The following is a 72,089-nucleotide window of genomic DNA, read 5'->3' as shown; positions in this document are numbered from 1 at the left end:
TGAACAACTTTCTTGGAGGATCACTTTCTTTGTATCTTTTGTGCGCAAGATTCTTGATAATCCTTAAAGAGTTGAAGTTCATCGCCTCGATCTTCAGAACATCGTTGTCGGCTTTAGGAAGACCCGGATGTTGAATATTCATAACCATTTGAAGAAACCGTGGATACATCCAGAACTTGTTCCCGGTTATCCTACTCCCAGTTCTCGTCATGTTTTCTTTCATGTTGCCGAAGATGTACCTTGAGATGCTAAACGGTTTGTTTAGCACCAATGCCACCATAAATCCAACTAGATCGTTGCCAGCCATGTCATATCCGGCACATCTATTGCTAAGGCACTGAATGAGAACGTGTAGCAAGAACTTGTAACGTAACGGCAGATCACCCTTGTTGATTTGAGTGCTGAAAATGTCTCTGGTACACTTCATCCGTAATAAGCAACCTCGCGTACACATAATTGGGATAGAATCTGGAGCGTCCGGATGGTCTTGTAGTTGTAGCACTTCGTTCAAAATATCCGGAGATACAATCACATCCAAGTTGTCCACACGTCCTCTGATAACATCCTTTCCATCCACTTGCACAACGCTTGCGGAATCCCAGAACGCCTTGATAAGTGACTTGTAAACCGGCGTCGAGAAAGTGACAACATAGTTTATCCGCGACTCCCTGATCCACTTTGTGATATCCTTCAGTTCAGCAAGCTTTTCTTCCGGATCCAAATAGGCGATTTGATTATGACGCTTTTCAGACATAATCTCTTCTTCCGTTTTGTTCTCCTTCTTTGTAGCGGGTTTCCATTTGCCTTCTTTCGGTGCCATCTGAAATTGGAAATGTCCACAATAAGCAACAATTACATCACATATGCATTTAGACATGTATGGATACAAGTACATGTATCCAACTGACAGATAACCTATCAAACCATGTCTACTGTGAACAAATAACACACTGTGAAATTTCCTAAGGCATGGACGACGAAACAGAAGGTATTCGACGAAATAGAAGTAGGTTCGACGAAACAGAATTTGACAGTTGACCAGCTCTGTTTCGTTGACCATTCTGTTTCGTCGATCATGTCTTCGACGAAACGGAGTATTTTGTTTCGTTGACCAGTTACACGACGAAACAGATCTGTTTCGTTGAGTTTTCTGTTTCGCCGACTGTCTGATTTGCCGGAGTTAGGGTTTTGGAATTTGGGCGTTTCGCCGTATGAGGTTTAAACAAATTGCAGATCATCATAAGTCAAAATCGGTGCTATGTATAACCCAAACCAAGTAGGAATTATACTCAAGGACTAGTGAGGATACTGTTTTCATCAAAAACCCATTTAAAATAGCAAACCCATATCATTCCACAACCCTCTGTTTTTGTTACATAACCCAAACCCAAATCAAGACAAACAAACATACATAAACCCTAGATATAACTGACATAGATAGAGACCACGACAAGTTCAACATCAAAAGCCTAAAGTATCAAGAAAAACAACATTTCTGAGGGACTCCGAGAGTTTCCGACAAAACCCACGGTTCAATATATGAGAAACATGAACTTGAACATTTTTGTACCTTTGAATTTTGCAAGATTTCGAGATAAATGGATGATTTGAGTGATTTAGTGGGTGACCGAAGGTATGGGTGTTTGGGTGTGTTTGGAGAAGATGAACAGTTGTTGTTTGAAAAAAGTAACCACCTTCTGACCACTGGGACCCTTTATACACCGACTCACCTTCGGCGAAACAGACCTCTCGACGAAACAGTGTAGTGGGCTTCGACGAAACAGAAATCTGGGCTGGGCTTGGGCCTGTAACATTAGCCCATGACGAAACAGAAATTGGGCTATTCTGTTTCGTCATAATCTCGACGAAACAGCCTGTTTCGTCGAACACCAAACAGGTTAGACCAAGGTTGACCAAAATGAAACCTTGACTTTGACCAGATGTGTTTCGTCGTACCCAATCTGTTTTATCGACCATACTTTTGATTCGTCGACAACACTTTTCAGTAATACCAAGGCATGACAATTTTGCACACTGCACAGATTTTAATTAATTGAACATTTTGCCATTTTGTTTGAGTTTTCAAATGCAAGAACGTTTTATGAAGTAGGTTTCAGGTTTCCGTCATAAACACCAAGAAACAACTTTGGCTTAATCAAAACCGAACTTACACACTATGCTACAAACAAATTTAAAACGTGGAAAACTAAATGAAATGCAATTGAAAGAGATAAACAACTGTACAAGTGCAACTTTTTGTGAGTTTCAAGGATAAGGAATCATACCAGCTTACGGTCTTAGTCAACATGATTTTGATTTCTGTTTAAAGTTCTTGATAAGTATACTACCTCGATTATCGGTATTGTTGTCCACATAAACTCAAACTAATCAAACGTAATCACAATTAGGAGATACGATTTACGGTAAGGATTATACTTACAAGTCGAAGTGAATCCACTCACGACACATTCCCGTATCAAGGTATGCACGAGGGTTCATCTTACCGGTGAGTATACCGATTATCATCTGTTTGACCGTATAAAGATGTGAGATACTCACTTATTTTGATTTAAAAACAAGCCCTATGTGATAGAATCACTTATTGATGAGGAACTTGATTTTCGATGCATGAGGGCACAGGAGCAAGTCCGTGAACAGGTCAGTACTTTCGTACAGCAGAGAGACGAACTTGACTCCCGGATAAATGTGATATTTTATCACTTATTTGTTTGGACATGTGATTGTTTATCACTTATTGAGGTCGAATACAATATGTACACGTATGTATGGTATCATGGAAGATCTAGACTTGCGTCCCCGTTATTTTTCGGTAAAAGATACAACCATGATACCCAGATGATAAGCAGCATAAAGACCGAATATCTCAGAACCTCGGCAATCTATCAAACGAAATTTCGGTACCAAGACCATATGCCAATGAATGGTTCCCACCTGACTTGAAGTCTGTTAAGTTTGTATCATCCTGCACATTTTAGTTTGATTGTGAGCCTACCGATACATCGTTAGTAGAGATACTTATCATTTGTTTAACATTTTTGACCATGTTGACCGACCACACCAGTGAATATCATCATCTTCCTTTTTCCAAGAAACTCATTTTTGTGTTTTCTAATTTTTTTTTTTGAATTTTTGAATTCTTCAGATTTTTTTTTTAATTTTTGAATTTTTCAAACGAAAAGACAGAACATAAAGACATCTTTTTGGATTTTTGAATTTTTCAAATGTTTTTGTATTTTCTTGAAATTTTCTCCCCCTAAAATGCTAAAAGGTTACGAAAGTGAAAATCTTTTTGTATTTTTAGAATTTTTAAAAGAAAATATTTACAAAAACGATTAGCCAAAGAAGTTTACTCGGGTATCACCTTAATGCCATTGACCAAAAGTAGATAATCAAACCGTGATTTATCAAATGCTTTTGTAAACAGGTCGGCACGTTGGTGATCGGTGAGGATATGAACGACATCGATTAATCTTTTGTCAAAACAAACACGTATGAAGTGATATTTAATTTCGATGTGTTTGGTCTTGGAATGCTGCACAGGATTTCTAGTGATCTGTAAGGCAGCATTGTTATCAACAAAAATAGGAGTAGATAGCAATTCAAAACCGTAGTCGCGCATTTGTTGTTGTATCCACAAGACTTGGGAGCAACAACTGGAGGCAGCAATGTATTCTGCTTCACAAGTTGATGTAGCAACACACGTTTGCTTCTTGCACTGCCACGTAACTAGGCGATTTCCTAAGAATTGACATCCTGCTGTTGTTGATTTGCCATCAATTTTGCAACCACCGAAATCAGAATCACTGTATGCAGTCAAGTCAAAGCTATCATCCCTAGGGTACCAAAGACCGGTGTCTGGGCATCCCTTCAAATAGCGAAAAATCCTTTTAACAGCTGACAGATGAGAGGCCTTCGGGTTGGCTTGATATCTTGCAAGCAGGCACGTTGGATACATGATGTCAGGCCTCGAAGCAGTGAGATACATGAGAGATCCGATCATGGCGCGATAGTATGAAGAGTTGATGCTTTCACCCTTCAAATCCGGAGTAATCCCGTGATTCTGCAGAAGTGGGGTACCAATGGGCGTTGCATCTGACATCTGGAACCGGCTCAAGATGTCACCAACATATTTAGTCTGATGGATGAATATCCCAGACTCGGTTTGCTGAACTTGTAGGCCCAAAAAGAAAGTCATCTCCCCCATAGTGCTCATCTCGAACTTTTCCGGCATAATACGTTCGAATTGCCTGCACAAAGAATCATTAGTAGAACCGAATATGATATCATCAACGTATACCTGTACCAACAGAAGATCTCCATCTTGTTCCTTGATAAAGAGAGTGCAATCGATAAGACCTCGTCGAAATCCATTCTCCAGAAGATAGTTGGATAAGGTTGCGTACCAAGCTCTAGGTGCTTGATGTAAACCATATGATATCATTAGTAGAACCGAATATTATATCATCAACGTATACCTGTACCAACAGAAAATTGTTCTTAAAACTAGAGCTTTGTTGAGCAACCAGACCCGGTCGGGGTGAATTGGATCTTCAAAACCTGGAGGCTGTTCGACGTACACATCTTCTTGAACTATCCCATGAAGAAAAGCACTTTTGACATCCATCTGGTAGACTTTGAATCCTTTAAAAGAAGCATAAGCAAGAAAGATCCGAATAGCTTCCAGACGTGCAACTGGTGCATAAACTTCATTGTAGTCAATCCCCTCAATCTGGCGAAAACCTTGAACCACCAGTCTCGCCTTGTTACGAATAACTACTCCACGATCGTCCTTCTTGCACTTAAAAACCCAGCGAGTGCCAATTTTCTTGTAATTCTCCGGCCTTTCAACAAGCTTCCAAACACCAAGCTTTTGAAATTGCTGCAGTTCGTCCTGCATGGCTTCAACCCAAGCATTATCTTTTAAGGCTTCTTTCCAAGATTTTGGTTCTTCTTGTGACACATAACACGCGAACGACCAATCGTTCTGAAGACCAGATTCTCTGATGGCTGAATATAAACCAGCATTCTGGTTATTTCTCAGCTGATTACGCGTCTGCACACCGCGATGGACATCTCCTATAATATTCTGCTGGGGATGGGTATCATGAATCCTTATTTCAGGATTTTCAGGAACACGAGCACTGATACCCAGATTGTTAAGATTAAGATCAACAACCAATTCCACACCTGGAATGTGTGTAGAAGTGGATGCATTTCCTTCAGCAGTATCTACATTCGGCATAAGAGGAGTTTCCAAAGAAGCACCCTGAACAGGAGCAACTAGAGCTGAAGATCCTTCTGCCGCATCATGATATTCATCATCTTCCGATGACTCATTGTAATCAGTAGCATCTTCAAATACCTCATTTTGTACCGTATTGTTAACCGAAGAAGAACCTTGAGGGTTAACGATAACAGGTCTAACCAATGGCGAGTCAGCAGCGTTGTCACTGTCAAATAACATTCTAGCAGCTGCAGATTCTTCGTCAAAGGTTGGCAAATTAAAGGAGTCAAACAGTCTATCGTAATCGAACATCCAAGGATCACCCGGAGCCCTAACAGGACTTGTGTACCTTTGAACCCTTACTTCACTCCATAGTTCAATCTTTTTGGTTGCCAGATTCCATACACGAAAATTTGGAGTTACATATCCAAGGAAGAAACCATCGATAGCTTTCGCGCCAAACTTTCCATCCGGCTCAATCATAGTACATGGAGCGCCAAACGGTTCTAAGTAAGAAAGATCCGGTTTCCTTTTCTGTAGAAGTTCAAAACAAGTTTTTCCATGTCTCTTAACTGTAAGAACTCGATTTAATGTGTAGCACGCAGTCGACACAGCCTCCACCCAGAATTGAACAGGGAGTTCCGACTCTACCAGCATTGTTCTTGCAATTTCAATTATCGTCCGATTCTTCCTCTCAGCGACGCCGTTTTGTTGTGGAGTGTAACGAGAACTGTATTCATGCAGAATGCCCTTTGAAGTACAGAACTCATCCATCACATGATTCTTGAACTCCGTTCCATTGTCGCTTCTGATTCTCTTAACTTTCAACATGTAGAGATTCTCCAACATTGTAAGAAGATCTTTGAGGATGCCAGGAGTATCACTCTTGTGTGTCATAAAAGATACCCAAGAAAATCTAGAATAATCGTCAGTAACTACCAGACAGTAAGCATCCTAGAAAGTTGTCTTGTGTTTCATAGGTCCAAACAGGTCCATATGAAGACGTTCGAGAGGCATGCTAACAGTATTGATTTTCTTCAAAGGGTGAGACTTCTTTGTTTGCTTCCCTTTCTGGGACGAAACACAGATATCTTGTAAATGAAAACTTCTCACAGGCACACCATCCACAAGATTGTTTTTCACCAAATGGTTCATCTTCCTCAAGTGAATGTGCCCCATTCTTTTGTGCCAAGATATAGACTCCTTTTCTGTGGCTTTTGAGACAAAGCAAGTGACTTGTGCAGATGTTGTAATCGCTTGGCTCATATCAAGAATATAGAGATCATTAACTCTTGGAGCCGATAAGAGAATCCATTCTTTAGGAATCTTGAAACCAGGTTTAAGCACATAACAACCGGCATCATCAAAATGCACGGTGAACTTTTTATCGCAGATTTGCGACACACTGAGAAGATTATGATCAATTTGACGAACATAATTCATCTTATCGAAACACACAATACCATTGGAGATACTTCCCTCTCCAGTGATGTATCCGCCTTTGTCTCCCGCAAATGCGACATAGCCTCCTCTAATATTTCTCACATATACAGAAGACGTAAGTCGCCTGTCATGTGCCTGGATGCTCCACTATCAACAATCCAATGACTATTAATAGTTTCTCCTGGAACATCCTGCACATATCATTGAAAGATCAGTTGAGGATGGGGACCCAAGCCTTAGTGGTCTTGGGTCGTCCCTGAGCATCACGGAAAGTGATCTCAATTTCTTGATGATTCTCAAAAACAGTAGCTCCCCCTGAACTATCACCCATCTTAGGTTTCCAAGTTTGTTTTTGTTTACCAGATTGAGTGTTGTAAACAGATTTTGAAGCTTCTGGTTTTAATGGTTGTGAAGCACTTGGTTCCCTTTTTACTGGTTTGACTTCAGATTTTAAAGCCTTTTCAACAGCTTTGATGTTCTTACGTCGTTGTTTCGTTTCTTGTTCTTTAACTGTTCGTTTATCATGTTTTGGTGAAACAGGACGACGTTGAGGGTGAACCTTTTCAGGTGGTGCTTTCTCAACAAATTTATCTTTTGGAGTGTTTGTGCAATTCTTAATGATATGCCCAAACTCCCCACATTTAAAACATGTTCTCCTTTCCACAAACTTAGGAGAATTTGATTGACCAACAGATGTCGAACCCATAGAGCCTGTGGTATTTGCCTTTTCATCACACCCGTTTGTATGTTGAGTGTAATTGTTTTCACTGTTACGTTTTAAAATCATGACTTGTTGTACAAAATCGGTGTTTGATTTGTTTTCAAAAGTCTCAATTTTATCCGTACCCTTTGATGCTACGAATTTGACATCTTTTGCTTTCTTTTGATAACGAGCTCCTTTTGTTTCAGATTTCGATTGAGAAACATTAGGCTTTTGAGCTCGCCTTTCTGGTTGTTTACCCTTAGAAGCAATAGGTTGTTGTTTTGTTGGTGGTTTTTGATTTCCAAATTGTTTTCTAATCTCAGCCTTAGGAACTGGATCACATTGAGTTACAACGACTCCTGGAAGTGTTTTTCCCAAAAACTTGTTTGTGTTATCTTCAAAAACTTTATCAATCGAAGATGGATTGACATTTTTAATTGGAAAGTCGTGATCTGAATAGATTCTAAATCACCAACCTAAGTGTACAACACATTACTGCTCTTAATGGTAGACACAGATGTCTTGTCATTCTTGACATGATCTATCACTTGTTTGACCACAGGAGTATCAGGATTACAAAGAATATGATTTTCAAGTGGAATTTCTACTCCTTTCATCTTGTTAAGTGATTTATCCTGATCACTAATTTCTGATTCTGATTCATCATCTGACGACTCATAGTCCTCAATGATTGGAGGACTTTGTGTCGTACATGTTGAGGTTTCTGGTTGCTCAGATGATGTGTTTGAAGAACTGTCCGGTTTGAACCCTAGGCCAGTAGAAAATTCCTCATAATCAAGAGGCACACTGGGTTCATACCGTGGCATATCCTCTTCATCAGGCATATGAGTATAATTATGCCTTAAAGGGGGCGGACATTTCTCATACCCTACGCCTTTCTTGTTTCCCTTCAGTTGTTGAACATCAATGATGTGATCAAGCACAAATCGGGAGTTAGAATAACTTTCCAACTTTTGCTTGATAGCATCATGCTCGCATTTGGCTATGGCTAGTTCCTTTTTGGTTTCCTCAACAATGTTTATGTAATCGTTTATGCTAACTTGTTTATGATAAACCACTTTGTTAACTTCAGAAACGCTTTTCTTTAGGGTTTCAATTATAGACTTAAATTCTTTTTCGTTTCGAACTAAAGCCATATTAGCCTCTTTGCACTTAGATAGTTCAATAACCAAACTTTGATTATGACTATGAAGCTTTTCTGATTCAAGCTTCATATCTGCACAAGATTTACAAACACTAGGAGCAGGAGTTTCAGAATTTACCTGACTTGTAGAGGCTGAGACATTTGCCATAAAGGCAGTATGAAAATAAAAAGATCCATCTTCAGAGAAAAACTTCTCCATTTCCTTAGATGCTACAGCAGCCTTCTTGATCAGAACTGATTTCTGACATTTCAACTCCTCATCTTTATTAAACAAGTCTTCAACATCAGAACTTGCTTCCTCCTTCACATCAGACTCAGAGTGATCATCTCCCGAAACAGAACTTTCTTCATCAGAACTCCCGGTATAACCCGAACTGTCGTCACTTTCAGAAAATTCCTCCTTATGAACGTGCTTGATGTGATTGATGATCTTTGCATAACATGCTGTTCCTCCTCCTTGATCACCTTCCCAAACTGTACAGACCAGTCACACCCTTCGTCAGCTTGAACTGTCAATGCTCGATTGAGATTTGATGGTCCAGACTGGTTCTGATTGTTATTCACTGCTACAATCCTCCTTTCACGATTCTCTTGCTGGGCATTGACATTTGAAGTACTCGTCTGGTTTCTGAATGGGTTATGATTGCCTTGTTTGGTTGGTCGGGTGCACTCACGTTTGAAGTGCCCCTTCTCGCCACAATTGAAACATGTGACTGCATTTATATCAAACCTGTACTTCGTATCCTTTTTGCCTTCCAACGAAGTTCTTCCAGTTCGAGCCATGAAGTCTTTTGCCCTTCTAACTGCACTAGCAAAAGCCCATTTAATATCCATCAACTCCATTTCATCCCTGTCGATCTGTTGATAATCTTCATTGGTCATATTGATGTTTCCAATTTGACCTGCGACCAACCCGCAGTAAGCACTGACCATTGTATTAATGAGTTCCATATGCTCCTTTGCCACTTCAATGCTAACTTGTGAGAGGTTTGAAGTATCGACTCTGACCGTGTTAGGGTTTAGGGGTGGAGGATTGTTGGTATAATGAGCTTGTTGTTGTGGTTGTGCTTGAGGTGTGGGTATTGATTGTGAAAGATAGGCACTTTGATCGTACTGTGGTTGAGCAGTGGTAACTTGAGGTGTAGGAATGGATTGTGAAAGATAAGCACTTTGATCCCACTGTGGTTGTGCTTGATTGAACTGCGGAAACGGAGAAGAGTTTGTATTGGATACAAACGTCGTTTGAAGCTTTGGTTGCTGAACGGAACTAGAACTAGCTGAAGGACCAAAACCAGGCAAATACATTTCTGTATTTTGAGGAGGTGCAGCTGCAATTCTTTTAGCCTTCCTAATTTCTTCTTCATTCTTATGCTCCAACTTCTGAATAAATTCATAAAGACTGGCATTGGCTGCATCCAGTGCACCCGTATGTTTCAGAAGCTCAATGAATGGACTCCACTTAGGAGGTAGAGCATCAGCAAACCGAGCAATCATTTCCTGATGGGTAGCATTAACATTGTAAGAAATCATTTCACTAATTAAATGATAGAAACGAGAAGTCATATCATTAAGGGTTTCATTTTCCAGGAACTGAAATGATTCAAACTCTTTCTTTAATAAATCATGGCGAGTCTTCCTAGAAGCTGCATTCCCTTCTCCTCTCGCCACCAATGCATCCCATAGGCTTTTCGTGGTCTTACAATATCCAAATTGATGATAGATTTCTTTGTGAAGCGCTTGTGTAAGAATAACAAACGCCTTTTTCTCCAAGTCATAGGCTTTCTTATCATCTTCAAGCATATTAGCATAACCTGCTGAAGTTGATGCTGCTAATTCGAGGGCAGGGTTGACTGCATTAATGAAACACGTCCAAAGTTCGGTGCTTTGCCCTTGAACATAGGTATGGAAACGTCCCTTCCATGATGGATAATCATTCATGTGATTTAACATGAGCGGGTGATTGTTGCTACCCGTCTCACTTTCACTCAGCAAGAGATTTTGAATGCTTTGGTTTTGATTTGAAACCAAGGCCCATTGGCTTGTACTTATGGAAGGTTGTTGTTGAGGTATGGAGTTTGCTAAGTATGAAGCCATAGATGTTTGATTTGAACTTTAACCTGGTCGTGGGTCCGTACTCCAGTCCCACGGGCTTGTACAACTCATCTTCAATGTATACAACAGGAATACCTGACCAAACACTTGAAAACACAATGTTAAGATAGTTTTGCAAACCTTCCGTTTAAAAATGGTATCCCACACGACGAAACACTTTTCCACGAAACAGATTCTATTTCGTCGAAATCGCTTATGACGAAACAGGGTATGTTTCGTCGAAGTATTATGGCGAAACACTTTTTGATTCGTCGAAGGGACCTTTGGCGAAACACTTTTTGATTCGTCGAAGGGACCTTTGGCGAAACACTTTTTTGATTCGTCGTGAATCTTTTTCGTCGATAGTTTGATTCGTTGAAAAAGGTAACCAGAGTTGGTGAGGTAGGTCAAATCTTATCCACAGACTGTCAACTCACACTACCTTTCTCACTTTACCCCATGCTACGACTACCAACTAGTGTATGGTGAACAATAGATTAATCCTTTTCAATTCTTTTTATGTTTTTTTAAAAAAAAATTCAATATCCAATGAATATTCAAGAACAACTTGAATATCCTTTGAACAAATGAAGAACCAACCCAGAAGATATGAACTTTCCGGTCACCAATAAATTTTCCGAAACACTAAAATGCACAAGACTTTCACTAAAAACCGGTTTATCACACAAGCAAGCAATCTAACGGGTTTTTGATAAAACTCTTTAGCAAACAACCATATTTCAACAGATTTTTGAAGAACTTTTCCGGAAAATATGAGTTTTAAGAACAATTTTCTGGAAAACACACACACACTTGATAAAACCGAACTATGTTTGATTTTAAACAAGGATAAGAGCCTAGGGCTCTGATACCACTTGTAGGTCCCGAAATCGGAGGATCGATATCAACAACCTAATCCTTGTTTATAACAAACAATGTTATGAGTGCGGAATCCCCGTAACTATGCCAAATCAAACATATAACAAAATAAGAACAATGGTTTAACCAATGAAACACACTCAATTGATTAAACTGGATAAGAGTACAGCTGATACAAACATAGAATGACCTTTGGGTATGCTCTCTTATCTCTAAGTTGTAACTGAGACAAAGTGTGCCTTTATATAGCAGCTGGGCTAGAGAACTCGACGAAACCAAACTGGGCTCGACGAAACGGCACTGGGCCAACACTAAGCCCATCAGACGACGAAACACATCTGTTTCGTCGCTGACCATGACGAAACAGATACAATAGACCAAAGTCTGTTTCATCGACTAGTGTTTCGATGAAACACATCTGTTTCGTCAAAGGCTGCAAATGGTTAACTGTTTGATGCAAACAGACAGCAAACAGCAGGCACAAAATAAGCACATATATGGACAGATATACCCTTAACATGCAACATGCATTGTTCACAGACTATTACATAACAGACGAGACAAATAAGTCGGACACAAGTGGATAGGAGGATATCCGACTTGGTCGACTGCGAATACAGACTCGATAAACGACAAAAGACTGTACAAAATACATCGTAAATTACAAATTACAAGACTAGTGATGGACACAAAAATGCATCAACAACAAGCAATAGCGGCGACAAAGGTACTGCATTAGCGGCGATGCCTTGTCTTCCCTAATAGTTCGATCCGTGTGCTTACACAAAAGAAAAATCTTGGCCCTTGATTGAAACATGATCTAGTGGCTATTGTTCTCCCCTTCAAACAAACGCACTTCAAATACAATTCCATCTTCTTCTATTCAAAACAAACACAAATCATGCTCATCTGTACATCTTTGTCACCGGAGCTTCTTCCCGGCCTTCACAAATAACGACAATAATCCGTCACCAGAGCACCTTCTTCGTCAACCACGACTGTCACCGGAGCATCTTCCTTTGTCACCGGAGCACCTTCTTCGTCACCGGAGCACCATCTTCGTCACCGTCAAGCACCACTGTCACCGGAGCATCCTTTTCGTCACCGGAGCATCCTCTTCATCACTGGAGCACCTTCTAGCGAGTTTTTTAGTTTTATGTGTAAGTTGTGTATTGTATTGTTTGAGTATTATGTAAAATGCTTTGTGAGTTTGTGGATGTATAGTATGAAATTTGAATAAAAATACGACAAGCTTTCCGGCAATTTCCTTTTATGCTTTGTTATGAGATTTGACCGAAAATTACATGTAAAATGCTTTGTTTGAGTTTTTGAGAATTTGCAGGTTCCGTCAACGGCGAGCTTTCAGGCAATTCTCTGGCAGAAGCATTAGCGGCGACAGGTTTAATACCGACGACATAAAGAGCAATAGCGGCCGATCTATACCGGCGACCCTTTAGCGGCGACATATCGTCGCTAAAACCAATAGCGGCGAGAAAAAGTGCTTTTAACGGCGACACATGATGCCGCTAAAGGTACACGTTTCTTGTAGTGGTTACATCGAAATAAGATGATGATTGTTGATTGTTTCTTCTAATAGAAACTTGTGTATAAGTGCATGAAAATGAAAGAATCCGTTTAAAATTCTTGTTTCTAATATCCATCAAACTACATATGATTATGGATTAAGATTCTATAATAATACATGGAAATCCTTTTTATTAAAATACTTCTATGAATCTTTGTACGAAACATAGACTCAATTCTTTTATAAAAGTGGATGAATGTTTGTTTCATCTTGAAGGGTTATGGTCTCAGATCTTGCGCCTGACTTAAGCGCAAGTGACCATCACCCAGTTTACTTTCTCACTCGGCAAAGAACATGCTTCAGTCTCGTGCGAGCATGCGTGCGAACCCGGTTTGCTTTCCCTACTTGCTGAAGATGATGCCACATCTTGTATATGAAAATGGGTGTTTTAGGCAGCATACACAGAATGCGGAGTTTACTACTAAAGATGGTAGTTGTGACTCGGTGGTGACAAGTGTCTATCACCCAGTTTGTTAGTATCATCTGAATCCACATCGTCTACAACTGTCGTGTTACTACATTACGCACATTGCTATGCTATAGTCCCGTGCGGGCGCGCGCGGGGTTAGCATCGGACGATAGAACCTTCTCATGCGGCGAAGGAAGTGCAGAGTAGTTAATGGAGATGTTTTCCAACACATGCTACGGTCTTGCGCACGCGCAAGGGCGGCATCCTCTCATGATGCAAGTGGTACGCCCTGACACTGACAACAAGGTTAGCTGACCGTCTAGTATGCGGCTACCCAATCCACTAACAAAGCTCCCACTTGCATAAAGCTGATGTACAGACTGACGACCAAAGCTAACAGGCCACGTGGCGGCCGCTCCTTCATGCGCCTAGCACAGCAGGACACGTGGCGACTCCTCCACCGTGCGTCTGACACTTCTGCAGCCTACACACCTACCAGGCCTGTGGAAAAGCTGCAAGTTGTCAGTTAGGCCCAAGGCCCATCAAACGCCCCGTTGGGCTCTCTCATTTCCCTCTTCGGCTATAAATAGTGATGTGGGGTAAAATACACATATTTGTCCTGTGTAAATTGTATAGTTTTAGTTTAGTTTTTATTTGTTTTTATTTAGTTTTAGTATTATATTACATTATTTTGTGTTGGACCAGGTCCTAGTGCAAATGGAGCGAAAACGAGTAATATGGAAATGACCAGCCAGTTGGGCAGAATGGGGTGCCAGAAACCGAACTAAAATTGCCGCTATTTTTCTTGATTGGGCCAAACCCACTTACCTCTATATTATTATCAAAGGCCAATTATTGTTGTTGGATGGATGGCAGCAACTATTAAACAATTTGTAGAGGAGAATCAATTGAATATACAAAAGCTAATGACATTAATTTTGAAGTGGAAGTTGACGAGCAAAAATAAAAAGAAAAGAATTACTATTGTTGTTGAGCATGACATGGGCAGCGGAAGCCAAGGCCCAGACCTTCACGGGTCGCCAAATACATATTCAGTCCAGTAGTTCACGTGAGAATTAGGGCTTTGGGCCATGATCATAATTAATTAAACAGGGGGATGCAAAAGCTGATCATAAGGGACAAAACATCAGAAGGCTACATCACTATTATTTGGATCAATATCAGACGAAAAAGAATAAAATGGGCGGCTACTATTTTTTTGGGCGACATACACTAATTGGGCCAAGCCCAATATGTGAACGAATCTAAAGAAAGAGGGCGGTGCACTAAAATATAAAAGGAGAGACGCACGCATACAAAACGAGACAGATACGACAGAAGGCTGGACGCTGAATCATTCTTGGAACGTGACATCGGATCAGACGAACGAAGAACAATATCAGCCGCATATCAAGATCGAAGGTGGAATTTTGCAAGGGTTGAGTTCAAGAATTATTGGGGTTGAAACAAGAGGCTTAAGGATCAAGAATTAACCGGGTTCTATCTATTTAATTTCTTGTTTTCTTAGTTTCTTTATTTTTACTTCAATGAATTCTATTATTAAACCTTGTTTATTATTCTCGTTCTTGACTATGATTGGCTAGATCTTTTTAACTATCTAGGTAATGACAATAGTTTAATAAAGTTTGGTTCTTTATTCGATTTTTGGCGTGGTTGTGGATTTTTCTTGTATTGTAAAAGCTTCGGGAATTTAACTTGGTGCATATGCGTGCTTGACGATTATTTATCACTGTTTATTGCTTCGTATAATCCTTGGTGACGGTCTTTATCACATAATAGGGTTGTGCTAGGGTTCTTGATTTAGGTGACGGTCTTTATCACGTAATAGATCATTAATCCTTTAGGGTGAAAATCGAGTAAGTAGCCTTAGAAGTAATATTCGGTAATTTAATAAAATCAAGTGTTATGCTAAACTTGTCGCTGTGAGGCTCGAGGTTATTAATAGGTCTCGGTTTGGTTATAAGTCCTTAACGTTCCATTGTCTATTAAACCAAGATTAAAACCCGTCGTTGCTTTAGACGTTCGCGCTGTGAGGTAGAGCGTCTTATATAGGCACTTTCAAGAAACTAGAGGACTGTGAGGAAATCTAGAAAACCGGTAAGCGTAACAGCCTAGGTAGTGCCACAAGAATCACCTTGAGAGAGATTGAGGGGCTTAGTTGGTATCTTAATAGGTTTAGCATTTAAAGATCCCGGTTCCACACCACAAAATTATCGAATAGAAATCCATTCTGAGTTTAGCTTGCGTCTAGCCTAGGTAGTCTTCATCGCCTTTGGTCAAAGTCTTCGTCCACATTCGTGTTTAGTCTTTTCTTTGATTTTTCTAGTTTAATATTTTATTATATTTTTTAGGATATTTAGAAACCCCCCCCCCCCAATCAATAAACAAATAGTTTGAGTCGTGTCAGTCTAAGTCTAGATAGAGTCGTTAGCGTAATTAGTAGAGTCTCTTGGGTTCGATACTCGGACTTCCTTAGGCTATACTGCATCGATCGGTACACTTGCCGGTCGTGTGGTTTAGGGTTTAGAGAGTCTTAGTTTTATAAATTTAAAGCTTAGAGAGTCTAGTTTAGGGTTTAATTTTAGTTGTTTTTAATTAACCCATTTTCAGCACATCAAATAGCATGGTTCGGACCAGGTTTGAGATAATGCTAATCTGCTCACTCAGACTTACTACTTAATCACTTATCTTGCTTCCTAAGCGAATACTGATTCCCACGCCAAAAGGGTGGTAACAAGGAGCAACCCCCACCTCATTCTGCTTGTTGTAAGTCACGGTGTGTTCACTATGCATGGGACAGATTACAGGATAATCCAACCATCGATCGAGGAAAGAAGGGATTAACCCTACCTAACGAGACCCGACCCGTGGACTAACCATTGTTTCTTCATTAGCCCCCACCGATATTTTCTACAAGCACTATCATCTATTCTTTTCACAGATCGATCATCACAACATTCCCAACCCAGAGAGGGAACCTTATGTTCTGTTACCGATCGACCGACTAGGTGGGGAATGCCCCCCATAACCAAACGTCGGGCCACGTCGGAACATCCACTCAGGTGGGGAACAAATCGGCGAATCCGCTAGATATTCCCTAATTAGCATCAATCATACCAGAGGGAAAGGATCCTCTCTCCTGGTTTTTAAGACAACAAGATGCACTGAATGCAGCGTACACCCAGCTCTCCATAGGCATGCCGTAGATTGTAAAGCATACACCTGCACCAATCACACCAACGCCTCATGTTCTTCAATACGAGGCATTACCCCAACAGCAGCATGCGCCTAGGGACAAGTGCGAACAACATGGTGACTCATATATGAGTTAACTTACGTTAGAGGATGGGGATTCAACCTATGGATCCCAGGCAAGAGCCTCAGCACACCTTAGGTTGGGGTTTGGAATGGATGATGGTGAAGAACGGATTGAAGATGGGATAATGAAAAGGTTGGTGATGGATTAGGGTTATGGATTGGTGAGATGATTCGGATGATTCGGGATAAATTGGAATGATTGGGGATGAAAAGGTTTGAGTTCTTGGCTCCAAAGTAGTGTTCTCCACTTCAAAAATACGTAACCCCCCATAAAAACCCCAAATCTTTGGTCAAAACCCGGTCAAAACAACATTGGGGCGAAATTCAGCGTTTTGGAGAATCTGGGGACAGTAGCCTACGCTCCCCTAGGGTCGTCGAAGCCCCCTCGAAATTGCATTTTTCTGCTGACGCCCTAATTCACTGCCTACGCCATTTCTTGACGACGCGGGGCGTCGCCGATGGCCTTAGTGCGTCACCAAAACTATAATACATTAATGAATTTATTTTACATCAATTGTTAACCAAAACTATAATACGTTAATGAATTTAGAATATGAATTGATAGCGACTCTCCGGTTGAATACTTCTGGTTCTGCCACTATGTATGTTATAATTTTTTTAAGATAGTATACCCATACAAAAACTAAGATAGGCCCATTTACAAAACAATTTTTAAGTATTAGAAGTTAACTTATTAGATTTAGTTAGCCTAATTAAGGGGTAAGGGCTAAGGGCACATTTTATTGAACTCGGACATAGCAATTGAATACTCATGGCCCAGCCCTGCATATTGATAACTCTAAAGTAGTAACAAAAAAAAAAAAAAAAAAAAAAAAAAAACTAAATTGGTAATAGGTAAAATTGAGGATTTAGTGATATTATAGTTATAAAACGGTTTGAACTCAACTTTTTTTGCTCCATGCTATATTCTCTAAAAAACAGGTTTAAATTGAACTTTTATCATTAAGTATATCAGCAAAGACCTAAATTGATAGTCTAAATAGCAGGATTGAGAAATCCCTACAATGTCTGTAAAGTACACTTAACACGGTTGAACACTGGATGTTAAAAAGTGAAAAGGATTTTTAATAATGTAAACACGAATTCTTGAGAGAAAAACAACATTAGGGCCTGAAAATACACAAAACAAACACATCAAACCCAAATCTAGAAAGACCCATCTGGCCTATGAAAACAGCCACTACTACAGCAACAGAAAAGCCCATCAAAACACCTATGCATATAGTTTCCCTTTGTCTCCTTTTTTAAAAGAAAGCACTTTCTTTCATAATATCCGGCCCATGACTACCATAAACCTTGACAAAGTAACTCATTGATAACTTGCTTCAGAAGCAAATACAACAGTAGTTTTTATATTTATTATAACAAGATTAAAAGTCACCAAAAACTGAATATTAAAAGCAATACATATAAGAGGAATTCTGATTTGCAAATTCGTACATTGGCTAAAACTTAAGGCCACATATAATAAGGTCTTCAAATTCACACCCATTTTAAACTCATCCATCCATAAGCTGTATTTTCTTGGACCTGATTGGCTTTCTATCTTGCACCTTGTTGAATCTGCATGTACATGATTACTTACTTTTTAGCCACATCCCTCAATTGCTATATTATTACTAGAAGAAAATAGCAATAATATTATTAATTACTGCATATCATGTAAATTCCAATTTTTTGAGTATAAGAAGCAAAGCACAAAACAAACATTAAATGAGTATACATGGAATAGTAGAAAGACAAGTATAGCATTTAGAAAATGAGTTAAAATTAAATTTGATAACTCCATTCTAATTAATTTTGACTTTCAATCTTTGTAGTCTTAAATTTCTTACTCCTATCTATAAATCAAACAATTTAAACATAAAACTTAGAAGCTAAGTTAAAAACCAAAACTATACTTGGGCTAAGATTTTTGCTTAGAAATACATGAAATGGAGGCATTAATACATGAAATGAATGTGTAAATACATGAATGGTGGTATAAATACATAAAATAGAGGTATGAAACATGAAATATATGAAACTGAGACATAAAAGCTAGAAATATATGAAAATATGAATGGTTCAGTCGGTTTCGTTTAGTTAATGTGGGTTAACCAAGGGTAAAAAACCAATAACTGATTTTCAATTTTCGGTTAATTGGGTTTTTGGTTCATTTTTTTTTATTTCGGGTCCTTTCGGTTAATCATGTGACATGCCAGTTTGTTAAAAAAATAAGAAAAATTATACCAATTTTACACTCAAATTAAAGATAATAAAATGCTGGTTTTATGGTGTATTTAAAAAAACTTAATGTATTAAAAAGTTATGTGTGTTTGAAAATCATGGGGTTAGTTGGTTTAAAATAAGAGCCTCCTGTGAATTTCCTTATGGACCCTATGGAATGGAGATCTACTCTATGACCAGCGGATCTGCTCGTCTTTGGTTGGGCTAGGGGACAAGCAGCAAGAAAGGCAGAATCAAAGAAAGTTGATAAGCACGCTAAAGCTTGTGCACAGAACCAACATTTTTTGTCCCTTTTTCCTATGACACATATGGCTCCCTAGCGCTAGAAGCTATTCAATTCCTGACCAGTGTCCAACAGGTCATCCACAATAATTGTTCAGCCTTAGGAGGACACGGTTTTGTCTTTGGTTGATTAGGGTTTGCAATTCAGAAAGGGTGCCAACACAACTTGTTGCCCGTCTATCTACCTTCTATTTTGATGTAACTTGGAAAGTATGAATGAAATTTGACTTTAAAATAAAAAAAAACAAAAAAAAAACAACAATTAAGTAAAGTTCAAGGGTGAAGGTGTATATGTTGTTTAAAAAGACAAATGTTCCCCCAAAAAAATAAACACATGCATTAAGTGTTGTACCTTGAGCAATAATACTTTTACTACTAAGAATTTAAGTTGCCAATTAGGTTGTGCATTATAACATAACAGAGTGTACAGGCATATAGATATTAATTACTTACTTGAAGTTCCAGTGCCTTTTTAAGTTGCTTTACAACTTCTTTTGTCATCGGTCGTTTTTCTCTGTCATGATGTAGGCATTGGTATGCAATCTCTTGAAATGTAGCCAATGATTCCGACACCACCTCTTCTCTTATTTGCTCGAACACCATCTCATCACACTTTGTTTGTTCAAATTTTTTTCTAATGAAATCCGGTAGATAATGACCCTCATGTTTGTGGATTGCAAATGTTGATCTCCCACACAAAATCTCAAATAAAACCACACCAAATGAATATATATCAGATTCTATGGTTAGAAATCCTGTTTTTCTGTAAAGCGGGTCCAAGTATCCTAGTGTGCCACATGCATGATCGATGACATAGTCTGTTTCCTGATTCAATGGACTTATTAGTGAAAGCCCAAAATCAGCAAGTTTTGCTTTCCAATCATGGTTTAGTAGAATGTTAGCTGTTTTGATGTCCCTATGTATCACCTTTGCTCTTTTTCCACCTCCTCCGTGAAGGAAATCCAGTGCGCTTGCAACATCAATACATATATTAAGTCGTTTTATCCATGTAAGGGAAGCATCATTCAAATACCTATCAAGACTTCCCTTGGGTGCATGCTCATAAACAATTATTTTTTCATCATCTTCATCACAATAACCTATAAGACCAATGAGGTTATCGTGCTTATATTCCCAAAGAATTTGGAGCTCACTCAAGAATTGTTGTTCCCCTTGACCAAACCTGACATCCAATCGCTTTGCAACAATGATTTTAAATCTGTCACCATCATGAAAGTTTCCTTTAAAGACTTTCCCAAATCCTCCTCCGCCAATACAATTGTCATCATGGAAGTTTTGTGTGGCATGTTTTATGTCTACAAGTGATATTTTGGGGATTTCATTGTTGTTTTCCTGTCAACCATGAGATAGATAATGTCATAATAATAACTGTTAAAATATAAATTGATGACTAAAATGGTATTGAATTAAATGTATACAAAGTGGTGTATGCTAATAGAAAACAAAAACTTGTAAAAATGGTGATGGAAATTGGTAATGAAATACTAGTAGTTATAAATGCTAAATTTGGTAATATAAAGTTCCATAATATTATTATAAACTGTAAAATGACGATCAAATTTCTATAACAATATAATTTGAAACTATAAAATGGCAATTAAATGAAAGTAACTTGGTGGTATCAGTGGTTTAAAAAAATTAATAAGCATTTTACAGTTGTCTTAAAATTATATTTCTAAGACATTGACTTACTTGTAAAAATAGTGCTTTCTCCAGTTGCTGCACGACAAATTTCATTGTTGGACGTTGATCTTGAGTTTCTGTCACACACTGATATGCGATATTAATAAATGTTTCTATAGAATCCTTGTTGGCACCTCTGTTTAGAGTAAAACCGTTTTCACTAGTTTCTTCCTTTATCAAAGGATCAATGATGTCGTGTAGTGTTCCTGCGCAAAAGCATCGTCTTGCAACAGAGGCTAGCCCTCTCTCCTTCTTGTAAATCTGGTCAGAGGCTCTCTTCCCACATAGAATTTCGAACATAACAACCCCAAAACTATAAATATCCGATTGCTTTTTTAACTTACCTGTCCTATCATATTCTGGATCTATGTAGGATGGTTTGCCAAGAGCCACGTTGAGATAGAGAGCTTCGTCTACTTGATTTAGAGGCAGGAATAAAGAGTACCAAAAGTCAACCATCTTTGCCTCCCAATTATCACCCAACCCAATGTTGTAGCAATTTATATCACGATTGATTATCGTCTTTTGGTCTTCCATCTCAGTATGAAGGTAATTCAAAGCACGAGCAACATCAATGCACACTTTTAAACGTTTTTCCCATGTCAAAATACGCATTTTGTCGACATTACCCAAAGACTCACCAAGAAATCCGTTAGAAACATTTTCAATGACAAGAATCATCTCAGATTCTTCAACACAATATCCAAGTAGAGTAACTATGTTCGGATGCTTAATACGGGTGAGCATTTCAAGTTGTGTAAAAAACCGTTCTTCTCTATGCTCGGCGTGTCTAGAGATGCGTTTTATAAATACATGGTTATCTCTCTTGTGGTGTTCGCATTTATTCTTCCCATCTACAGATGAAGGATTTTCCTTGTCAAATTGGTCTAGCTCTGCTCTGTAAATAGTATAGAGACGTTGCCAATTTATATATCTGTATGTATCTGAAAAATTATCTGTTGCTAATTGAATATCACTGAGACAAATCTTCAAGTGTTCCAACTTGTTTCCCTGCAAATTTGTGCCAATGGAGAAAAAAGGATCTATATAACTTAAATTTGCTAGAAAAATGAGAATGAAACTTAACATGATTTTAGAAGAAAATTGTTTCATAAATCAGTTGTTGATCCTTTTAGAAAAACTAAAGATGACAATTGAATCTATCGCCTGATTAGTTAGTACAACAATTATATAAGGTGATATTCCGGAGATGCGCTCATAGCATGATTGACCTTGTAAACTTCATATCAAGTAATTGCAACACGTCTCCATGTCACTGCAATCTGACTCCGACTCCACCGCAGTAGACCACAATAGGACCCATCACATGACAGTGAGAGTTTTAACATGACTACAGACCTTTCAATTGACATGCACGACTGTGAAAAATTTTCATATGTTGTTACAAACTCAACTAAGACTGTCACCATTGGTTAGGGTTAAGAAATCGATTTTGGTTTTTTTAGTTTCGTGTTGTTCAAACTGATAAAATATATTAAAATTAATAAAAGAATTCAAAAAGTTAATTAAACATATTAAAAAATTATCCTAATATAATTAAACATTGATAAATTAGAAGTACAAATGACAAATACTGTTGGATTAATTGGTTTTAGTTCCTAGCCTTGTCCCTCTCTATTAGACATGTTTCAACTTCATCATCAACATGTGTTCCATAACCCTCAATTGACAGGATTATCGTTGTTGAGATCGAATGGAATATGCACCCGTGAGAAGCAGAAGTGGCGTATTCGCAGTAGGTGTCTTTGTTCTTTTGGGTGCATGTGTACCGTATACACTGGTTGGCCATAATCTACCACATCAACCATTTTTAGTTCATTTCGGCACTAGAGTGATTACATATACTTCCACTCACTTCCAAATGGCTTCGTCCTTTTGATTGTTCTTCGTTTTTGGATCCTCAGATACATGCATATACACGCTTTCACAAGTAGCACCTCATCTGCTATCTTATACTTTTATCTCTTCACGGGTTCCTTTTTTGATAACGTAGTAGCTTGGCCCCTCTTTATTTTTCTAGGAGTTTTGAGCAGCGGGGATCGAGATTCATCAACACTTAGCATCTTGGTTGTATCGGGGATGTATATATCAGTGATCGAGAATGCTTGAAATTGTGATTGTTGAAATTGAGTGATTGCAGGATTTTGAGAATCGGAAAACCCATAATTTTAGAATTAGAATTGTGAGAAGTTAAGATTTGAAATGGTTGGTTCAAGTATCCTTGTATTGGTGGACACCCATTTTTGGAAACGACATTTTTTTAGTTCAGGTTGGCAACATTTAATAATTGTGTAAAGGATTTTTTTTTAAGGGTGACTTTCTATGTACAGGACCTAGTAGTCACCGGGTTCTTGTCAAAGACAATCCCCCGTCAGCCCCGCCTGCGGACGGGATATTCTATCGGGCCCCAGCCGCTGCGCAAACTGACCTTCACCCGGAAACCATACTGCCCCCACACGAGAACCTTGCTGGGGTAACAACTGGGTAAAACCGGGTTGACCTCCGGATCAAACCATGCCTCGGTAGGAAACGATCCATCATTGGGACGTCCCGCACCTTTTGCTACAGCCGGGAGTCGAACCGGCGTCTCCAAGGAGAACACCAGCCCAACTAACCAACTAAGCTAGGGTGGGGGATTTGTGTAAAGGATTGTTAGTTTGCATCCATTGTTTGGACTATTGGAATATAGCCGCTAAAAACCCCTTTTAATAATGGGACAACATCATATTATTTGACATTAAAACAAGAATCGAAAGGTGATTAATTAAAACAGAGACGATTACAGACTAATGACAGGTAGACAGGCAACAAGCTGTGCTACTACCCTCTTCGGAATAGCAAACCCTACCCTACTAAACACAAAATTCGGCCCCTTAACATGTGCGATGTTACTGTCTACCACTTACTGAACTCGCTTGAGGAACCGCACCACGTCAGGGGCGAGAGTGCCAAAGTGTTAGCTCCTCCACCGTTGCCCTTGTGTAGGTCATTTCCACCTCAACGACGGGTTAAGGACAAGCGGATGGATGGGGGATAGTTTAACATGAGCCACAGAGCTGGCTAAGGATAGTCTCGTCGGTGTTTATTTTCGATGTGATGCGATGAGCCCATTGATCACCCGTTCGTCTAGTCCTCTGGATCTTCTTTGTTTTCTTGCGCACGTTCTTCAAGAGGTGCTCCAATTTGCCACTCTTCAGAGCTTTCTCGATTTCCATGCGCAGGTGAATGCAATCATCTGTCAAGTGCCCAGTATCTTTGTGGAACTCACAGAACAAACTAGGGTCTTGGCCTTTCTTGCTGTGCATTGGTGGTGGATCTTTGAGATCCAACTTCTCCGTGTTAAGAACCTCTAGGGGTGTCTTAGTGACTGGGGAGGAGAATTTTTAGGAAGCTCTCACCCTTCTTCTCCTCTCTTGGGGTTGTACATCGGCTCTCATGTCCACATACCAGCGAACAAAATGGGTATGTTGAACAACGCCACATAAATGTTGTTGAAACTAGGCTCACCCTCCTTGCACAATCCAATGTCCCACAACGTTTTTGGCTTGCATTCGACACGGCTATGTATCTAATTAACCAAATGCCTTCTCGAGCCAACTCCAGAGTTTCTCCTTTTGAACAACTTTTCCATCACCCACCAGACTTCTTTTTCCTTCGGGTTTTTGGTTACCGATGTTACCCTCATCTTCGTGCATACAATAAACACAATATGGACTTTCGATCCATGCCTTGTGTTTTTCTCGGGTATAGCACCTCCCATCACGGCTACCGGTGCTTGGACATCCAATCCAATCGTCTACACATTGCCCGACATGTCCAATTTCTTGAAGAAGGCTTTCCATTTAAACCACCACCTATCTCCATACCCACACCATCCTCCCCTCCCTACTTCTCATCCTACCCTACTCATCCTCATCTTCATCCCCATACTATTCCATCCGGTGATAATACATCTCCGGCCCAACCGACTACACCATCTAACACCACTAATCAGGCTGACAATCCAGCCTCGGCCCAATCAGCCGCACCACATAACCCCATGACTCAGACTGACCAAACAGCCTCGGAACAACCGAACTCAGCCCATATGGACAGCCCTCCACCTCAGCCCAACTCGGGCTCGGCCCAGACCAGTCCACAACCCCACTCACACCCAGCCTCAGCCCACACCACACCAGATCATCCTCACCCACCTAACACAACCAACTCTCTACCTACACCACCACCACCTCGTACTCGTCCTTCGCACCTTCGTCCTAATCCTAAACCTGTTGACCGGTACAGTCCTTCTTCGTTTCACACTACTACAATTTCCAAACCATCTTCCTTCACCATTGCTAACAAAGACCCTCACTGGCGTGCTGTCATGGCTGAGGAATATTCGGCTTTAATGAGAAATGGTACATGGTCTTTGGTCCCGCGTGCTCCAAACACCAACTGTAGGTGGGTATACAAAATTAAGAAAGATCAACATGGGGTGGTTACGCGTTACAAAGCGCATTTGGTTGCTAAAGGTTTTAATCAACAAGCAGGTGTTGACTATCATGACACGTTTAGTCCGGTGGTCAAAGCAACTACCATACGAGTTGTTTTATCTCTTGCTGTCACCAAAGGTTGGCCTCTTCGTCAACTAGATGTTCAGAATGCGTTTCTACACGGTGATCTTAAAGAAACTGTTTACTTACAGCAACCACTTGGTTTTGTGGATCCGGCTAAACCAGATCATGTGTGTCTTCTACACAAATCCCTTTATGGTCTCAAACAAGTCCCACGCGCTTGGTTTCACAGGTTATCCACAACATTAATTGGCCTCGGTTTCAAGGGATTGAAGACTGGTCCATCCTTGTTTATTTTATTTGCTCGTGGCACTTTATTATACATGCTTGTCTATGTTGACGATATTATTATTACAGGGAACAATCCTAAGGCGATTAACTATGTTGTTCACAGTCTTAGCAACACCTTTGATGTTCAAGATATGGGCTCCCTATCATATTTTCTAGGAATTGAGATTGTTCCCAAAGGGGCTGACATTATTCTATCTCAAAAGAAGTATATTTTGGATATTATTGCTCGTGCAGGTCTCTCTAAATCCAAACCAGTCTCCTCTCCTATTCCAAGTACTGCACATCTCTCTCTTGGTGATAGCTCTCCTTTTGACAATCATGTTCGATATCGTCAGATTGTAGGGGCTCTTTAGTATGTTACACTTTCTCGGCCCGACATTTCATATGCAGTCAACAAAGTGTGTCAATTTATGCATTCTCCCACTATTAATCACTGGTCGGCGGTTAAAGGAATTCTAAGGTATTTACAGGGTACTTCTGGTTATGGTCTATTGATTCAATGAAACTCGAGATCTCTTCTGCATGCCTATACAAACGCTTCGTTTAATTTACTGTTTACATGCCTTCTCCGATGCAGATTGGGCTGGCTGCCCAGATGACCGCCGATCCACTGGGGGTTTGCTATATATCTTGGTTCAAACTTAGTATCGTGGTCTGCTCGTAAACAACGCACTGTATCTCGGTCATCTACAGAATCCGAGTACAAGGCCCTTACAGATACGGTTGCTGAGCTCACTTGGCTTGAAACACTATTACGGGAATTGTGTGTCTCCATGTCTTCGGTTCCTACACTATGGTGCGACAACTTAGGAGCCACATACATGTCAGCGAATCCGGTGTTTCATGCGCGAACAAAGCATGTGGAAGTTGATTTTCATTTCGTTCGAGACAAGGTTGCGCAAGGAAGACTTTGTGTTCAGTTTATAAAGACAGATGATCAGATCGCCGATGTGTTCACTAAGCCACTACCTTCGCAACGGTTTGTTTGGCTTCGGTCCAAGCTACAGGTCGCTTCTCGGCCTTAGCTTGCGAGGGAATATTAGACAATATTTTACAATAGGCTTATCTAGAGGGTTATATGTGTAACTATCTTGTCTATATATACTTGATGTAATTATCATTGTTAATCACAATATACACACAAATCATTACCAAGATTATCTCATATGGGCATTACACAACAAGTGTACGCACCTCAATCTTTGTGCCAATTTGATCGAGCATATTTGAAACTCCGCTCATGTCAATTCCGATGATAATTAATTTTCGTTTTTTTAGTTATTTAGTTTTATAGAAAAAAATTAATTATGTTTTTTTCGCTTTAAATTATATACTTTTTAATATTAACGAAGGGGATAGTGAAGAGGATGATAATCACACCCATGAATAGAGAGGATGAAGATGGTGAAAGAGAATGTTGACATGATGCTAAGATAGAGGATAGTGAGACCCTCTACCATTGAAGTACACACCATTACACCTCTTTTGGACAATTTTGGGTAATATAAAAAAAGTGTGCCTTCGTCTCAAAGACAACACATTTTTTTCAACCAAGTATCCAACCAAACCCAATAACATATAGTTTTGTAGAACCTCCGTCCTAAACATATTTATAACAAAATTGCCTTTTAAACCGATAAGCTAAAATAATACGAGAGAACGGAGGATAAAATGAGAAAAAATGGAGGACTTACAGGAATTTCACGTATCAACAACTGAAGTTTCGTAAGTGTATTTGAAACTTGGTCCGTACTTGTGCCTTGTACTCTCTCCTCCTTTTAAGAAAGAGAAGAATTTTATTAATAAAACTGTGAACTAATAATAAACTATAAATTACTCGTAGGGGAACCCTTTCACATCATTCTATATGTATCTTTCGTTTTTTTATTATTAGAAAATAAAAAAATATAATATAGTTAATTACTAATAGAATTTACATATCACAAGTCAACTGAGTAAAAGTAGCCAATACAAAAATAAACTTTTCAATGAGTATAAATGAGAAATCTTATTTTCAATTCCAATTTGTAATCGTATTAATTTCTTCTTCCTATACATAAACCACACAGTTAAAACTTTAAACATAAAAAGCTAAAATGTTATGGATCCATTCTTGTTTTGACATCTTCGAGCTCCTGTTTCTTTTAGAAGCAATGATATACAAAGTTAGCTATTAGTTTTGGGAGATTATTAATGAGAATGCTTCTTTGCCTTTCAAAAAAAAAAAAAAAAAAACGGTACTTTTCTAGTAAAAGTATGATAACTTACTTGGAATTCCAATGCCTTCTTAAGTTGCATTAATACTTCTTTTGCTGTTGGTCGTTTTTCTCTTTCTTGATGTAAGCATTGGTCGACAATTGTGTCAAACGTAGTAACCGATTCAAGCACAATTCGTTTATCACTCCTAATATAATCTGGGATATGGTAACCCTCGTATTTGTTAATCTCAAGCGTTGATCGCCCACAAAAAATCTCACGCAAAACCATACCAAACGCATAAATATCAGATTCTTCGGTTAAGAAACTTGATTTGCTGTACAGTGGGTCTATGTTTTGTGGTGTGCCACACACATAATCAGCTGTTTTCTGATATAATGGACTTATTAAAGAGAGCCCAAAACCAGCAAGTTTTGCTTCCCAATCATCATTCAATAGAATGTTAGCAGCTTTGATGTCCCCATGTATCACCTTTCCATCTCTTCCAGCTCTTCCATGAAGGAAATCCAACGCACTTGCAATACCAATGCATACATTAAGCCTTTTGATCCATGTAAACGAAGCATCATTCAAATACCTATCAAGACTTCTTCTTGACAGATACTCATAAACAATGACTTTTTCTTCCTTTTCATCACAATACCCTACAAGACGGATGACGTTATTGTGCTTATACTCCCAAAGAATTTGGAGCTCATTCAAAAATTGTTGTTCCCCTTGACCAAGCCCTGTATCGAATCGCTTTACAACAATGGTGCGAAATCCACCACCTTCTGGAACTTTTCCTATATAAACTTTCCCTAAGGATCCCCTTTCGCCTATGCAATTATCATCATGGAAATTTTCTGTGGCTAGTTTTACATCTTCTAGTGACATTCTCAGGTTTTCCTTGTTGTTTTCCTGTGAACGATGAGAGACCAAATTAATTACATACATTGATAACATATTAACAATATTAAATTTGAAAATTATAATACTCATAATCAAGTACTTTTGCAGATTTAACATGCGCATCAACTAAAACATCCACTCAAATGTTGTTAAGAGTGTTCCATTATTCACATCATTTACGTATATTTGGAACACTATTTGGTAGTGAAAAGGGTTTTTTTTTTTTTAATTACCGATTTGAGGTAATTAATCTAATATCATCAAGCACATCGGTTAGCTCTATATATTAAAAATATTAAAATACAAAAATGGATAATTACGTCTTTAAAACATTCACTTACTTGAAAAAATAATGCTTTCTCAAGTTCATTGAGAACGACGTTCATCGGTGGGCGTTGTTCTTGTGCTTCTGCAACACACTTGTATGCAATTTTACAAAATGTCTCAAGCGAGTCATTGTTGGGTCCTCTATCTTGAAAGGAACTATGTTCGTCACTTTTGCCCTTTATTATAGGATCTATCATATCCTTTAGTGTTCCCATGCAAAAGTTTCTTCTCGCCATAGGAGCCATCCCTTGGTCACTCTCCTTAAGATAAATTGGGTCATTGGCTCTCCTTCCACATAGAAGTTCAAACAATACTACTCCAAAACTATAAACATCGGACTCTGTTTTTAACTTATGATTCATCATATATTCTGGATCCACATGGTACTCTTTGTAAATGATGTAATATGCATACAAAGCTTTGTCTTCTTGGTCTGGAGGCTGGAATACCGCTTGCGAAAAGGTGTCAATCTTTGCCCGCAAATTCTCATCCAAGCAAATGATGTTGCTATCTATTAGCCTGTGTATTATCACTTTTTTGTCTTTCATTTCAGAGTGAAGGTAAGCCAATGCGCGTGCAACATCAATGCTGATTTTCAAACGTTTTTCCCAAGTCAAAATACGCATGTCTTCGATATTTCCCAAACAATCGAAAAGTTTTCTATTAGAACTAGCCTCAGTGACAAGGATCATCTCAGAGCCTTCAACACAAAATCCTACTAGTGTGACTACGTTATCATGGTTAATACTTGAAAGTATCTCAAGTTCGGTGAAAAACAGCTCTTCTGCTTGCTCCCGATCTTTATGAATGAGGCGTCTAATAACTACATTGTCGTATCTCTTGAACAGTTCCCCTTTGCTCTTTCCTTCTATAGAGGAAAGTTTTTCTTCAATATCATATTCGGGTTTTGCTTCCCATAAAGCATAATAATTGGTATGATACATTAATGTCTCTGAAAAATTATGAGTGATTGATTTTATATCATCTAGTGGAATCTTCAAGTGTTTCAACTTCTTTTCCTACAAACATGTGACAAGAGGGAAAAGAGTTACAAATTTTATACGTAGTTGTTAGAAATATGAATGAATTCTTTTGATTAAGTAGTTTGTAATCCTTTTCAAAAATAATAACAACATTAGAAGCTATTGCCCATGAGGCTTGTTATCTCGATAAATATATTTTGCTCCAAAGTTTCATGATATATGATTCCTTAGTTTCCTATCCTAAATGTTTTATTTTCTGGTCCCATGAGGCTTGTTTTCTGGATAAATATTTTTTTTTAGTTTCCTATCGTATATAAAAAGCTAAATGTATTTTGTTATAGAAATGTATAAAAACATTGATATGTATATTTAAAAAATTTACAAAATTTGATAAATTTAATTTTAATTAACGAAATGTCGAAATATAAATAAAACGAAAACGAAAACGAAAATAAAATTACACTGTTGAGAAACAAGAAGAAAGAGAATATGAGAAGCTCATTTAATTCATTCACTTGTCTTAGCTATCACATTTTTTTTGAATGGCAACGTTTGCTCCACAGTTCACCAATATTCTAAATTTTGAACCTAGGACCTCTCCCTAAAGAGGCATACGCCTCTACCAAGTGGGCCACCCCACATTGGCCTTACGCATCACATACATTACTCTACAAATGATATAGACACAACATTAGAAGGTGTTCGTGTGTATGGCAATGTATACAGACAAGGGTAATCACGTAACATGTTAAGTTTTTGTAAATTCAAAAAAAAAAAAACTCAAGCCATCTCATACTCAATTACTCAAACTAAAGAGAATAAAATGTTCAATGATACAATTTTATTAACAAATATCAACGTATGAAAATTTTATGGATGTTTAAAATTCGTGGAAAAAGTTGGTTCTAAAGTCAACAATATGTTTTAAAAGTTGTAATTATTTAAACTATTAAAATTTTGTAAAATTATATTTTTTTCTCTTCATATGTAACGAAATCGAAAAAACGTCAAAATTTTACAAAATTTACACTACCGCCGGAGCGTTGGCTACCCCTTATTACATGGTAGGTCTGCCCCTGGATGATGACAACGATGATTGTGATTTTCTATAATAATAATAATAATAATAATAATAATAATAATAATAATAAGAAGAAGAAGAAGAAGAAGAAGAAGAAGAAGAATAAAAAAATAATAATAATTAAATTTTAAGCTCGGGGACGCAAAGGAAAACAGGTTAAAAATCATAGGGACGCAAACGAATAGGATACTATAAGGGTAATATAGTCATTTAGAAAACAGAATTTAACCGAATAAACAAAATAATAAGCTTTTTAATCGGGTCACAAACCAAATGAACCAAATAAATCCGTTGAATTCATTTCAGTTGGAATCATTTCTAATTTGGATTGATTCAGTTTTCGGTTAGGACCAAAAACAAGGTCAAAACCGGAATAAACTATTATTTGAATCGATGAACACTCCAAATGATAAATTTAATACTATAACTAAATATTAATTTGTTAAAAATTAACATATATTATATGGTAATTTTTGTTATTTTTCTTCTTAAAGTAAACAAAATTAAAACAATGGAAAATTATGTAACAGATGTAAGAGTGGAAAAAAAAAACAACAATATAACAAAAAAAGGACTTACAAATTTTTCACGTCGCAGCTGAAACTCCAATGCTTTTTCAAGTTCATGCATAATATCAACCATACGCGGGCGGTGTCCTCGCTCTTGTTTTACGCATGAATATGCAATTTCTGAGTATTTTTTGAGTGATCCCGGGGACATGTGATTTCTTAGATCCGGATAGATTATGTCCTGCAACGTTTCCTTTTCATAATGATTCCTAGCCAGTGGAGCTAGAAACCTGTTAGTCTCCTTTGGAACAAAAGCTTTCCTCCCGCACAATATTTCGAATAAAACGACACCGAATGAGTAGATGTCTGATTTCTGGGTCACGCCTTTGGTCTTTTCAATTTCGGGATCCATATACCCTCTTGTGCCAATAGGTTCAGAAAGGACGACCTGGTCCATTCGATTAAGCGATTGCTTGATAGAAACTTTGAAACCAGATAACTTGGCTTCCAAGTTCTCGTCTAATAAAATTGTGGAGCTGTTGACGTTAAGATGTATAACACCATAACCACGTCCCTCGTCATAGTGGAGGTAACTCAACGCATGAGCCACTCCTACACATATCTTCAATCTTTGCGTCCATGTGAGGTTCGGGCTGTTTAGATGCTCCTGGAGACTTCCTTTGGCCGCGTGCGTGGTTACGATGATCTTCTCATGTTTCTCATCAGAAAATCCGATGATAGAGACAAGATTGGTATGCTTGAGATCAGAAAGCACTGAAATTTCCGTCCAGAACTCGAGGTCTCGTTCTCGTTGCTTACGATTTAACCTCAGTGCAACAATCTTGATCAACTTCCCGGACCGCTGGAGCTGTCCTTTGTATGCTATTCCAAGTCCACCGCGTCCGATGATGTTATCATCATGAAAGTTGTTGGTGGCGTTTAGTACATCTTCAAGTGGGATTTGTAAGTGAGAAAACTTGGTGATTGTAGTTGATGCCATTATCAAGTAGAAAAGAGTGAAGAAACAATGGGATACAAATGAATGAGAAGCTGGTAAGATCTAATAAGATGTATGAGCAATCACGCCTATATAAATTAAAATAATTATTATAATATTACGTGTGGATTAGAAGATGAGGGTATATATTAATTATTGGTATACAAACAATTTCCGGCCAAATTTAAAATGATCAAATTGTTGGTGTGAGTAATTGGGTCACCTCGGGGGATATAAAGAAGAAGCAAAGTCAGGCCTTGGAATGTAAAATGTTGAAAAAATCACGTGATCCTTGTCATAATTGGTAACGTGCACTTCACATGTTTTCAGCTCCAAATGCAAGACATCCTATGCTATATATTTTCCTTAAAAAACTGCAACACGCTGCAACATCTCCATGTGTCGTGCTCTTCCGGACCGTCTTCCCACTAAGATGGCCCTGATGAGACGAAACATTATGGTCGATAACCATTTATGTGTGTGGTGCGAGAGCAACGATGAAACGTTCGAGCATATATTCTCAGTCGGACCCAGGAATTTTTCTATGGGGGTGCGAAACATTTTTAAAAATTTTTGGCCCCTAGGTATATGAGTAAAAAAATCGGTTCGTATCGGGTCGGGTCGGGTCATGTAAAACAAACGAATATCAAAGTAAATTTATATAATAATCAAAAACATGTAAACTTTGTTACAAACATAATTAAAACGTCGACGCCCTACGGGTTTTCATTTTTTGAAATCTATCCAAAACATCTTTAAAACTAATTTTTTAAACAATTCTTTCTCTATATAACATAAGTTCATCGCTCCATAACATAATGTTTCAATTTTAATTTTCAACTATCCAAGCCTATAAATCATAACGTTAGTTGTAATCACCCTAAAAATATATAAACAACATAATAACCCTAAAAATAATCTAAACAACCATAAACAATGTCAAAACACACAAAATTTCAAACCTATTTAACAACTTTATTACCTTTTTTTCTCCTATAATATCAACCAAAATCATCAAAATAACAAAGAAACTTACCCGTGTTCGGATTCCGGTTAGATTTGGTGTCAAACGTCGGTGGTATGGTGGCTGATTATGGTGGTCGCCGGCTGCTGGACTGTTGTCGCTGGGTGATGTTGTTCGTTGGCAGTGCAGGGACGCAAGAGAGGGAGAGAGCGGGAGAAAATTTCTAAAGGTTTTGAGCTTTAATTATTTTATTATAGTTTGAAATATTATTGGGTTTGGTTAATGGGCTAAGACTTAGTGGGCTAGCTAGTTAGGAATTATAAGTGGGTAAATGTATGGGTATTTGAGTTTAGTTAGTTAGGTATTAAAAGTTATATAATTTAGGTAGTATTTTTTTTTAAATAAGAGTTTACTAAAAAAATAAAATATAAATTGATAACACTTTTTACCTAGGGGGTGCGGACGAAAAATTTCATGGGTGCGGTCGAAAAATTCCAAGGGGTGCGGACGAAAAATTCCAAGGGGTGCGGATGGGATTTTCGACGGAATTTAACACTAAAATTTTTTTTCCCCGGGGGTGCGCCCGCCCACCTTGGAGTGGGCTTGGGTCCGCCCCTGTATATTCTGACAGGTTGTCATATTTCAGCGGGTATTTGGAATGGGATATCTAGATGGTGCAGGATTCCAGGTAAGTTAGTGTTTCATGTTAATGACCTGGTGGAAATGCACGAACACTGTGCCATGTCGGGGAATAAGAAGATGGTGATTTATGGGATTATTATTATTGCCTGTTGGCGGTTGTTGACGACGAGGAATGAAAAAGCTTTTTCGAGTAAGGATCCGAATGTAGCGGAGATGATCGCGGATATCAAGACAATAGGTTTTTTTGTGGTATAAATATAGGTTTAAAGGAGGTGTAGTTGATTGGGATCGGTGGTGTTCTTTCGATCTGATATAATTATATATTTTTGTGGTTTTCAGCTTCCTTTTTCCGTCTTGGAAATAGTTGGCCTTGGTTTGGTGGTTTAATGAAAGTCAATTTTCAAAAAAAAAAAAAAAAAAATAGCGTTCACACAATTTAGTAATTAATCAGGTTAAAGTTAGCCAATAATCATACACGTTATCTGTCACATTTATCCAACGATCATTATTAGGATTACCAATTATGTTATACTTGTACAATACAACTTGCATGTATAACACATACCAAAACACTATATGAACCCACCCAAAAACAAGAAGAGTATAAAGAAAAAATGGATAGCAAAATATAAAACAATGTCGAGTAAAATATCGAAGAAAAAAAGGCACAATGGGTCAAAAAAAAACAAAATGACACAACTATAAAAAAGACACAACGATAAATAAAAATACATGATGATGTAAAAAAATGTAAAATCTATAAGCTAAACATCCAAAAACAAAAACCTATAATCTCATATCATAGAGTTCATCATAGAATTAGAGTTCGATAAGACGTTTCCAATAACAATGTCACCTGAATGAGGTAAATCGGAGTTTGTTTAATACCCTTCTTACGACTTCTAATTTTTAGGAGACTTTTTATTTGATAAGGCTATAGGGTGTGGTCATGACCCTCATAACCACCATGACCCTCCATGTTAGTGCCATGTAACCCATCTCTAATCCATCATCCAAAACCACTACCCTAAGCGTGTGGTCATGACCTAAACCACTAGCCCCTTATTTATTTTAATTTATCTTTGAGTAAAGAAAAAAGGAAATGATTTGTTGAAAAATGGAAAGGAGGACTATGGTTGCCATGGTTTAATCCATGCAAACCATGGTGGATCAATCAAGGGGATGGTGTAACCTTCCATTCATGTTCCTAGGTGGCAAATCATGTCCCAATAATGATCCCCACACCCTATATCCCTAAAATATATTTAAAAAAAGCTGGCTATTTCATAACAGTAAAAACAAAGGTTTCGTTCTCTTCTCTTCGGTATGCTAATAAAGAGTTATAGTTTAGTGTAGGGTTTAAATGAGAAGAATTTTTTTTATGAGAAGAAAAAAGAAGAAGTTTCAACCAATAAGAATGTTTCATTTTACTTCATTTAATATTTGAATTTAATTTTAATATAAGGATATATTGGTAAACTTACATAAATCATTAATTTGTATTATCCTCTTTAATAACTAACTAAATTAAATTTGTAACTCTTTTTCAATATATATACTTTTTGCAAATTTAAAAAAAAAACAACTTACTTTAAAGTGTAAAATAAATTACTAGTTGTGTAGGATAAATTACGAGTTGTGTAGGATATATATTTCGAGGTGTCTAGGATAAATTTTGACTGTGTAGGATAAAATTGTATAATGTGTAGGGTATATGTAGGAAATTTTGATATGTGTAGGTTTTGTAGATTATATGTAGGATAATTAATGATTAGTTAACTAATTAATTAAAGAGAAAAAATGAATAATATGAATTATAAATGAAATAGTCTTTTACTAATATGCCTTTTCTTCTTTTTCTTCTCACATTAAATTTCTTCTCAAATTAACCTTCACCAATTTAGTTTATAACATTAAAAAACGCAATTTCTAGCATAAATATAAGAAAGCATATACAAATTAAAAATTTTCGTATTGTATGAGTTATATATTAATAATAAACAATATTAAGAACTTTGTAGCTACATTAAATTTGTCATCTTGTCTAACTTTTTTTATTAAAATTTCGATAACTTTTCTTTTAATTTTTAATTACATCCTTATACTTTAAATAACTTTAGTTCGTTGATTATATCGATGGTATGTTAAATGAATCAGGCTCCAGTATCATACCAGTATGGGTATTTTTTATTTTTTTTTCAATAGTCTTTATTTTTATTGTTTTCGAACATATAAAACTGTGTCAATTTTTTTTTTCTTAATTTTTAATCTCACCCTTATAATTCAAAAAATTTGTATTCGTTAACTAGTATACTGATTGCCGATACCGTATAAGTAAAAAAGACGAACCGGATCATAATCGGAATCTGTTTAACACCCTTCTTACGACTTCTAATTTATAGGAGACTTTTTATTAGATCATAATCCTTAAAATATATTTAGAAAAAGTTGGCTATATATTTCTTAGCCGTAAAAACAAAGGTTTCGTTCTCTTCGGTATGCTAATAAGGCTATAGGGTGTGGTCATAACCCTAATATTCCCTATGACCCTCCACATCAGCGCTATATCACTCACTGCTAATTCATCATTCAAAACCACTAATCTAAGGGCGTGGTCATTACCTAAACCATAATTCTCAGATTTTAATTTATTTTTGTTAAAAGGAAAAGAAAATACTAAAAAAAAAGAGGTCCATGGTTGCCATGTTTTAATCAATGCCAACCATAGCGGATGAAACAAGGAGATAATGTTACAATCCATTAGTGGTCCTATATGACAATTCATGACCCAACCCTTATCCCTCACACCCTTTAAAGAGCTATAGTTTATAACATAAAAAAAAACATACTTTGTAGCATAAATATAAGAAAACATATACAAATCAAAAAGTTGCATATTATATAAGTTAAAAGCATTCACAATGGAACCTCTATTTTTATGTGAGGGAGTGTTTGGTGTTGCGTTTTCAAAATAAATTATGCGTTTTCAAAATAGATTTTGCGTTTTCAAAACTGCGTTTTGAAGGCAGATAATCACTTTTTCATCAAAACACTTTTTTAGATTATTTATTTTTTACAAATGCAATAATCAAATAATCACTTCAAAATGTAATCTCAAACACTCTCTGAGTGTAACCTCTATATAATTGTGAGAGTGATTGTAAATTATTGTGAGTGGAAAAAAGAGAAAAAGAAGAAAAAGTTAATGTTCAACAGTAAATTTGGAGGAGATACTGTTTACCTTTATAATTTTTTAATATTTTTTGAAAGTAGTTGTGACTGGAGGAGAGAGAAAATGTAATAATAAAAGTATAAAAAATATTATTTAATTAAAAAGAAGAGAGAAAATATAGTATTTTTTAGTATAATTATACAGATAGAGTAAAATACTTGATTGTGAATGCTCTTATATAATAGTAACTAGTGTATTTGACCGCGCCTTGCGGCGGTACGGTACTGTGAGCACTGTATCGGTATTGCTTTGGTTTGCTATAGTACCAGTACGATACATGCACTAAGTATAGAAATAAACATATATTATACATCGATCCAAAACGATAGAAGCGAACACTGGTACCGGCACCCATGATGTTCGAACGGTATCGAACATTTCAGATCGTCACGGTACCGATATTTATATCCCATCGCATTTAGAGTTGTATAAATGGAAAATTATCGAAACAAAAAAAAATAAAAGTGAGTATGGTCCTGGTACTAATGTTGTTCGGTACGATACGATGTAAGTTTAATGAAAGCAAAAAACAATAAAATACATAATGGTACTGAAACTGATATTGTTGAATTGTTCCTTCGGTTTTGGCATGGTTAACTACAGTAGCGGCACAATATTCATTATTATACATGAAACCATAAAAATAGATCCAAGTACTGTCACCGATCTTGTTGGGTTTGGTACGGTACAGTATGATAACGATAGGGTGTCATTTTATCGAGAGCAAAAGACAATAAAACTAAATACCTGCATCGATGCAGATGTTGTTTGGTCGTTTCAGCTCAGTCTGGTACGATAGCGGCACAATATCCATTTCCAATAACAGTTATACTACAATGTTGAAAAAGTTAAATATAGAACAAATAATAAATTATAATTCATCGTCCATTTTGGTTCGATTTAATACGACAACGACATGGTATCCATTTTAAATAAAACTTATATAGCAATGTTGAAAAAAATATATAAACAAAGTTACAAAGTAAGATTTTTTTAAAAAGTTATAGAATAAAACTTATTAGAAAAAATTAAACTAAATAATGAATAAAGTTCAAAAAAATAAATACTAAAATTATAGAATAAATAAATAATAAATGCTAAAAAGTAGAAAAGTAAACAAATACTTTAAAAATGTTGATACTGTTGATGAAGAGTTTGAATTGATATATATAATATAATAACTAGTTGTAAAAATTGTCGCCGTGTTGCGGCGAACTTCTTTTGTTATTTAGTCTGTGTTTATATGTGTTTGAAATCACTACGAGCGCGTTGCACACGGAGCCGCTGACAAGAATAAAAAGAAAATATAGAAAAAAATACTAAAAAATAACTGAAAGAAAATCAACTAAAAAGTTGTACGGTAATGATGTTGTTCGGTAGAAACCTGTAGTTAGAGATGAGCAAATAGTAACGGGTGCCGGTACTGAATTTCCTTAACCGAAAGATCCTAAGTACCAGTTCGGTGCTGACGTTTGGCGTTCTTGGTACCGGTTCGCTACCGGTTTTTACCTTCGTATACCGATACCGTAACCGGGGTATCAATTGACACCGAGCTCATCCCTACCCCTGAAAATAAAAAAAAAGTTGTACGATACCGTTGTTGTTCGTACGGTACCCGTGATCAGGGATGAGCAAATGGTACTGGGTGGCAGTACCAAATTTCTCGAACTAAAAGATTATCAAACTCAATACGGTACCAACTTTTGGCGTTTCATGTATCATGCTGGTGCTGGTTTGTACCTTCATGTACCAATAACGAACCCGTATTTTCGATACAAGTACTGGTTGACACCAAACTTATCAAACTTAAAAAGTAAAGAAAAGAGCAATTATTATAATATTAAATAATTAAACTATTAAAAACTGTATATAATATTTTATTATATTATAATATACTAAAATTACTGTTGATTGCATTGGCTTTTTAATATATGGATAACTAGGTTTTTACCCGGGATTGCTTCCCGGGCTCGGGAAAGTTATTTAGATTAATTAATTACTATTTGTTTGTAATACGACCACATTACATCAACCATCTCATTCGATTCAACATCAATGTCTTCAAATCACCGGATTAGATCATGAACTCATATTAGAGGACAAACAAAAACACAACAGGACCATATGAATAATATCGTTTCCACTTTTACATCAATGCACTTACATGATAGGGTGATTTGGAATTTTGAAAAAATCTTTGTTTTTGTACCTCTTTTACAAAATAAGGTGTTGACCAAATTTGAAACAGATGTTAACCAAAAGTCAATAACATATTGACAAATAGTTAAACAGATGTGGAGCTTAAACAGATGTTTGGTTTAAGGCCAAACATCTGTTTATGGCCAAACATCTGTTTAAGCCCAAATATCTGATATAGAAGAAGAACATTTGTTTAAGGCAAAACATCTGTTTAAGGTCAAACAACTGTTTAAGTCCAAACATCTGATATAAAAGGCCAAGCATTTATTAAATGCCAAACATCTGTTTAAGCCTTAACAGATCTTTAACTTGTTAAGATCTACTGTCTTCTAACACAGTTTTCCTCTTCAAAACACTGTTGAACCTAACATGGGTTTCCATTAACTATTGACCAAAAGGAAAACAGATGTTGAAACCACTATTTGTTATTGAAGTTCTTTAAAAAATTAGATAGAATTCAAGAAAATGGAACAATGACTTAAAGGACTATAATTTAACACATAATCTAATTGGCCAAATTTAAAACATAAAGTGCTAATAACAGTGTTTTATCATCTTAGCCATACATAGCAATAAATCATCAAGTTAATAATTTAAGAAAAAAACCTACATCACCATCAAAAAGTTCATAATTAGTATCTGCTAACAGAACAGATTTAAAATGTGTTTGTTAAACTGATGTAACTTGATTTAATACTATCTTCTGTTGTGAAGACACGTATGTGAAATGCAACATATCACCAAACCTCAAGTTATTGTCAGTCATAAACTTTCGCCAACCGTCCAACGCATAACGTGGCTTCAATTCATTTAACTCCAACTTAACATCATAAACCTCCACAACTCCAACCATGTTTTGAACTTTCAAAGGATGAAGATCAAGAAAAAGACCTGCTCGTCTCGCAACTTCAGCAGGAAGACGCTACATGTATTGTGTGGAAAAAAATAATAGTCAGACAAATGAACGTATATCATTAGTTTATTATAAAAAATGGTATACCAGCCTATAGTCTCCTTTGCGATCAAAATGAAAGAACTCAAGGTCAAGAGGATGTCCAGAATGTTTTTTTGTAGTCTTTGCAATCTTATTTCTACGGTTAAGCTTTTTTCTGAACGTTGGCAGCTCTCTTCCCCTTGATGAAAAAGTAAACATATACATGTGAATTAAATGAATGATCAATATATGCACACAAAAAAACAGTTTATATAACATATACTGATTAACTGGCAACTATATACCTTAACTTTATGAACAGACGAAGAACATCCAGTATGATCACTTGTGTCCAGGTAAGGCAACATTTCCCTTAGTCCTATTCTTGACGACCTCCTTTCTCTTAGAAGTAACTTTACCTTTCTTCTTAACCTGTTGTCATAGAGTAACTTTAATAACAATAGTAATATAACAATCTTTAAGATGGTAAACTTGCATCTTGGGTTTTCTTCAATCGTGAAGACACGCGTCTCTTGGACGTGCATTCAGCATTGGTTGGTAAGTTCTTGTAAATAATACATTATTGAATAAATATAACATCAGTAAACAACATTACTTATAGTTGTAAAAACATTAAATTCTTATATGTGTTAAATTAAAAATAAATAATTTTAATAATTTAGCAAGTACCTGAGTAACGGTTGTACCTTCACCTACAGAAACAACTTCTTTATCCTCATAGATGTCCTGGTCAACATTAATGAAATAATTAATATAATGCTAAAAAAATAAAACTTTTCTTGCTAATGCTAAATACTTATGTACCTTGAATGCATTATCAACATAATCAGCCTTCGATATCTCAACTACACTATCATCATCAGATTCAGGTTTCTGTAGAAAGCAAATCTCAATCTCATCTCTATAAACTACTACTTCAAAAACAAAATCATCAATCCTGCTAAACACAAGCAAATCATCCTCAAGTATCCCAATATCATTGCACATTTCCGGCCATCCTCTAGAAAATACAAAGTGCGTATCAACTTTAAACACCTCAACATTCCAGTAGGAACCCTTATAACAGATTTGAAATTTCCCACCTGGTGGGCTGTTTACGTAAAATGTTCAATGAAGCAGTCTTCAATTACCTGCATAAAATTAAAACTAATGAATACTAAACGTGAAGTATGTATCTTATGAGAATAAGTGTTAACACGCTAAAGATGCAAAAGAATTGAAGTTAAGATCAATACTCATACCGTAAAACCAAATCTTGCATAACGATTAAAGGTGAAATAAGATTCCCCACACATGCCATTAACATAACAGGAAAGTTCAAGTCCAAAATCACCTAATGGTTTGAAAACCAACAAAGTATCCCTCGGCAAATTGAGATCTTTAACAACAATGTCACAACCGTCAGTTATTATCGGCGTTGAATTTTCTGTTCTGACCCTAACAACCCATTTTTTACCAGACTCATGAAATATTTGCAACCTACTTTTTTGCCAACAATCTCCCCAATTTTGATTAGCAAAGAATATAGGTACATCCTGTATATAATTTTTAAATAGTGTAAGAAAATATAAACCATAAGAACTGTTAAATAAATATCTCAATAAAAATAAATTATGTATGTAAAAACATGTCATACCAGTTTCAAAGATTCTGGGTTATGAAGAAACTTAACAAATGTAGTATACATCATAAAACCTGAATCAGTAAAGATGTTAAAAGACTGTAATTAAAAAGCTGGCTTCGAAAATGACATTAACTTTTTGTATTAACAAAGTATATAGTGAAATTAATCATAGAAACAGAGTATGAGTTAAAACTATTCTGCAAATAAGAATTATTTTAACATGTTCTCAACAAATGATTCAAACACATAAGTAAACCCTTCTTGAATGTATAGCAATAAACATTTAAAATCATATTAGTAGCAAGATAGGATTTAAATTAAGATAAATTAAACAATATAAAGTTCATTACAATTGGAATGTACATACCAGTTGCTGAAGAAGAAATAATAAAACCTCAGGTGATTGAAGTGTAGAAGACGGAGGAAAACCAAATTGAAACCCTAGAAAATGACTGGGGAGAAGAGATTTTTGAAAGAAGAGATGATAGATGTTTGATGTGTAATGATGATGAAGAAATAGTGACGGTTGTGTTTTTCTCTTCCCATATTTTCAACTGATGAAAAATATTTACACATACACCCCTTATTGAATTTGTTATTTACATTTACATTGAGATACAAGAGTAAAGTACATGATTAGTTTAATTAATTTGGTATTCAAATTAACAAAGAAAAATAATTTTTCGTATAGCAAACCATTAACATAACATATAATTTGAAAGCATTGAATCATGTATTAATAATAATTAGGTTTTAACATAAGTAAGTTTCATGACCTCAAGAAGCAATACCGAGGGAAAATCTAGTTTTATCTATTATATGTACCTTTTAACATAAGTAGTTTGACTTTGGTCAAACAGGCTTTGGTTAAACAGGCTTTGGTCAAACAGTGTTTTATCAAGTAGCTTTTAACAAAAGTAGTTTGACTTTGGTCAAACAGACTTTGCTCAAACAACGTTTTAACATTGGTCAAACAGTGTTTTATCCATTATAATTAGCTTTCAACATAAGTAGTTTGACTTTGATTAAACAGCGTTTTAACATTCCTCAAAATGATTACAAGCTAGTAAAAACTTCTTTGTAAACAACATTAGAAGTCTTATTTGTTGGTTTTCCATCAGCGTCGAATATTAGTATTTTAACGCCTTCTCTGGTCTTGACCCTTGATAATGCAACATACAACTGACCATGAGTGAAGACAGGATCTTTCAAATAAAGACCAACCTTTGATAACGATTGTCCTTGACTCTTGTTAATTGTCATAACAAACAAACTGATAACGGAAATCGTCTTCGTTGAAATTGAAAAGGTATTTTTTTGTTAGACGGAATCATATTAATCCTTGGAATAAAAACTCTCGTGCCAATGTTCCCACCAGATATTACTTCAGCTTCTATAACTCGTTTACCAAGAAAAGTAATTTCAAGCCTTGTACCGTTACATAACCCTTTCTGTTGATCAATGTTTCGAAGAAGCATCACAGGAACACCAACTTTAAGAACTAATCTGTGATTAGGCAAGCCATAAATCTTAAGAGCATTCAAATTTTCTGTTGAGTATAAGCTTTGTTGAAAAGAATCAAGAATTTGTTCAGTTTGACATATACTATCAGAACTCAAATACTCTTTCGCATCACCAGGAAATAACGAAAGCAATCGATCATTAATTTCATGAATTACCTCATTTTGGGTGCTAGAATTGCTCGCTCAGAAAAAAATCCAGCAATCCTAAATTGTTGAATAATTGAAGGATATACAAAGTCAATTAAACTTTGTATTGGGTCACAAATATCGGTTATCAGTAAATCATCTGGTATCTCTATAATGGCGTCACCATCATTATCATCTCCAACGTTTCCTTCACCAATATCAATAAGCCATTTTGCAAATTCTCTGATAGACTTCATATTCGAACTTTCAACTCCAATAGTTAGACGCATGTTTTTAGTCAGCCGTAAGAGTCTGCATTTTGCCCATATGTATGAAGAGCTTAAAGACGCACTAACAATTTCTTGTCTAGTACCATTAGGAATAACAGGTAGTATTTGTCTAAAGTCACCACCAAATACAATAACTTTACCACCAAAAGGAATATCCAAACGAATACTCCTACCTTCCGAAAATACGTCGGTCATGGTCCTATCTAAAGCTTCAAACGCATGTTTGTGTACCATCGGTGCTTCATCCCATATTATTAATTGGGTTTCCTTTAATAATCTCGCAATATCACTATTTGGCTTAATATTGCACATTGAATCTTCTGTTAGATTAATGGGAATATGGAACCGAGAATGAGTTGTCCTTCCACGGGAAAGTAATAACGACGCAATACCACTTGAAGCCACATTTAAAACTATTCCATTTCTGCATCGAACAGCTGAAGCCAAAGTCTTCCATAAAAAGGTTTTTCCAGTTCCACCATAACCATAGACAAAAAAAAGGCCTCCTTTACGCCCTACAACTGCTTCCATTATTTCATCAAAAACCGCTCGTTGTTCATCTGTAAGAGATTGATCCAACCTGTTAAACTCAGCTTGTACTTCATCTAGGTCATGTGACAGCTCTTCATTGATCAGACGATTAGAAGCATCACGTAAGGAATCATCATCAGGGTACGGCATAGTGGCAAACATTCGTAATGATGAACCATTGGAAATTAAATAGTTTTCAATTTTCAACAAAGTAAGGTTCTTAATCTGATGTTCAGGAAGCACTAAACCTAGCAAATAAAAAAATTAAGATTATTAAATAAAAAATCAAAATGTAGTATGTGAAATAAAAAAAATAGATCAGAACCTGAAATATTTGTTTCTTTTTGACGTCTGTAAACAATATCATCAGCTAAGTATTTCCACGTATTCTCCCAAACAAATTCTGGCCGACATAGAGTATTTGACAAAAGCAGGGTAGCAAATAACGCTCGAAGATACCCAACATGTCCTTCAAAACTTGCTTCTTTAATGGCCTCAACGTATTCATTGTCATCATCTAAAAGTCCCATCGCATAGCAAGCATCTCGAAAAGTCGGGAACAATTGACCGTTAACTATACGTATCTCCTCAAATGATCTAGGTCCTTTAACTTTATTCAGTAGTATCCTCAAAAAATAAGGTTCGCCCAAAGCAGGAGATACAGAATGAATCCGACCAACACACTGGTACAACTTACGTACCTGCCAACATCTATCTTTAAGTATCCAAACAAATTTGGAAGGAAACTCAACATAAGTCAGCTTTCTAGCATCTTCATTTGTCTCATTCAACTTCATCCATTGCATAAATATTGAAGAAGCAACAGAAGGCTTGCTTAAAACATTATCAATATCGTCATCAGCACCATACACAACATTCTGTTGGCCGGGCAAATGAAAGGGAAGACTCATAACAGCAGGATACCTATAGTGAACCTCATTAGAGAATATTCTCCAGGATGCCTCACAAGCTGAAATATATCTACAATCATAATACTCCTTGATCTCATCTTTTGGCTTTTCTTTGATGGTTGAACTTGTATCACCAGAAACTACTGCAGTAGCCATATCAGGACCTTTGTTGATGTACTTGAACAAATATTTCACTGAACCGGCTTGATTACACCATTCAACATTAATGTGTGCTTGATATCTTTTCAAAAGCCTTTTGTTAGAAGGAACAACATTTCTGTTGTCTAATCTAACACCAGATTTTATAACTGTATGACCTGAATCTCTTCTTCTGTATACAGGAAAACCATTTGAATCAATAGTTGTATGTGGTGTGAATTTCTTCGGAAAGTTTTTCGAACATCTTTTATCAACCATTCAAGGACAATTCAAATTAGCATTCCCACACGGACCATGAATCATATAATCAGTCACAAGAGAATAAAGTTCAAGATCTTCTTCTTTATCGGGAATCTCAGCAGAAATAAATGGATCTATATGATCAATGGTTGGAAGTTTGTGATCGACCTTCATGAATAAGCATATATGTGCATGAGGAAGAACACACTTTTGAAATTCTACTGTATAAACAACTAAATAAAAAGGAACAATAAATAAATTTATTAGTTAATAACCTTGATTAAAAAATATACATCAGCGGATAAGCTGTGAAAACAAAATAACATACCAACATTAATCTCACCAAAATACTTGGAATCCTTAAAATATTTGATTAAGGAATCAAGCTTCCTTTTAAACAATCGACATAATATGTTAGGCCTGTCTTCGGCTTTGATGGTTGAATCTTTTAGAAATCTTTTTACTTCGGGCCACTTAGGATTACATGTTATAGTTATGAAGAAATCAGGGTACCCATACCACTTACATAAGGCCATTGCATCGAGGTAATTTTGTTGCATGTTTCTTGCACCACCAGTAAATGAAGAAGGAAGTATAACAGGCTTTCCAGTATCTGTTAAAACTTCCTTACCTTTAGATTTATACTTTTGAAGATTCTCAAATGTTTCAGAGTGAAAGTTCGGTACTGACGTTTGGCGTTCTTGGTACCGGTTCGCTACCGGTTTTTACCTTCATATACCGATACCGTAACTGGGGTATCAATTGACACCGAGCTCATCCCTACCCCTGAAAATAAAAAAAAAGTTGTACGATACCGTTGTTGTTCGTACGGTACCCGTGATCAGGGATGAGCAAATGGTACTGGGTAGCAGTACCAAATTTCTCGAACTAAAAGACTATCAAACACGATACGGTACCAACTTTTGGCGTTTCATGTATCAGGCTGGTGCTGGTTTGTACCTTCATGTACCGATAACGAACCCGTATTTTTGATACAAGTACTGGTTGACACCAAACTTATCAAACTTAAAAAGTAAAGAAAAGAGCAATTATTATAATATTAAAATAATAAAACTATTAAAAACTATATATAATATTTTACTATATTATAATATATTAAAATTACTGTTGATTGCATTGGCTTTTTAATATATGGATAAGGATAATAGTAAACAACAATAAGAACATTTCATCTACAGTAAGTTTGTCATCTTGTCTAACTTTTTTTTATTAAAATTTTGATAAATTTTCTTTTAGTTTTTAATTTTAATTACATCCTTATACTTTTTTAAATAACTTTAGTTTGATTATATCAATTGTATGTTAAACGAATCTGGCTGATACCGATCAAACAATATCGATACCCAGTATCATACCGGTATCGGTATTTTTTTATTTTTTCAATAGTCTTCATTTTTATTCTTTTCGACCATATAAAACTGTGTGTCAATATTTTTTTCTTAATTTTTAATCTCACCCTTATAATTTAAATTTTGCGTTCGTTAACTATATTGATTGCCGATATGGTATAAGTAACAGGATGAACCGGATCGAACAATAGTCTTTATTGTTTTCCATCTATATTCATTTTTTATTGTTTTCTATTAACATAAAACAAATGGAGATGTCCTTTTGGTTGTCTCACGATTTGTTTTTGTTTTTCTTTCGGTTGTGCTAACGAGTGCCGCCGAGTCGTCCCTGAGAACTCTTAAAAAAATTAGGCCTCGGGTGACAAAAACAATTTGGGCCCAAAATTATGGTTGGGGGAAAAAAACAAACCCTTGGTGGTGGAGTCAAAACTTGAATTTGAGATCTTTACATTATTTTGAGATGGTTTTTCCACTACACATAGAGTCGTCCCTGAGAACTCTTAAAAAAATTAGGCCTCGGTTGACAAACAATTTTGGCCCAAAATTATGGTTGGGGAAATAAATTAAAAAAACAAATCCTTGGTGTTGGGGTCAAAACTTGAACTTGAGACATTTACATTATTTTGAGACGGTTTTTCCACTACACCACCAACACTTTTTTGCATAATGGGTAGATGCATATATTAAATATATAATTAAGTATATATATAAAAGCTCAAAAAAACCTTTCGGACCCTTTAAAAAATTGGGTCTCGAGCGACGGCACGAGTTGGCCGCCCCTGGAGTGCCGCTACCGTAACAAAACATACCAACCGAATTCCCGCGCGTAGATTTATAAACTTTCAAAGCTTTAGTTTTTTTTAATTATTATAACTAATTTTAAATATATTTGTTTTTTTTCTAGAATAACCTTTAATATTCTTAAACCCTTTAACATACGATGTTTTATGAAATAATGAGTATGCCATTGCAATAAATCTATTTTTATTTACGTCTCCATATATTTTTTTCCCTGAAATCGTATTATGCGCAGTAATATATAAGTAATCTAAGCACAGACATATATGTTATTAAACCGACCTCACATTTATTTTTTTAAATAAATTAATGTTGTTTACCATTTTCATTCTTCTAATAATAAAATATAATGTTTTTTAAAGCATTGAATATACTTTTGCGACATGCTTATTTTTATCCATGTAACGGAGTGTTATCCGCAATAGAGTATTTATTATATTGTAAGCTATAGTAACAGTATAGTACCTGTATTGTGATGAACCAACCTTATGTCATTCCAACAATATTGATATCAAGGGGATTCTGACCGAAAAACATTGGTACGATATAAGCACTATAAGAACCTTTGTTGATATTTGTTTCTTATGGTTTTCCAGATGTAAACACGCGTGGGCATCCTTTTGGGCTTATCACTTCTTTATTTTTTTAAAAAAAATTCTCTTTCTGTATATCACGACTTTAACCGGTACGTACACGTGTCCCTTTAGAATTTGTTAAAAATCAGCGCCCCAACCACGAAGCAAGGGTGTAACTCACTCATAGGTGAAGCGTTTAAGGGGCCAGTGGTCCCTCCTCCGGTTTTTCTCAATAGTGTAATTTTATGTGTATTATGTTTGAAAATTATATATACGTATGGAGTCTGGTCACCTTAATTTTCTTAAGTTCCCCACACCCCTTCCCCTCTTATAAATTTGTTCAAGCTTCGCAATTGAACCGAGTAGTTATCATAGTTCACCTTAAATCAAGTGCAACAAGTTTGATCACATTTTATCACTTCACAATTCAAAATTTTGTCTGTATGATTTTATATAAAAAATAGAGTGATGAATATTTTTAAAATGATGTCATATCATTGAATATCATTATGACATGTATAAGCCTAAAAAAGTTGTTCAAACATCAAACTCAATATTATTTATTTACTAGTCCATCAACAAGGAAATTATAAACTAAAATCCCAAATAAAACAAAAAACTAAAACCGATGACAACTACAAAAGATGCTGATTACCTAAATCCAAAAGTCGGTTATCGTTGCACTCCAAAATCCGCCATCAACACCAAGGGCATGTTTGGCTTAGCTTATTTTCAACTTTTGAAAAGTCCTTTTGGCCAAAATAAGTCAGAAATTCCTGACTTTTGGCAAATCCCTCTCACATAAGAAGAAAAGCCAAACACTTTCAAAAGGACTTTTGCCCTTCAAAAGTCCTTTTACCCTCAAAATAAGGAACCCCAAACACCCTCCAAAAAGGTCTATTTTTTCTATGTAATATTATAAAGAGTAAAGTGCAATTTTAGTCCCTGAGGTTTACACCCAATCGCACATACAACTTTCATTTGAAAAAAAAAATGGCCAATCAAGTCCCTGTACGTGGTTGTCAATTGAAATCAATCGAGTCCCTCCTTACATTTTCTATTAGTTGACCAGGGTATGGTTGTGTTTTTACTTAGAAATCCAAGAGCAATTTCATCATTTCATCGTCTATAACCCAAACACACACACACTCACTATCTTCTACATCTTTATCTACTAAACACACACACAAACTCACTTCCTCTCTCTCACTGGAAAACACAATGCAGCTCCACACCACTGCGGCGTTCACGGTTGAGGCCTTCTCTTTTCTTTGTTACAACTTTAGCTACTCGAGTCGAAGATTTGCAAATAGAGATGTAGACTGTATGCAGATTTGCTTCAGAATTCCTTTGGAGAGCATAAATTCTAGTGGTATGCTTTTACCGTATTAATGTCAGTTTTTATATTTAATTCTATTTGGTTCATTTGTTACATTTTTGAAGAGTCTATGATACTAAACAAGTTAAACTAAATTTAATTTTTTTAATTGAACCTTTTCTTTTGAAGATCCACAGAGAAACGTTTGCACTCTTGCCACATCTAGCATCGAAGAGCGAAGAACATGGAAATATTAAGCAAAGAAATTGATTTCCTTATGATTACTCATTCTTTCAGAATGTGATTACTCAGATAAAGAGGGAAATCAACATGTTGATCTTACATCTATGGCGGATTATTGTTAGCTTGGCTGGTTTGGAATGTTGGTTAACTAGTGAAGTGTTTAGGGTTACTTGAATTGAAGATGGTGGTGGATTGTGTGTTGCAGAGAATAAAAAAGGGAGATGACTAATTCGTATTGCAATTCCACCTAAAGGGCATTATGGTCTTTTTACCAAAATCCTAATGTTCGTCTAATGGAGGTTTGATTGATTTCAATTGACAACCACAGGGACTTGATTATCATTTTTTTTCAAATGAGGGTTGTATGTGCAACTGGATGTAAACTACAGAATAGAAATTGTTCTTTACTTTGTAATAAATGGACAAAGTCTCAAACACTAACAACTCCATTATTTTATTGGGAAACCGCTTATAAGGCTATACGGTATGGGGGTCGGCCCCGGCCCGTCGCGGGTCGGCGACGGTCCAAACACCGTGCCGCCCCCTACCGTCCCCGTCTTCTCCGTCCGAAAATGGACGTTGGCGACGACGCAAAAAGTGTGGGCCCCCCCTATTAAAATATGACCGTTAATAAAAAAAAAATTAAATTTCTATATTTTGAATAAAGCCAAACGGCTATAATTTTAAATTATATAAATTAAACATCCATTTTCACTATCAAACACCAAATTAACCTCCACAATTCACCATTTTCTCCTATAATTTTTACACTCTCTTCCACTACACTCTCAACCTTCTTCCACATAATTTTCATGGATCCGTTCAACAACCCGGATACTCCCAACACTCCTTCGAACAACCCGAATACTCCCACCAATCCGACCCAACCAAATGTTTTTTCGGTTCCGGGATATTATCCAACGCTAGATGATGATGAATGTCGAGAACGAACCCGAGCCGAAACGTTCGATGTTGAAAAAACTACAAAACGACATCATGAAAAAGCATCAAATTATTTAACTTTATGTTTATTTTTATTAAGTCTTTTTTTTTTAAGTTTATGTTTTTTTTTAATATTTATGTAATGTGTGTTTAATATTAATGAAAATATTTTATTAGTGTATTTGTCAAATGTTAAAAAAAATAAAATAATAAAAAACATAAAAAAAACATAAAAAGTGTTGAAGGACTATGACTAGGATCATCCTACCATGCCTTCTAGTTTTGGAGGATGGACCATCTTAGTGAGGACTATGATGTGTCGCCTAGGTGGCGGATCATCCTCCAAGGATGGTCCATCACCATACCATGTAGTCTAAGTCCCTAAGTTTATTATGATTAATGATGAGACTTTTAATTTTAATGTATGTTTGTAGTAGATTAATGGTCGCGGTCCATAATTATTTTTATACTTTAATAATGCTTACGTTTTGTATGTTTTTCTTCCTTTGGTCTATGAAGAGATTATGGTAAGTGGGCTTCCAAAAATTTTCGTTGGGAGTACCTAGTCACACTAATATATAATCGTAGATACGTAATAACTTGAACATTTTGTATAATAATTCGATTAACATGTGTAGATTAGAAAGATTAACCATTCAAGTGAGGTTAAAACATAAATATAGTTGCATATATCCCAAAATAAACATCACTTGTAATTGACAATACCGATGATATATGATGGGAGGTTTGATTTGGGCAAATTTGAAGCTATGCAGAATTTTCCTCTTTAATTCTTTGGATTTCTAATTTTATATGTTGTGAGTTGATGTCATCCGCTAAAATCTATCATCAGACACTCTCAGGCATATCTACCTTTTGGCTCAACCTATCAATGTAATATTATAAAAGGCTACTCTCAGTTGATCATCAAAAAGTCTTTTTTTCTTCTTTCTGAAATATTATAAATTTACAATTGACTGGTCACTTTCTTGTATTGTGAAATCATTGAAAAGTTCCTTGTTTTCTCATGATTTTTTTTATTACACTATTTTTAAACCTTTTTGTGTATAGTGGGTAATTAGAAACTTAAAAGTATTAAATTATTATGACTTGTGAGTTTATTATCTATGTAGACATGTAGTGGGTAACTAGAAACTTAAAAGTATTAAATTATTATGACTCGTGAGTTTATTATATTAGTTTTTATAGAATACTGTTTTGTGATTAGTTTTATTGCGTCAAATAGTATACGTTTTGTTTAAGTTTGTTAGTTTTGTTTATTCCATCAAACATAGTTCTTAAATTTAGCATGATATGTAGATTCCATCCATGAAAACCATTGGTTATCAATTTGACTAGTGGAATACTCCTGACTGCAAAATTTTTTGTCAACACATTCCAGATCTCACATGGTTTCACTCTTAACAGTCATGATATCGGTCCGGGTGATCTGGTCGAGCATAAACCCGAATTTTGATATCCACACTAACCATGTGTTCAAAAGCTGTGACTTTGGCTCCCAATTAGTCAACTATGGTGCACCATGCCCTTGGTGTTGAGACAAACAAAACAAACAATTCAATCATGCACAAACAATCAAGTAATATAATAAGTCATAATCAATGCATAAATAGTTTAATATTTATTGTTGCTTATAATGCGCAGGACAAGTTATTCTTCATAACCAATGTCTTCACGGGTCACAATCCATTACTATTTATATTTTAGTGATGCTTACATTTTGTTGTTATTCTTCCTTAAGTCCAAGTGGGGATCATGAAGGATATATTTCTTTTTTTCCAGAGTACTTACTCAGGCTAATATATAATCATAGACAAAGGCGGAGGCAATGTGTAAAGAAGGGTAGCCCAGGCTATCCCTCAACTTCGTCTTCGTAGTGTAGAAATACCTTTCAACTCCGTCTACGTAGTGTAAAATTTTAACTTTTTGTACAAAGGATAACCTTAAGCCCAAAACAAAAAAAAATTGGGATACTCCTGAATTGAATTTTTGAGCTAGCTCCGCCACTAATCATACATATATATTTCTTCAGTGTTTTATATAATAATTTGTTTTACATGTGTTGATTAGAAAGAATAACCATTCTAGTGATGATAAAATTTTAAACTGAATATACTTGCATATATAACAAAATATACATCACTAATAAATGAAGACACCATTCGAAACTATAAGGGTTAAAATTGCATTCAAGGTCACACTGCCAGTGATCGAGATTAAAGAGCTTTGATATGGAGAAATTTGATGACAAGAATGTTACTGCTTAAAACACACGCACTTCTAGGTGGTAAGTATAGCCATTATTCTTAGCCTTGATGATAGAGTTCTAAGAACCAGCTTGAACTCAATGATCAAACATAAACAGATAAAAAGAAATATTTAGGGGAAATTTACGAAAATGTCAGTTGACCAACCGTGTTTTCAAATTTGTCACGTTCCTGCGTCCGTGGACGGACCTCTGTACATGGGATGAGTCGCGTATCATGTTGAGGGGTCCATGTCCATCCGAAGCGTCAGTGACTCTTTGGAAGCGTCGGTGGACTCTTCCGAAGCGTTAGTGACTCTTCCGAAGCGTCGGTGGACTCTTCCAAAGCGTCGGTGGACTCTTCCGAAGGAGCGTGATACATGGACTCTTCAACATGATACGCCGACTCATCCCATGCTCAGAGGTCCGTCCACGGATGCAGGAGCATGACAAATTCGAAAACATGGTTGGTAAACTGACATTTTTGTAATTTTCCGAATATTAATTTAGCATGCAAAGTTCTAAAAAACATTTTATATCATCCCATGAAACTGAAGGATTCAATTTCACAAGGTGAACCGTCCTTGTAAGAACATCAAACAAACAGCAACATACCAGAAGAACATCTCTTACACTGTAAAAAAGTAAGATGCAAATCTGATGAATTTGTTGTGGAACATAGTGGGTTAATATTTTAGTTTTTAGGGTTGTTGGTATTGGTTGTGAAGGTGTAATGTTTTTTTTATCCCGATTGTGCATTCAGGCATCCGATAATCTGGTAAAACAAATTAAGATCTGGGAATAATGAAAAGTCTATAAAATTAGCTGCCAATTGGGTCGCTCAAAACATAAACAAAGGTTACTAACTAGATCTCCGATCCTTATCCCCAGTGCCCACGTTTACATTTACACTGCGTTGTTTTGTTTTGTTCTTTCCGTCTTCCAATGTTTCTGCATCACCCCACCTTACCCATATTAAGCTTGCACTACTAGAAAAGTGGTCATTTTGCTACGGAAATTTCCTACGCAAAAAATTTTGAGCAAATCTTTGTTTTTTACTGTAGGTCCGGCTAGGGGAGGATCTAGTCGCCTAATCCTTGTGTACAAACCACCCCGGTTGTGCGGAATCCAACCGAGATAGCAAACCGAGATCGAACACGTAAATGATAGACACGAGACTCAACGATTAACACCAATGTATTAATACTTGAAAAACAGTTACAGCACAATGTTTACAAATGCTCTCTGTAAACTCTCTCTCTGGTTCTCTCGTGTGTGTTCTTATTTGTGTCTTCTGTCTATTTATAGCACCAGCAACACAGACCATGACGAAACAGAACAGCCCTCGGCGAAAGACAATGATCATTGACGAAACAGAAGGATAGACGACGAAACAGGATCAATGTCGACGAAACAGGTTTGTTTCGTCGACAACCTCTGTGTTTCGTCGACTTGGGCTTTGGCCCAAACAGTTGAGGCCCAAGTCTTGTTTTGCCGACTTCGTTTCAGCCCAAGGACAAGTTCAAAGTCCTTTGATGTTTCGGCCCACATTTGTTGTTCTGCACGACGGAGGAATGTCGTGACTTAAACCGAATCACTTCGAGCCGAGTTGCGTCCACAAATCATGTATCAACAAACTCCCCCTTGGACGCTACTCGCGAGATTCGTCTTCCATGTCTTCTATGTCGGAGAATCTTCAAAGTCTTCACGTCTTTTAAGTAGAAAGTGTATCAACAAACTCCCTTTTTCATGTAGGAAGTGTGTTAACAAACTCCCCCTTGAGATAAGCTCTCCTTTGAGTTATGCTCGTGAATCTTTTGATCTTCAATACTTGAGATCCTTATGGTGTTGATGATGGACAGCGGCAACTCGATCATCTTTATCATTTGAGTGCCTTCACGTCGTGTCTTCATTCCGAAGCTTGTCATCGAACATGTTCTCCTCGCCTTTAGCATCTGCACATGCAAGAAATCTAAACGCATAATGAGAACAACTGCTTGGAATATAGTTAACATAAACAAGCGACACACATGTGACCATATTTCAAACAACTACCGTCCGACAGTTTGAAAGTTTAACAAATTTATCAATTTTAGTTTTTAACTTTCAAAACTTGCAAATTTTGACCGTTTATGAAGATTTAGTCAATTTGGTTTTTAGTCAGGTTTCAGGTAACGAAGACTCGAGATCCAACATCGTACAATCGAAAATAAGATAGAAATAAAATCTTTTTGGCTTTTAGAAAGTTTATATTAAAACACACCTAAAATCTTTTTGGTATTTTTGAATATTTCAAATGTAAAGACTGAAAGCAGTAAATAAATATATACAAAGATGCAGAAATTGAAAGCAGTAAATAAATATTTACAGACATTCTTTTTGCGAGTTTCGAGGGTAAGAGAATCATATCAGTGTACGATCATGTCAAAACGCTCTTGTTGTTCTTTTAGTTAACATTTAGATAAGCATCCTATAATAATTATCGGTATTGTTGTCCACATAAGCTCAACTTATCAGATGTAATCATGGCGAGAGGATACGTAAAGGTATGATTTATACTTACCGACCGGTGTTCATCCACACACGACACATTCCCGTATCAAGGTATGCACGAGAGTTCATCTTACCGGTGAGTATACCGATTATCATCTGTTTGACCGTATAAAAGAATGTGAGAAACTCACTTATTTTGATTTGAAAACAAGCCCTATGTGATAGAATCACTTATTGATGAGGAACTTGATTTTCGATGCATGAGGGCACATGAGCAAGTCCGTGAACAGGTCAGTACTTTCGTACAGCAGAGAGACGAACTTGACTCCCGGATAAATGTGATATTTTATCACTTATTTGTTTGGACATGTGATTGTTGATCACTTATTGAGGTCGAATGCAATATGTACACGTATGTATGGTATCATGGAAGATCTAGACTTGCGTCCCCGTTATTTTTCGGTAAAAGATACAACCATGATACCTAGATGATAAGCAGCATAAAGACCACGTATCTCAGAACCTTGGCAATCTATCAAACGAAATTTCGGTACTAAGACCATATGCCAATGAATGGTTCCCACCTGGTCTTCAGTCGATTTAAGGTTTATATCACCCTGCACACTTTAAAATGATTGTGAGCCTACCGATACATCTTATATAGAGCTGCTTAACATATTTTTCATTTAAGGTTTAAAGAGGTTTGGACAGACCACTAATGTACTATCATTTTCTCTTTTGCTTGCCAGGAAACTCATTTTTGCTTTTCTATTGTTTTTGTATTTTTAAATTTTTCGATGTTTTTGTATTTTTCAAATTTTGGATTTACTCCCCCTAAAATCAACAAACTAAGATAAATTTGAAAGACACAAAGATATTTACAAAAATGATTTTCCGATGTTGGTTTTACTCTTTCTTGACCTTAATGCCGTTTACTAATAATAAAAAGTCAAATCTTGATTTGTCAAATGCTTTGGTAAAAAGGTCGACATGTTGGTCATCGGTGTGGACCTTAACAACATCGATTAGCCTTTTATCAAAGCGATCACGTATGAAGTGATATTCGATTTTGATGTGTTTGGTCTTTGAATGCTGCACAGGATTTCTAGTGATCTGTAAGGCAGCAGAATTATCAACGTAAATAGGAGTAGTTAGGAATTCAAAACCGTAGTCGCACAATTGTTGTTGGATCCACAGGACTTGGGAGCAACAACTTGAGGCAGCAATGTATTCAGCTTCGCATGTTGAGGTAGCGACACACGTCTGCTTCTTGCACTGCCATGTGACTAGGCGATTTCCCAAAAACTGACATCCAACCGTTGTGGATTTGCCGTAGATTTTGCATCCGCCAAAATCAGAATCACTAAAAGCTATCAAGTCAAAGTTATTATCCCTAGGGTACCATAGACCGGTGTCAGGGCAACCCTTCAAATAACGAAAAATCCTTTTTACAGCTGCAAGATGTGAGGCCTTCGGGTTGACTTGATATCTGGCAAGCAGGCACATTGGGTACATTATATGTGGTCTTGATGCTGTGAGGTACATAAGAGATCCGATCATCGCGCGGTAGTATGACGGGCTAACAACTTCACCCTTCAAGTCTGGATTAATTCCGTGATTTTGCTGCAATGGGGTACCGATGGGCGTTGCATCAGACATCTGGAACCGGCTCAAGATGTCACCAACATATTTAGTCTGATGGATGAATATCCCAGACTCAGTTTTTTGCACTTGTAAGCCCAAAAAGAAGGTCATTTCCCCCACAGCACTCATCTCGAATTTATCCTGCATAATGCGCTCGAAATTCCTACACAAAACATCATTAGTAGAACCAAATATAATATCATCAACGTATACCTGTACCAATAGAAGATCTCCATCTTGTTCTTTGATGAAAAGAGTACAATCAATAAGACCTCTGCGAAATCCATTCTCCAGCAGATAATTAGATAAGGTTGCGTACCAAGCTCGTGGTGCTTGATGTAGACCTTAGAGAGCATTGTTGAGCAACCAAACCCGATTGGGATGGATAGGATCTTCAAAACCTGGAGGTTGTTCGACGTACACCTCTTCTTCAACCACACCATGTAAGAATGCACTTTTGACGTCCATCTGGTAAACCTTGAATCCTTTGAATGAGGCATAAGCCAGAAAGATCCGAATTGCTTCCAGACGTGCAACAGGTGCATACACTTCGTTGTAGTCGATCCCTTCAATCTGACGAAAACCTTGAACGACTAATCTTGCTTTGTTTCGGATAACTACTCCACGGTCATCCTTTTTGCATTTGAACACCCAACGGGTACCAATCTTCTTGTAACCAGCAGGTTTCTCTACGAGTTTCCAGACACCAAGTTTCTGGAATTGTTGCAGTTCTTCCTGCATTGCTTCAACCCAAGAGTTATCTTTCAAGGCTTCTTTCCAAGTTCTTGGCTCTTCCTGTGAGACATAACACGCGAAAGACCAATCGTTTTGTTGACTAGATTCTCGAATAGCTGCATACAAGCCTGCATTGTTGTTATTTCGCAACATGTTTCTTGGCTTCTTTCCAAGTTCTTGGCTCTTCCTGGTTTATAACACTCCCCCTCAGACATTTAGAATTATACACAGTTTAACAACATACTTCAGGATGACGTTAAATAGGTACTTCAGGACCTGAATAAATAAACTGATACTATTGGATCAGCTCTGCTGCCTCATTAAAAACCTTATTAAGAAAACCCAGTGGGACAAAACTTAGTTAAGGGAAAAAGAGTACAGCGTGTATAATTCTCCCCCTGAATTCAACACACATCTTTCAATCTACGAAGACCGATCTTATGTGATAGCTGCTCGAAACTGCTTCTGGGTAAAGATTTCGTGAATAGGTCAGCTAGATTTTCACTTGACTTAATATGGCGAACATCAATTTCCCCTTCCTTTTGCAAGTCATATGATGAGAAAAGTTTTGGTGAGATGTGCTTTGTTCGATCACCCTTGATATAACCTTCTCTGATCTGAGCTATGCAAGCAGCATTGTCTTCATAAATAATTGTCGTCTCCTTCTTGATCTGTTCTAATCCGCATGCTTCTTGTATGTGATTAATCATTGATCTCAACCACACGCATTCTCGACCAGCATCATATAGTGCTATCAATTCAGCATGATTTGATGATGTTGCTGTAAGTGTTTGCTTAGTTGACTTCCAAGAAATTGTTGTGCCACCGTATGTGAATACATAACCTGTCTGAGATTTTGCTTTGTGAGGATCTGATAGATATCCGGCATCAGCATACCCAATAAGCTGGGACTTTTGATCTGTCTGATAGAAAAGACCTAAGTCTTGTGTCCCGCAAATATACCGGAATATATGTTTTACACCATTCCATTGTCTACGTGTTGGATTCGAACTGTATCTCGCTAGTACATGCACTGCAAATGCAATGTCAGGTCTTGTGTTATTTGCGAGATACATAAAGGCACCGATCGCGCTTAAGTACGGTACTTCTGGACCAAGTACTTCTTCGCCTTCTTCTTGAGGGCGATAAGGATCCTTGTGTGGATCTAGCGGTCGGACAACCATAGGTACGCTAAACGGATGTGCTTTATCCATGTTGAAACGTACTAACATCTTCTGGATGTAGTTTGATTGATGGACAAATGTGCCATTGCACAGATACTCTAATTGTAGTCCGATACATAATTTCGTCATACCAAGATCTTTCATTTCAAATTCCTTCTTTAACAACTGAGTAGTTTTCTCTATCTCTTCAAGAGATCCGATGATGTTGATATCATCAACATAGACTGCTATTATAGTGAAATTTGAGACTGATCTTTTATAAAGACACATGGACTGATTACATCAGACTTGTATCCTTCTTTTTCGAGATATTCACTAAGTCGATTGTACCACATACGGCCAGATTGTTTGAGACCATATAAAGATCTCTGGAGCTTTATAGAACACATATCTCGAGGTATTGATGTTAATGCTTCAGGCAATTTTAATCCTTTAGGGATTTCATGTAGATGTCATTTTCAAGTGTCCCGTATAAGTATGCGGTGACGACATCCATTAGTCTCATATGAAGTCCTTCAGAGATTGTGAGGCCGATTAGGCACCTAAGGGTTATCGCATCCACTAGAGGGGAATACGTTTCCTCATAATCAACTTCTGGGATTTGGGAAAACCCTTGTGCTACAAGTCAAGCCTTATATCGTACAATCTCATTCTTTTCATTTCTCTTTATTGCAAACACCCATTTATAACCTACTGGTTTGACGTTTATGGGCGTTCGGACTACAGGTCCGAAAACATCTCGCTTTTCAAGCGAATTTAATTTGGCATTTATGGCTTCTTGCCATCTTGGCCAATCATTTCTGTGCATGCACTCTTCTAAAGTTTTAGGTACGTAATCATTTTCATTGATTACATCCGTTGCTATAGCATATGCGAATATATCATCAACACGTGTTTTATTCCGGTTCCACATTGTACTATCTTGTACATAATTAATAGAGATCTCATTTTCGTTCGGTACCGGTGTTTCTTCTGAAACTTCATTTTCCTCTGGATTCATAGTTGTCTCTTCTGGGACATTTACCTCTACCGGGGTTTCACTTATGATCTTTTGTGAATTTTCACCAACTGCGTTACTTTGCTCTTTTTGTTTCCGTGGGTTTTTGTCTTTGGAACCGATTGGTCTCCCACGCTTTCGTTGTATAGTAATCTCTTCTGGGATTACTTTATTTCGAGCAGGTGCATTTGATGCTGGTACATGTGACTTTGTCACTCCATACGTGTCTGTGAATGCATCTGGTAATTCATTCGCTATTCTTTGCAAATGTATAATCTTTTGGACTTCATATTCACATTGACCACTTCGTGGGTCGAGATTTGATAGCGATGATGCATTCCATGTTATTTCTTGTGTTACCAGTCTTTCTTTGTCCTTATCTTCCCCTAAGACTGGGAACACTGTTTCATCAAAATGATAGTCAGCATACCGTGCTGTAAACATGTCTCCCGTCATTGGTTCTAAATATTTAATTATGGACAGGGAGTTAAAACCAATATAAATACCCAATCTTCTTTGGGGTCCCATTGTAGTACGTTGTGGTGGCGGTATTGGTACATATACCGCACAACCAAAAATTCTAAAGTGGGACAAACTTGGTTCTCATCCGGAGACCAGTTGTAATGGGGAGTATTCGTGATCAGCAGTTGGTCTCAATCTAATCAGTGCAGCGGCATGTAAAATAGCATGACCCCATGCAGAAGATGGTAATTTACATCTCATTAAGAGTGGTCTAGCGATTATTTGTAATCGTTTAATCAGAGATTCAGCTAAACCGTTTTGTGTGTGAACATGAGGTACTGAATGTTCAATATTGATCCCAATTGACATATAATAGTCATTAAAAGCTTGAGTTGTGACTCTCCCGCATTATCCATCCGGATGTTTTTAATTTGATTATCGGGGAAATTGGCTCTCAATTGTATGATTTGAGCTAAAAGTCAGGAAAATGCTACATTTCGAGTAACTAAAAGGCTCACATGTGACCACCTTGAGGATGCATCTATTAAGACCAAGAAATAGCGGAATGGTCCACACGGAGGATGAATAGGCCCACAAATATCCCCTTGGATTCTTTCTAAAAATGATGGGGTTTCATGTATCAATTTAGTTTGGGAGGGCCGAGTTATAAGTTTGCCCAGAGAGCATGCTGCACATGATATGTCTTGTGGTAGCAAAACTTTTAAGTTTTTAAGAGGGTGTTCGGTTGCACTTTTGATTATTCGTCTCATCATTATGCTACCAGGGTGACCTAAATGGTCATGCCATATATTGAATGTGTCTTTATCTAACAGCTTTTGGTTACTCACCATGTATGATTCGATAGGATTGATATTAGTACAACATAATCCAAAGGATAAGGCTTCTAATTGTTCAACAATTGTTTCTTTGCCATTTTTGTTTGAAGTAATTTAAAGATATTCAATATTATTTTCAGATATTGTTTTTAGGTGGTAACCGTTTTTTCGAAAATCTTTAAAGCTGAGTAAATTTCTTCTGGATTTACTAGAATATAATGCATTATCAATAGTTAATTTGGTACCCGAAGATAATGTTATGTGTGCTCTGCCGGAGCCTTCAATAAGGTTACTGACACCAGATATAGGACTAATCGGTGTCTCTGCCGGAGACAACTCATAGAAAAATTTTATATCTTTGAGAATAGTGTTAGTACTATCGCTATCTACCAGACATTCATCACCAATAATAGCTCTACTGGAGCTAGTATACATATTTCTTCAGGAAATAAAAATAAATAAAAGTTAATGCAAAGAAGTAAAATGAAACATTGCAAAAGTTTCAAACCAAGCCAAATACAAAGGTCACAGTATGAAAAGTAAAGCATAATAAGTACATTATCCTCAATCAGATTAGTTTTAGCATTCTTTCCTTTTTTTTCTTTCATTATGCTTTGAGATGCCTCAATGAGGTGTTTAAGGGTGCGACATGTGCGGGACCAATGATTTGACATCCACATTTATAAAAAATATTGCTTTGGTTCCCGCTACTTTTCCTTTTGAATGTCGCCCCGTATTATGTCAACTCGATTCACCACTGCTATTTTTAGTGTTCTGGGACTCTCTATGCCATACCTCTACCTCGTCCGCTTTGAGAATTGGACACATTCGCTTCAGGGAATGGGCTTGCACCGGCGGGTCGCGATTGATGGTTTTGTAGTAGGAGCTTGTTGTTTTGCTCCGTGACCAGAAGACATGATATCAATTCAGAATATTTAGTAAATTTACGTTCCCGATATTGCTGCGACAGGAGCATGTTTGAGGCATGGAACGTTGAGAAGGTTTTTTTTCAAGCATGTCTTCATCGGTTATTTTTTTTTCACCACATAATTTTAACTCAGAGGTAATGCGGAACAAGGCAGAATTATATTCACTGACAGTCTTAAAATCCTGCAGTCGTAAATGAAGCCATTCATAGCAGGCTTTGGGGAGTAAGACCAACTTCTGGTGGTCAAAACGTTCTTTGATGTTTGTTCATAATTCAAGGGGGTCCTCAACAGTTAGATATTCCCGCTTTAGATCTTTGTGAAGATGATGGCGGAGGAATATCATAGCTTTCGCTTTATTTTGAGGTGAAGTTTGATTACCATCAATAATTGTCTCCCCCATATTATTTGGCGTCAAATGAATTTTAGCATCAAGAGTCTACGGGAGGTAGTTGTTACCTGAGATGTCAATAGCGGTGAATTCAAGCTTTGATAAGTTCGACATATTTTCTACAAAGGAAAGAAATGTATATTGTATGAGAACTTCAGATTCTCTTTTGGTAGAACTGCAGGTTCTAAACTTTAAGTATGTTTATAAAATAGAGAAGGAAAAACAAACTCATTTATTAATTTTGTATCCTGTAAGGTGAAACCACCCCTTGTGATTATTTTTAGATTTGATTTACTCCGATGAGGGGAGCACCCTTCTCACCTTTGTTATCGTCAGTTAGAAATTAAAGGTCACTCAAAAGAAAAAAAAATATATTAACAACCACTCCGTCAAATTCCGTCATAAAAAATAATCCCCACTACATTTGAGGATACGAGAAGAATGTTTTATTTGGCCCAAAACTAAATTGGATTTATCATCTGAATGTCAATTTAATTGGACCATACCGAGTACCTACAGTTAATCATCGTAAACTAACCGAATTGTCTTTCCCAAAAATCAATCAATATAACCAAAGCAAAGGTACCACTTACAAAACTCTAAAACGTAAACATCGATCGGATATAGGTTTGGTTTTGATCCTAACCAAACCAAACCAACCCATGACAAATCTTAACTATCAAAATTAACATAACTAGCCAAACCATGACAAAACAAAATCAACATAACCAAACCAAACCAAACCAAACCACTCACATATTAAATTCTAGAAACCAGAACATTGATTGTAGGTTCCCCTTTTGATCCTAAACCAATACTCATCCCAAAAATCAAGTAGATAGAGGAATGTTTATTAACAAAATTGATCGGTTGTTGTTTTATTTTTGAACCCAACCTCATTTTAATATGATAACTGGAAATTAATACATCATCGAAAAAGGTTTGGATTTGTCGACAGGATCCATCAATAACATCGGTGGTGCGCAGCGTCGTTTAACCGCCGGAGGAGGGTTTTTTGGGTAAGATTGCTATATGTGACGGTAGGAACCATCATGTGTTTGAAAAAAAAACTAATTTAATTGTATTCGATTCCGTGATTATTGATTTCGTTTCTGGATTGCCAGAGATTTAAGAACTATTTTTCGTTTCGGTCCTAATACACAAAAACAGGGCAGTCCTAGTTTGATCTAAAGTTCAAAAGAAAAATGCAGAAAAATTGATAGTGTACCCGGATTTGATGAACGGCAATTATCTGAATCCAAGCTGGTAAATTCCCTGATGAATAGAGTGATTGTGCTGATAACGTGATAAAAACCAAAGATAAATAAAGATAAACAGAATACTTCTCCTTCATTCTATTCAACATTACAATATATAGATAAACATAACTAAAAACCCTAAAGCCCATAAGTAATGGGTTGAGCCTAAAATGTCTGGTTTATAACAATAGCTATAATTATCCACTCCTTAATTAGTTTCGTTGCCTTGCACTCAAAGGAACTTTTAATTCGAAATTTCCAACAATCACCCCCGGAATTTCAAACTCGTATCTGACAAGTCTTCAACTCCAAGCTTTTCATTCATCCCCTTGAACTTGATCTTCCCAAGAGCCTTCGTCAAAATATCCGCCTTTTGATCAATGCCACTAACATGCTCGACCACGACTCGATCAACACATTCCCAAATGTAGTGAAACCGAGATTGAATGTGTTTGCTTCTTCCATGGAAAACGGGTTGCTCACGAGAGCTATTGCCTATGTATTATCAACACGTAACACCGCCGCTTGAATTTTCTTGTCAAGTGATTCACCAATTAATTCTTTTTGCCAAACCGCCTGACGCGCGGCTGCACTAGCCGCCATATACTCCGCCTCACATGATGATAAAGCAACTATACTTTGCTTTTGAGAATACCAAGTAATTAGGGAAGACCCAAAATAAAACACGTGTCATGTAGTACTTCTTCCATCATCCGGATCTATGTTGTGACTACTATCATTGTAACCGACCAACATAATTTCTCCTCGAGTATAGGTAATGCCATAACTAAAAGTACCTTTTAAATAGCAAAGAATTTGCTTGATGAGAGCTTCATGAGATTGCTTCAGGCATTGCATGTACCGACAGGCTACTCCGACCGAAAACGCCAGGCCGAGTCTGTAAAAGGTACCGGAGACACCCGACAATATTTCGATAGCTCATTGCATCAAAGTCTTCTTCGTCTTTAAATTTACAAACTTTCACGTTCGGGTCTATCCAACATTAGTAGGATTGCAGTTAATCAAACCGGCTTCAGTCTGTATTTTCTTTGCATACACTTCTTGCTTAATTTTTATCCCGTCCTCGCACTGCGACACTTCAATTCCAAGATAATAAGTAAGCTTTCCCAAATCCGACATTTCAAAGTTTTTAGCCATCCCGTGCTGAACTCCATAATAAGTTTTAAATTTGAACCCGCCACAATTAAATCGTCCATGTACACGCGATTAATAACACATCCCTTCGAATGGTTCTTCGGTATACGGCTTGTTCTTGCGAGCACCTATGGAATTTCATATTTAATAAAATATTATTTAATTTTGTATTCCACGTAGGGGTGCAAACGAGCCGAGCCCAAGCTCGACCAGGCTCGAGCTCGAGCTCGTTTAACATATAAAAGCTCGAGCTCGAGCTCGGCTCAAAGGTAATTTTGCCAGCTCAAGCTCAGCTCGGGCTCGACTCATTTAGTATATATTAATTAATTTATATTAATTATAATTATTATTATACATATAATTTAGTTATTTTTTATATTTATATAAATGGTAATTATTATTAGGTAGAGAATCCTGTACATTAATCTAATATTGTGAGAAAGGTGAGAAATAATGTGGTGATGACAACCGTCCTATATCTAAATTAATTCAAAAGGGTGAATTAGTAATTTTCTATTTCCTTCAATTAATTGATTGAAAGATAACTCCCCAAAATAACCACCACCCTTTATTATAGGAATTCGAATTTAAGAACTAATCTACGAATTTGTGTAATCTCATTCACCGTTTATTAATTTTGTAGTGTTATATAATTCTGTAGTGCAACCACCATTCAGAACTACTGTATAGTGTTATATATTTTTATATAGTGTTACATGATGTTATATAATGGTTTTTGGTGTTATATAATTCTGTAGTGCAACCATAAAAAAACACTATATAACACCGTAAAATGTTAATTCAGTAGTGCAACCACCATTCAGAACTGTATAGTGTTATATATTTTTAAATAGTGTTATATAGTTTTACATAGTGTTATATGGTGTTATATAGTGTTCTTTGGTTTATATAGTGTTATATGATGGATGCATAGTGTTATATAGTGTTATATTTTTCTGGTAGCATGTCTATGATGGATGTATAGTGTTATATATTGTTATATAGTGTTACATACTGTTATATGGTGTTATATGGTGTTACATAGTGTTATATGGTGTTATATAGTGTTATATTGTGTTATATGATGGGTGTATAGTGTTATATGATGGATGTATAGCGTTATACATTTCTTGTAGCAGTTACATATTTCTGTATTTTTAGAATTTAGGATCGATAGAATTTAGCAGTTAAATTTGAATCGCTAGAATTTAGGAGTGAATCACTAGAATTTAGGAGAGGTTATCTAATTTGAAACATATATAAACACACTATTACCCCTACAATTTTCAAATCATTCCATATAATTAAAACACAATTTATAATTTGGTCCATATTGATCTCAACCATTAGATCAAAGATCTAATGGTTTAAAACACTTCTTACACTTCTCACACTTTAGACACTTTGTACACTATCCCTACCCATTATTATTATATAAATATATGTTTAATATATTAATAAAAATATATATAAAGAGAAAGCTCGTTTAGGCCCGTGAGCCGGCTCGAGCTCGATAAGCAAAGCTCGGACTCGGGCTCGTTTACTAAATGAGCTTGTTTTTAGGCTCGGGCTCGGGCTCGTTTAAGCTCGGTTCGTTCGAGCTTTTTTGCACCCCTAATTCCACGCACGTGGAGCTTGCCTTAACCCGTATAACGCCTTTGACAATTTATAAACTTTATGCTCCTCGCCTTTTTACGAATCCTTCCGGTCGAACGACATAAACTTCTTGTTTTAATTCGCCATGTAGGAACGTCGATTTAACATCTAGATGAAAATTCTTCATCAATAGAACTCGAATTTAAAACATAATCATTAAAACGTACCGGGGTAACTGTAGCGCGATTAGATCAACAACCGGCTCGAGCGTCACAGAATTATTTGAATCAATATTGTCACTGTTCATGTTTTTTTTCTCTTTGGTCGCTGCTGGATCTAGCTGATTGGGCTTGTTGATGTGACGTTGGGCTTTGCTGGTCACATGTACATAACCCTTTGACGTGTGTCGAGTGTGTACGAATTTTTGCTATATTTTTAAGTAACTTTTTTACTCTTTTATCAAGTTTTAAATTTATAAAACACGATATAACACTATTACTCTCTACAGCACGCTAGGGCAAGGGCACCCATCGTTGGCGTAGTATAGTGATGGTAAGATATCGAGGTCGTCCAAGAACACAAAAGCTTCAATACCGGAATATCGTCGACGTCTAATCTATTTAAATTTTTAGCAAAGATTTTTAATAACTAAAATAAAGAAACTAAATAAATAAAGAAACAAATAGACAAGATAGAATCACTTGGTTCTAACTCATCCTTTATGTATCCTTTGATGATTTCGCACTTTAGGTTTTTTAAGAGATTAATTTAGTTATAGTGGCATGTCGCTCTTTTGGGGGAAACGCTACCCTCAACCATATTGGTTTGAGTCAGCAGGGATACAGTCCAGCAAGGCCGGAATATTGAAATATAATTAAGTAAGTTTTTAAGAAAAAATGTGGCATGTCCCTCTTTTGAAGGGAACGCTACCCTCGACCATATTGGTCTGAGTCAGCAGGGATACAGTCCTGCAAGGCCGGTTTAAAGTTTTAATAGTAGTTTATTTATAAGGCATTCAAGTTGTTCTTACTTCCCCTGATTTGATGCTATCTGCCTCAAAGGAAGCCCTAATAAGCTTGAATCAAGTCCTCGCATGATGTCCACACTGAACGAGGCAACAACTTTACCCAAACCACCCTTCTAACCCCCTTCGAGGCAGTTAACACGCTTTATATAGACTGTAAAGATAAGAATGTGTGAATAAACAAAACATGAAAAGATGATAGAATAAAGTTCACTTTCAATATAAAAAACTAGTTATTAAAATCATTACTACATACCCAATTAAAAAGTTACTAAAGACTGGAAATCAAAAGTAATATACAAATGATTTGTCTTCACCAAGTGATGTAAGAAATTAGCCAAGCATGACCTTTCTTTGACAAAAACTCTTACGATCAATCTTGGATCCCGAGACTAATACACACACTCTAAGGATGGATGATGGATGAGTGTGGTGGATGATGGTGGTATTGTCGTGGTGGAGTGGTGGTAGTGTGAGAGAAGTGGTTTGCCAAGGGATGAGTTGCAAGTGAACCAAAAACCTCTAGTAACAGCTGAAAACAAAAGGTTTACACGGCCCTGTGCCTGGTAGGCATGGCCCTGTGCCCTTCTCCTTCTCTGTCTTCAGTTAATGAGCTTGTCAGTCTAAATGCTCACACGGCCTTATGGCCATTGTACTTACTGTACATCCAAGATTTGCAAATCTGAGAGTTGACCAAGGCCTGTGTCCATATGAGACACGGCCCCGTGTCCCTTGTCTGCTTGTGTTTGTCTTCTTTTTCATGGAATCTTTGGTGGGGCACGACCCCATGCCTGGCAGTCACGACCCGTGCTTTGCTTTTGTTTTGCTGTTCTTGTTCTTGGGATGAAGCGCGGAGGGTTGGTAAATTGTATCACCTTCCCTTCTTTTGATTAACATGTGTATATTAGAAAGATTAACATTCAGGTTAGGTTAAAACATAAATATACTTACATATATCACAAAATAAACATCACTTGTAATTCACAATACCAATGATATATTATGGGACTTTTGAGGTTTCATTTGGGTAAATTTGAAGCAATGCAGAATTATCCTCTTTGATTCTTTGGATTTCTAATTTTATATGCTGTGAGTTGATGTCATCCGCTAAAATCTGTCATCAGACACTTTCAGGCACATCTACCTTTTGGCTCAACCTATCAATGTAATATTATAAATGGCTAGTCTTAGTTGATCATCAAAAGGTATTTTTTTTATTTTTGAAATATTATAATTTTACCATTGACCAGTCACTTTCTTGTATTGTGAAATCATTGAAAAGTTCCTTGTTTTCTCATGATTTTTTATTACACTATTTTTAAACATTTTCTGTGTAGTCGGTAATTAGAAACTTAAAAGTATTAAATTATTATGACTTGTGAGTTTATTATCTGTGTAATGGGTAATTAGAAACTTAAAAGTTTTAAATTATTATGACTTATGAGTTTATTATATTAGTTTTTATAGAATATTGTTTTGTGATTAGTTTTATTACGTCAAATAGTATACGTTTTGTTTAAATTTGTTAGTTTTGTTTATTCCATCAAACATAGTTCTTAAAGTTATAGCATGGCATGTAGATTCCATCCATGAAAACCATTGGTTATAAATTCAACTAGTGGAATACTCCTGACTGCATAATCTTTTGTCAACAAATTCTAGATCTCACATGGTTTTACTCTTAATAGTCATGATATCGGCCCGGGTGATCTGGTGGAGCATAAACCCGAATTTTGATATCCACACTAACCATGTGTTCGCTGGGACTTTGGCTCCCAATTGGTCAACTATGGTGCACCATGCCCTTGGTGTTGAGACAAACAAAACAAAACAAACAAGTCAATAATGGACAAACAATCAAGTAATATAATATTACAAGTCATAATCAATGCATAAATAGTGTAACATTCATTTATGCTTATATTGCGCAGGGCAAATTAGTCTTCAATACCAATGTCTTCACGGGTCACAATCTATTACTATTTATATTTTAGTGATACTTACATTTTGTTGTTATTCTTCCTTAAGTCCAAGTGGGGATCATGAAGGATATATTTCTTTTTTTCCAGAGTACTTACTCAGGCTAATATATAATCATAGATAGGGGCGGAGGTAATGTGTAAGGAGGTGTAGCCCGGGCTATCCCTCAACTTCGTATTCGTAGTGTAGAAATATCCTGCAACTCTTTATACAAAGGATAACCCTAAGCCCCAAAAAATAAAATTGTGATACTTCTGAAGTTTTGAACTAGCTCCGCCACTAATCATACATATATATGTCTTGTTAGGATCTTGCACACACACAAACACGAACATGGCACCGAAAGCAATAAACGAACACAAGGATTTACGTGGTTTGGTCTAAACTGACCTACTTCCACGGTGGCAACTAGGATATTTTATTAAGGTGTTAAACATTACAAGTACATCATAATATTTACAAAGACAGATTTAGGGTTTATCAAACTTGTTCTCCAAGTTAAGCCCATGTAGGGCCCATAATGCCTACGAACTCATCAATCTCCCACTCGGAGGCCTTGAACTACTTTCGCCTGCTCTCCTAGATGTACTTCTGCAATCTGTCAACAGAAACTCTAAGCTCCACCTCTAGTCGCCACCAGCCTTCTCATCAATTAACCTGAAGGCTCTTTGAAGCTCCCACTGAGCTTCAACTCATATGTCACTAGTCGTGACTCGTTCTCTGTCCCTTCCGGCTCCCGCTTAAATGAACTGCCAGACCCTGAGAAAACCTGAGAACTAACACTCTCCATCATAAGCAGGTAATTCACTGGAGAGACTTTCACTGCTGGAATACAAGTTCTCTTAACCCACTGTCGTCTGGGAGCTCTAACTGAAGCACTACATGTGCTCCCACTGCCACGAAAACTCTTGACTGGCTTCTCTGAACCTTTCCTTGCACATTCAACCTGAATCTGACCTGTGACTCTGGGTTTTTCTCCTGCAAAACAAACCTTCTTCTACCCTCGAGATTCTGTGAACTGGATTTTGGTCTTCTTCTGAACTGGGATGGCCTCTCCCTTAGGTGGTACACTGACCATATACAATGAGTCCCTCTTCTTGCCACGTGCAACTACTAAATTTCCTTTAATTACCTTCCACTATCCATTATCGAACTTAACCTCGTGACCCTGATCATCCAGCTGCCCGATTGAAATAAGCATTTTCTTCAAGCCTGGAATAACTCTCACGTCTCTCAAAGTCCAAGTAGATCCAACTGAAGTAACTAAGTCAATATCACCCATGCCTGTGTGTCACGGCCCCCGACCCGGTTTGACCCGTTTCAGGAGCCGCGGGACAGGAATCCCGTGGTTTTTAATTTAGGCGACAGCGGAAGTCTTTTTTTTTTTTTTTTTTTTTTTTTTAAAACAGGATCTCTTAATAATTTAAACTGCTCGTTTCATAATTTAGGGATAAATTCCCGAAATTTACAATAATGTGATTTCTCAGGGAAATCTTTATTTTCAAAACATGTTCATTTATTTATTCACATT

At 36.7% G+C, this 72,089-nt stretch overlaps 2 protein-coding genes across 2 annotated transcripts; both read right to left on the bottom strand.

The window, feature by feature from the left end:
* Positions 1 to 18,176: 18,176 nt before the first annotated feature.
* On the bottom strand, positions 18,177 to 32,985 carry LOC110885451. Its single transcript, XM_022133139.2, has 7 exons — positions 32,042 to 32,985; positions 29,413 to 30,417; positions 28,232 to 29,080; positions 27,658 to 27,738; positions 21,105 to 22,106; positions 19,845 to 20,744; positions 18,177 to 18,443 (listed from the first exon to the last, which is right to left on the bottom strand). Exons 1-7 carry the CDS (start codon positions 32,969 to 32,971, stop codon positions 18,423 to 18,425), a joined length of 4,788 nt encoding a protein of 1,595 aa, XP_021988831.1. The 5' UTR covers positions 32,972 to 32,985; the 3' UTR covers positions 18,177 to 18,422.
* Positions 32,986 to 41,281: 8,296 nt separating this feature from the next.
* On the bottom strand, positions 41,282 to 46,382 carry LOC110882210. The gene is made up of 10 exons (XM_022130288.1): positions 45,380 to 46,382; positions 44,264 to 45,302; positions 43,970 to 44,090; positions 42,718 to 42,781; positions 42,597 to 42,655; positions 42,202 to 42,495; positions 42,059 to 42,090; positions 41,765 to 41,960; positions 41,630 to 41,686; positions 41,282 to 41,371 (listed from the first exon to the last, which is right to left on the bottom strand). Exons 1-10 carry the CDS (start codon positions 46,380 to 46,382, stop codon positions 41,282 to 41,284), a joined length of 2,955 nt encoding a protein of 984 aa, XP_021985980.1.
* Positions 46,383 to 72,089: the final 25,707 nt, after the last annotated feature.

The sequence above is a fragment of the Helianthus annuus genome, chromosome 10, assembly GCF_002127325.2.
Source record: "Helianthus annuus cultivar XRQ/B chromosome 10, HanXRQr2.0-SUNRISE, whole genome shotgun sequence".
Classification (NCBI taxonomy): domain Eukaryota; kingdom Viridiplantae; phylum Streptophyta; class Magnoliopsida; order Asterales; family Asteraceae; genus Helianthus; species Helianthus annuus.
This window is presented reverse-complemented; position numbering and strand designations above follow the sequence as displayed.

Bases quoted from the DNA above. Each gene is read 5' to 3' on its own strand.
- LOC110885451 (XM_022133139.2), bottom strand. From the start codon at position 32,971: ATGGCATCAACTACAATCACCAAGTTTTCTCACTTACAAATCCCACTT. The intron at 27,739-28,231 runs GTAAGTTATCAT...CTTTCTTAAAAG, and splicing joins AGAAGGCATTGGAATTCCAA to GAGGAGAGAGTACAAGGCAC. The intron at 18,444-19,844 runs GTAAGTAATTAA...ATGTACATGCAG, and splicing joins AAAAGGCACTGGAACTTCAA to ATTCAACAAGGTGCAAGATA.
- LOC110882210 (XM_022130288.1), bottom strand. From the start codon at position 46,382: ATGGTTGATAAAAGATGTTCGAAAAACTTTCCGAAGAAATTCACACCA. The intron at 42,656-42,717 runs GTTAATGTCATT...TTACTGATTCAG, and splicing joins ATACTTTGTTAATACAAAAA to GTTTTATGATGTATACTACA. The intron at 41,687-41,764 runs GTACATAAGTAT...AATGTTGACCAG, and splicing joins ATGTTGATAATGCATTCAAG to GACATCTATGAGGATAAAGA.